The 72089-nt window shown below is 42.4% G+C and overlaps 3 protein-coding genes across 4 annotated transcripts in view; 1 reads left to right on the top strand and 2 right to left on the bottom strand.

Annotated features, from left to right (window-relative positions):
• Nucleotides 1-3903, bottom strand: part of ABHD4 (abhydrolase domain containing 4, N-acyl phospholipase B) — an 11704-nt gene extending 7801 nt beyond the window's left edge. Inside the window, exon 1 of one of the 2 annotated variants that reach the window (XM_072977017.2) lies at nt 3746-3903. In XM_072977017.2, the coding sequence (XP_072833118.2) occupies nt 3746-3846 (101 nt within the window). In that variant the 5' untranslated portion in view covers nt 3847-3903. Of the gene's footprint in view, nt 1-2673; nt 2815-3745 lie in introns of those variants that run through there. The other variant, XM_072977018.2, reaches the window with a different exon arrangement.
• Nucleotides 3904-4178: 275 nt separating this feature from the next.
• Nucleotides 4179-6338, top strand: DAD1 (defender against cell death 1). Its single transcript, XM_020777817.3, has 3 exons — nt 4179-4508; nt 5462-5608; nt 6158-6338. Exons 1-2 carry the CDS (start codon nt 4265-4267, stop codon nt 5590-5592), a joined length of 375 nt encoding a protein of 124 aa, XP_020633476.1. The 5' UTR covers nt 4179-4264; the 3' UTR covers nt 5593-5608; nt 6158-6338.
• Nucleotides 6339-14076: 7738 nt separating this feature from the next.
• Nucleotides 14077-70399, bottom strand: LOC110070173 (T cell receptor alpha chain MC.7.G5-like). Its single transcript, XM_078378309.1, has 5 exons — nt 70343-70399; nt 19441-19743; nt 17775-17822; nt 15919-16026; nt 14077-14523 (listed from the first exon to the last, which is right to left on the bottom strand). Exons 1-5 carry the CDS (start codon nt 70380-70382, stop codon nt 14513-14515), a joined length of 510 nt encoding a protein of 169 aa, XP_078234435.1. The 5' UTR covers nt 70383-70399; the 3' UTR covers nt 14077-14512.
• Between the last annotated feature and the right edge of the window lie 1690 nt (nt 70400-72089).

The following is a 72089-nucleotide window of genomic DNA, read 5'->3' as shown; positions in this document are numbered from 1 at the left end:
GTAATGTTTAGGTGGTCCTCAACCTTGGACCCCCAGGTGTTCATGGACTACAACTCCCTGAAGCCTTCACCACCACCTCTGCTGGCCATGATTTCTGGGAGTTGAAGTCTAAGAACATCTGGAGGCCCAAGGTAGGGGACCACTATAGACCATCAGTTCCCAATCTTGGGTCCCCAGGTGTTCCTGGACTACAACTCCCAGAAATCCTAGCCAGCATAGGTAGTGGTGAAGGCTCTTGGGAGTTGTAGTCCAAGAACATCTGGGGACCCAAATTTGGGAACTACTGGATTAGACTAAGAAATCTGAGTTCAAATTCCGCTTGGCCAAGAAACCTTTAGTGTGTCCTTGGGCCTGTCGTATTCTGAACACCTCACCTAACCCACAAGAATAAAACGGACACCCTCCATCTCCCAAAGGTATGCACTGATCCCAGGGGAGTTACACTTGGAATGAAACAAGGGAACCAGTAGATCATCTTATAGCACCTTAAAAACATATGGAAAAAGTTTTATTGTGGCATCAGCTTTCATGGTTGGTTTGAAAAATGCTGCTAGAATAGAGGTTTGCAGCTACTCTGGAGTGACAGAAAGGTGAGCAAGTGGGTTGTAGAACAAAATGTGTCTGAACTTTCCCTGGAGGCAAAAAATGATGAAACTGACACAGTCCTGCTTTGAGCACATCATAAGACAAGAGCCACTAGAAATGACAATAATGCTGGCCTTATTGTAGGGAGCGGGAAAAGAGGAGAGTCCAATATGAGATGGACTGATTCCATAAGGGAAACCACAGCTTTGAGTTTACAGAGGTTAAGCAGGCTCTGTTGAAGACAGGCCATTCAGGAAGCCATCCATTCATTAGGTCACCAGACGTCAGACTCAACAGCACAGAACAACAGGTACCGTGATAAAACTACCTTTAAAATGTCACAAGACTCTTCACTGCTTTTCTTATCGACGCGCATGGTGGTCCCCCTCCCAAGAGTGCTACAAAGTGAGAAGCAAGGCTGCCTTGTTTCCAAAATAAAACCGAGGAACTCGACAAGACTCATCATATTACTACTGCAGAGTTGGAAGGGACCCTATGGATCAAGTCCAGCCCCAGCCAAGGAGGCACAGTGGGGAATGAAACTCCCAACTAGACGTGGAATATTCGTATTCGTGTCCCCCGAGAATACAAATATCTCACATCTACTCTCAACCTCTGGCTCTAAACCACTGAACTAGCTATCCGGCAGCTCTTAGAATCCCTCCCAGCCCACACTGTCTGTGGTTGTGTAGCAAGTTGTCAACCATTTCCCTGGCCTGGACGCAAGACAAAAGTTACAATTCAAAGACTTTCGTGCTAGGACGCGAACTCCTTGTGACGAACGGCCCTCGGGAAGAACAAGGCTGCTCTGTTATCAGTTGGTGAGAAAGCCGGGAGTGCTGAGTCACTCTTGTCATCTTTGCTGAATCACTCCTGCTTCTTCTGCCCCACACCTGTTGCCTTGACCGTAGGGCCACCGAAGAGACCCTTTCTAGCCCTGAATGCAGGAAAGGAGGGACCGGATCCTGCACAGGTCGCTCTCTTCTTATAACACAGAACAACTGAGAGACATAGATGCAGACGGTACTTATTCAACAATGGGATTTCAGATGGTTTTGTTTTACTCCCACTCCTTTTAAAAAACCAGCTCCACAACCATCTGATCCGAAGCTTCAACTTAGGCCCCTGCACCATCGTAGCAAGGTTCCAGGACCTCTGAACATACACAGAGTATTTTTTTTCTTCCTCAACCCACCACGGCCATACCCAAAAGCTCCACCTGTCCGCCATCTTAGCAGAACCTCATACCATCAGAAATTAAGCACCAACCTCAGGTGGGCTGAACAGCAGCTTGTAATATTTTAATCGGAGTTCTTTAGAACTCAAACGAGACTTGTTAATTAGTCCCTCTGTCACCTTGCCTGGGTGGGGAACAAAAGCCACTCTGTACATGCTCAAAGGCCTTGTAGACTTCACACACACGCCAAGGAGAAACAAGACCATCAAACAACACCACAAAGCATGCCCCAGATTTCAGGGTAAAGTGATGAATCCCTGGGACTTAATCCTGCAAGTCATTTACTTTAAGTCACTAGTTTCTAGTTTAAATATCTACTTTTAACAACCTCCAATATTCCTCTTCCTTCCAGCCTATTCTGTTCCTCTTTCTGGCATTGCTTCAAAAAAAAACAAAAAAAACCCTTTACTTCAGTATTTCCCTTCCTTTCCCATTAGATCTGGTCCCCCCCCCCCCCCAAACACCACTTCACTTTCAGAAGCGGAGTTAGCCATGGTTTAAACAGGATCAGCTTTTTAAATTCTTATTTTTGCCCCAAACTAGTTTATTGGTGTAAGTTGTATAGGCCTATGTTAAAACTCTCAATACTTCAGTGATTGGAAAAATAACCATTCCCTGAATCCACATCCAAGCAGAGGCATGGGGGGGAGAGGAATCATCCTTCCCTCCTAACCCACTTCTGGGTCCAAATCTTAACTCTCTACAAACTCCACCTCCCCCGGTTTCCTCTTCCCCAAATTCCTTCCCCTCCCTGCTCTGGAAAAGATCCAGGTGGAGGGGGAGAAAATCGCTCTCAATCCGGATTTAATCCGGATTTAATCCACTAAAACCGAATTCAGCCCCGGACTCACGACGGCTCCAGGTCTTCCTCCATGACTTCCCCCAAGAAAGGTCTACATCACAACAGCTGGTTCGAAAGGCGGGTCTTAAGGAGCGGGCGTGGGCGGGGCTTGGAACGCGGGGGGCGGGGCTACGCGGCCGAGAACGGGGCGTGGTTCACATTTTATGAATGGCTGGAAGGGGCGGAGAAAAAGGCGGTTGTATAACCTTCCTGCTGGGTTATGTAAGGACGAGGGGAGGAGGGAGGGGGGACAGGAAGCGCCGAAAAAAACAGCGCCACAGCCCCCCTCCGCTTGGCTAGGGATGGATGATGATGGAATGGGAGGGGTGGAGAGAGAGAGGAGGGGGGGAAGGAGGAGAAAAGGGCTCCCTCCTTCCTTGATGTGGGCGGAGCATCATAAAGAGGGGAGGGGCCTGACCCGGATGATTGATGGCTGGAGGAGGAGCCGCTGGAAAAAACAAGGCAGGAATGGCTTTTTTTTAAAAAAAGGACAAAAATAAAAACAGCCAAAGAGGATCGGAAGCGCTTGGAAAAGTTCCTTTCCTCCTCTCCATGATTTTTTATTTGATTAGGTAGCCTTCAGTCTCGAGAGACTATGGTAACGTGCTCTGTATGGAGCATAATCATCATCATCATCTCTCATGATACCCCAGACACTTGAAGAAGCTGGGAGGCGTAGTTATAAAAGAGGACCCCCCCGCCCCCCGATTTTAACCATTGACTCTTACTATATCTTTCTGTCGCTTTCTTCTCCTGTTTGCATTCGTTTCTTGACATTATTTTTAAGCCGTGCATCAGCAAAGGGGTGTTTCTGAGCACACGCAGTGTTCCTTCCCCCCCCCCGCTTTACTATGAACTCCTTATTTCATAAAAAGCACATACTAGGGATTAAAAATAATAGATTGGATTGTATTAGGGTTCTGTTGTTCGCTGACTTAAAGCGAGGGGGAAATCAAGTTACGGGATGATCAGTAAATAGCTGAATCGAAATGTCATCGGATGCATTATGGGATGCAAGATTAGGACGTGCTGCACACACACACACTCGGTTTCAATTTTTTTAAGCGAAAGCTCTATTTTACCTGTAGGCTGAGAGAGAGATCTGAACGCGCATGCGCATTCCCCCCACTATGTTTATAATTTTAATCAGGCAGGCTTGTTCTACTCCAGATGGAATACGCATGCGTACTACGGACACGGCTAAACAACAACTTCATGCATGTTCTCGAAACTTTAAAGTCACTGCCACCCCGCTTCCACAACCTTCTACAAGGCGCATGCGTATGGATGAGTGTACTACACATGCGCAAAAGGCAGCCTATTTCGCCAATGGGACGGCCTTACGAGCAAACAGGATTCTGCGCATGCGCTTTCCCAGTCAGTGGAATACAACGCGCATGCGGAGATATCTGCCCGGACTAGACGTGCCTGCTGAGCAAACGAGTCGATCAGCGTGCATGCGTCTTGCAGGAAGACCTCTTCCCGCGCATGCGTTCTCTACAGACTGACCCCGGAAGTTCTTTCCTCGCTTCCGGCCACTCAGTCCGGCTAGCTAGGACGCAGAAAGCAGACGCCCCCTTCCCTTTTCGAAAGCCGTCGGTATGTCGGGCGCGGGTTCCGGGTCGTCGGGCTCCGGGGCCAGCTCGGTGGGCTCGGTGGTGCGGCGCTTCCTGGCCGAGTACAGCAGCGGGACGCCGAGCCGCCTGAAGGTGCTGGACGCCTACCTGCTCTACGTCATGCTGACGGGGGCGCTGCAGTTCGGGTACTGCCTGGGCGTCGGCACCTTCCCCTTCAACTCCTTCCTCTCGGGCTTCATCTCCGCCGTCGGGAGCTTCATCTTGGGCGGTGAGTGGCCGAGGCAGGGCTCGGAAACCGTCCGGGACTACAAACCCCACCCCACCCCTCAGAACCCGCCAGGAGGGAATCCTGGGAGTTGTAGTCCCCAAATCAAGTCACGCTAACTAGCTTGAGGAGAATGAGGGAGGAAGAGGTGGGATTCTGCGCGTGCGCGGCCGTCGCCACGGCAACCCGTCGGCGTCAGGCGAGGGCGGAGCCGCTTGAGGCCTGTCGTTGCTATGGCAACCGGGGTCCAGCAGCTCACCTGGCAACCTCTTAGTGGCCCAGCCCTGGAGGAGGGTGGAGCTGGTGCAGTCGCCATGGTGACGTGAAGGGGGGGTGAGGAGGGGAGGGACGTGGCAACCGTGCAAGTCTCCTTTTCCAAGGGATGTGGCTTCTAGGCATACATTTGGTTCTCCTCCGGATTGCATCCTCTGAAGGAGCCAGTTTATAACTGTGTCACTGGGGCTGAGATGAACTCAGTGGCTTGAAGAACCCCCTGGGCCAGTTTGAGTGTGACCTGGGTTGTAGTAGTTAACACACCGGCAGATTGGTACTTGGACTACTGCTAGGTGCTCTTTGTAGGGCTGCCCTTGGAGACTATGCATCTTGCGCAATAAGCGTCAACTAGACTGCTGCTGGGAAAGCCTGATAGAAACCATACGAAAGTGATTCTAAAAGAACAGCGGCTGCCACTCTCAGTCATTCAGATTGTGATCATGGAAGCCCTCAGTATCTGAAAGAGGACCTTTTCCTCTGGGTGCTTGTCCACCCATCGAGATCTTCCAGATAAGTCCTTGGGTTGTACCAGTGAAGACCGTGCATTACGTGAAGTCATGGGAAATGGTTTTCTCTGCAGATGCATCCTCCTTGTGGAATGGTGGCCCTCCCTCCGAAGCTCTCTTGGCACCAGTGTTTTCATAGTATTTTACAGTGTGTGTGTTTTCTCCCTTTCTCTGTAGTTTGCTTGCGGATTCAAATCAACCCCCAAAACAAGGGGGAGTTCCAGGGGATTTCGCCGGAACGGGCCTTTGCTGACTTCCTCTTTGCCAGCACCATCCTGCATTTGGTTGTCATCAACTTTGTAGGCTGATAAAGGAGACCTGGAGGTAATTGTGACTGGTTGGGATGTGGGCATGTGGTTTCAAGGAAGAGTTAAGTTTGTTACTGCAAAATATGCTGGCTGTTCTTCTCTTGAGGTGTGTCCCTTATTTGAGAATGGTAACTTGGTTAGGCTGTTTGGAATAATGCACTAACATTACAGAAAACAATACATACGGAAGAGTATGTACAGAAGAGGCAGTGGAGGGAACCGTGCAGTGTCCATGGAACTGCCGAATTTTACTTTGTGCCCATCTCTAATTAGGTTTGTATTTTTAATCATAAAGATCAGAACAATCTGAGCTATATCACTGGATGGCCACTGAGTAGATTGAAAATGAGTAGTTTAGGGTGACATTCCCCCCCACCCAGCAGATTAAAAAGTGATTGTGTTTGTCTTGCTATTTTGACACCCACTTAGTTCTAGTTAAATTGTTTGGGAGGGTTGTTTGGTTTGGAGTTACTGTGGATACAGCAAGTGAACTTTCCATTTCTTGCCCCCTTCCCCTTTGTAAACATAACACTTCCTTCAACGTCTCTCATTTTTCCTCTCATAGGTCCTGGGCTTGTCGTGTTTATTGAAGACCCTCTGCTCCACTGCATGAGCAGCCAATGATACTTGGTGGACTCTAATAAGATTCCCAGTGAGAAAAGGGAAGAGGATTTGAAAGCATTATGTTGAAATACCTAGTCACTGCCTTCCACTTCGTGGATTCCCAATAAACCTTTTTTGTTACATTTGTTGTATCTTATTTCTTAGGCTGGAGACACTGGGCAATCTGAACATTGTCCTGGATGGCGAAAGCTACTCTTCGGGAAATATTTAGCTTACTTGTTTCACTTCCTGTCACTTCTTTCTGCTAAGTACTACCAAATAGCTAAATCAGGTTCTAGATTTCTTGTCTTTTTGAGCTCCACTGAATTTAGGAGCCTATTGGCATAGTGGTTGAATTGCAGTACTGCAGCTAAAGCTCTGCTCACAGCCTAGGTTCAATCCCAGGTAGCCGGCTTGAGTACCCAGCTTGCTGGTGGCAGAGGCCGTGTGTAGCCTGCAAAATTAAATTATGAACTGCCCAAACAGTGCTTTAAGTGCTATGGGGCAGTATATAAGCAGCACGGTTTGCTTTTCTAATGACTTGGGCCCCACAGGATTATGCTGTTTATTCCTTTTCAGCCATGATTATCAAAACAATAAGGCCCACCATTTTCCTTGTATGCCCGGGAAGAAAAACCGATCTGTGGCCGAGTAGCTGCCTGGTGTAAGGCTTTGTTCTGTACAGCCAAATGTTTAAACTTCCTCAGAACCAAACCTGCTTTCGCTGACAAGACATTTTCGCTCTTCATTAGTCCCTGTTTGCCTTTCCATTCTTGACTTTAAAAAAAGAGAAAAAAAGCTGTGTGTGTTTTTATGTGCAATCTGAAAACAAGGATGGCTAGTACATTTATTGGACTTCTGAAATCTCACAAATGAATAAGGTTTTGAATTCTGTCAGGGCCCTCCCTCATCAGTCCGGTGATTACAGAGCAGACTTGGCTAGGGTCCCAAAAATTAATGTCCAAAATGGAGTATTCGGTCTTGTAAAAACCAGCTTGAGGTGGCAGATTTCAGACCTCCAGTACATAACTAGGAACAGCCAGCTCTGTATGAAGAATCATTCAGGCCTCAGAAGATTATCTGTAAGTGAGATTTTGATGGTTTAATGAAGGTATTGCTTGCCCTTGTTCTCCCCCCCCCGCATGTACACAAACACAAACCCTTTTATGTTGCTAACAGCTCAAAACTCTTGCCTTTCTCTTTATTTTACTGCCATCTTGTGTCTCCCCCTGTAAATGACACAATCAGACCTTTTTCTTTCTTAACCACATGAATTGTGAGAATAAAGCTTACTGGACTCCCCCTTAAAGTGTATATAGAGTCCCAAAAAAGAATGTTCGACATTCAATTTGAAGTTGTGTTACTGTCCATAGCTTTCATCTTACTTTTGGTATTCAAATTTGTATCAAGAACTCTTGCAAAAGCAGTTCCAGAGGCAATTGACTTGTGTTCAGGCTGCAATGAATTTTAAATCCAAAACAGACCAGTCCTGCAGTGTTCATGAGATAATCTACCCATAATATGAGCATGCAAGGATCCATATTTAGAATTAACCCACTAACTTTCACTATGTATGTCTTAAATTTCTGGTTCAGCTTTCCCGCTGACATGGTTGGTTTCTACAACCAGGAATCTGTTGTCATCCGAGACTTCCCTTCAAGTTCTCGGCCGTACTCTGAATATTTTAAGGCTGCTGCAGTCTAATCTCAGGTATATGATATGTTCCTCTGGTGTGCTGTTTTTTAGCCATTTGCTTTTTCCATTCTTGAGTTGCTCAATCATCTGCCTTTACCATGGAGGTATATTTGCCTATAACTCCCATCATCCTTCACCAATTATGCTGGTGGGATTTTCAGTCAAACAACATACGGGTATCCATGGACAGCAGGGTTTAGCTGCCCCATGCTTCCCACTTCTGTTCCTCCATAGGAACTGTGACTTTGTCTTGAAAAACAACACTTAAGACGCCCGCTCCTTTGAATATGTGCTTGATAGTGGGGAGATTATGGTCCCCTGCAATTTCTGCAGGGGTGCAGTGGAAGGAGGACTTTCACAGCTGAAGCCCCAGGACTTTCTAATCAACACAGACTAAGGCATCATCTGCCACCAATTCTCCAGATGTCCTAGTTTCCCCTGGAGTGCAACAGCAGCTAAGGGACAAATGGCTCCTCCAGGAGCATTATATTGTCCTTTACTCTTGACTGGGTAATTAGGAGCCATTAGCTTTACAAAAGACTTGATAGATTCAGATGATTCAACCCAAACCTCTGCATTTTGGTCTCTTGGGGAGGTGGAGGCTAGCTGGCTGTAGGGCTTGTCAGGATGAGACTCTGTACTTCCAAATTCACTACTAGCACCAGTAGCGATTGATTCTTGGGCCTGCATATCACTGTGAAGGCAAGCAGAGTTGGGGTTTTATTTATTTATTTATTGCATTTATACCCCATCCATCTAGTCCATTGACTACTCTGGGCGGCTTCCAACATACCGTATATAATAACAATATAAAATATAACAACATTTAAACATCAGTAGTAGAGTTAATCAATATGAAAAAAGATTTTAAAAAATCAAATAATAACTGAAGTTTATGCTCATAATCACACAAAAGGGATGAATAAATTGCACAGATGTGGTTGTTATTACCGGTCTAGATGGTTGTAAGAGGGGACTGAACAAACCAGCAGATGTTAAGTCTAGCAACAGCTCTTAGGATGCTGGGAGCTAAATGGAATCTTTACATACAGAGGCAGTATGATATGGGCCTTACTACTATGGAGAACTTCTTAACTATAAAAGTTATTTCATAGTAGAAAATATTGTCCAGGAAACTAGTGGGTTGTCCTCTGTTGAAGGATTTCAAGCGGCTGCTGAATGGTCACCTATTAAGAGTTTTTTTGCTGGTGGACGTCCTGCTTCTGAAAGGAGAAACCTGCGCATGACCCCTGGAATCCCTCCTAGCTCAACAGATGTTTGCTTCCTAAAGAAAGGGATGAAGTTACTCTACGTCCGCTGCTCCATGTATGTAAGCTGATGGGAATTCCCAATGGAACACAAGAGTAGAATAGCATCCGTCCCAATGCTTGTGGCATGTTAAAGGAAATAGAGCCAGTAACATGACCACTTTTTTGGGTCCTCCTAAGAAAAGAGAGCGACCTGGGGCTCAGGCGAAAGAGCTGAAGGACTCAACACTGCTATCCTTCAGCATCTGCTGCCTAAGACAGTTTTTCCCACTCTGCCTAAGAGTAGAGCTGGCTTTGCTTGGAATGCATACAGTGGTGCCTCGCTAGACGATGATAATCCATTCCACTGAAATCACAGTTTAGCGAAATCATTGTCTAGCGAAAAGCATTTCCCCATTGGAATGCATTGAAACCTGTTTAATGCATTCCAATGGGGAAGAATCGTCATTGTCTAGCAAAGATCGGCCATAGGAAAGCCGCTTTGCGAACCGCCAATCAGCTGTTTAAATAGCTGTCTTGCGAAGCTTAGGTCCCGAAAACACCCATTTTGCGAGCGCGGAGGGAGCTGTCAAAATCGTTGTCTGGCGAAAATTGGTTTGCGAAGCAGGGACCAAACATTGTCCAGGGAAATTCCCCCATAGGAATCACTGTTTTGCGAATCGCTATAGCGATCGCAAAAAGTCAATGTCTAGCGAAAAAACTGTCATGCGGGGTAACTGTCTAGCGAGGCACCACTGTATATCTTTGGATACCTGGCAAAGGAGTGCATGCAATTCATGCAATTCCGATACGGATTTTAAAAAATATTCTAATGGAATTGGGGTAGATCAGACTCATTCACGGCAAGTGCAGAAGACCTCGGTTTGCCCTTGTTTCCCTGTCCGCCATACCCACAACAGAGGCTGCCACAAAGTTATTCTTAGCTTTTGCAAACCTTTTCAGGGTGATATACATAGCTACTTTTCCACCCTTCCGGGTCTCACCTGCTTGCAGCTGTGCAGTCTCCACCCTTACTCCAAGTAGCACCCCCCAGCCCTGCCTTGTGGGCTAACGTTCTCTCTACCTCCCCTTGGTCCACGGAAGCCCTGGCACGTGCCACGGCTTTGAAACTCCCCGTCAACTTGAAAAACAACCCTGCTTTCGAGAGGAAGCGGTTTCTGCGGGATGAGCTTCAAACGCTGACCCAAATAGGTTTCTGCGCCTGTGACGTAATGGAAGGCAGAGGGGTAGGTTGGTTTTGACCCAGTTAGGGTTGACATATTTTCTACTTCCTGCCCAGCTTGTTTTTTCCTGCCTTGTCTAGTTCAAATTGTGGGGAGGGGGGTGAGATGAGATTTTTTTTTAAAAAAAAATTGATGTAAATAGCAGGATGGAAAACACCTGTTCTGCAGAAGGTTTAAAAATAATCCTTCTGTGTTAACTTTTTCGGAGAGTGTGTCAAGTCTTTGTCTTTAATCGGGTACGGTGCAACTTCAAAACCTTTGCTGTCTGCCTCTTTCTCCATCCGCCCCAGCAGATGCTATTTTTAATCCCGCACCACAGTCCTAACAAAAGTTGCTCAGCAGTTTGAGACTTTCTTCTGAATGGACGTGTATATACCATCAACTCTAAGAACCCTTGTGTCAGAAGGAAGAGTGAGGTGGCCGATCCATTAGCCACAGAAGGGGGAGAGCACAAGATGTTTTTAAAACATGTAGAAAAATTGCTTTTATTCATCAAAAAAGTCCAATGCATTTTAGTCAATTGAGTATTTTGTAGCCTTCTGCAAAAGTAACAAAGCCATAGTGGCTGCTGAGATCTCTGATTACAGTGGTGCCTCGCTTGACGACATTAATTCGTTCCAGTGAAATCGCTGTAGAGCGAAAACGTCGTCAAACGAAATTAAAAAAACACATTGAAATGCATTAAAAACCGGTTAATGCGTTCCAATAGGTGAAATACCTAATCGTCCAGCAAAGATCCTCCATACGGCAGCCATTTTCGGGTGCCCGTCTTGTGAAAAATGCCTCCTAAAACCAGCAGGGAGCCATTTTGAGCAGCCGGCAGCCATTTTGAAAACCCGACCATCGGCTGTTTTGATCGTCGTAATGCGAATAATTGGTTCCCGAAGCAGGGAACCAATCATCGCGGAGTGAAAAAACCCTATTAAAACATTGTCATGAAGTGGATTCGTCGTTATACGGGGTAATCATTAAGTGGGCCACAACTGTATTTGTTTTGAAGCCCCATTAGGTGGCAAATGGAATTATCCCGAGGTCTACAAAGCCATTGCTAATTTATTATACCTGTAGAAGGCCACAGAACCAATATGTGACATGTACAGGGCTTTTCCGTTAAACAAAACCCCTTTTTATTATTCAAAATGCATCTGACCCTTTAAGCAATCAGATCCCATCTCTCCGTATCTTAAGGCTTTCATCTCTGTGTGTTTTTCATGTTTGGCTGGTTTCTTTTGTTTCTCCTTCCTTATAGAACAATCCGGCTAGGATGTCTTCCGTCTTAAACACCAACATGTCTTAGATCAGCCCTAAATGCCAGCCAAGGTAGCCGCTGTTGACTGAGGATGATTTTTCCACCTTCATGTGTTTGGTAGGATGATATTCAGACAGGCTCATCTCTCTGCCTTCCTATCTCCTTCAATACTGCCATGCTACACTTCTGCCATTCCCTGTGTTGAAAATGAGGGAGTCCTGGCTTCTTTGCTCTATAAATAGATATGGTTTTCTCCCACTTACAGGAAACAAGTGGCTAAGTAGGATGTAAATCTATTGGTATGGATATTTTTGAGATGTTCAAGAGATGGCCGATTATCTCCCCAATGCTGTTTAACATCTATATGAAACCGCTGGGTGGGGTCATCAGGGGGTGTGGAGCCTCGTGTCATCCTGTTGTTGTTTTTTCTGGTAACTAGCAAAGCTTTGCACCATTTCCAGTTTGCATCGCATAGCTGTGATAGCTCACTTGGAAAATCAAAGTAAAGTTGGAGGGAATCATGGAGGATATCTACTCCATCAACACAACCTAGGGCTTGAAGATCTAGATGGCCGCACAGGTTCTGCCAGAAGTCCACTACTGAACTCCCACACCTCTGGAGAATTGGCCTCATTGGATAATGCACTATATTCTAACATCCCAGGAAAATCTGCTCTCTTGTGAATGTAAGCCTATCACCCCTAGTCCTGTGCATTGGGGCAACAGAGAGTAAGTCTTTAGCCTGGTCCTCATAACAAGCCTTCCAAGTCTTGGGAAGCTCTCCTGTTTACCTTCTGGATGTGTGAAGTGTGTATTCCAAATAAGCTTGAAAATATGTTTAAGTATCATGATACGTTGGCATCTAAGCTTTCTCTCTGGTTAAGGCTGAAATCCTGATTCACTACCCTATCGCTAGACTGAAGTAGATAGACAGCCCTTTGAAGCCATTGCTGAAAGGTTTCAGCACCTACATAAACCCTATGGAGTCCACGGGCCTGACAGCCAGTGTGGTGTAGTGGATAAAGTGATTGACTAGAAATCAGATGACCTGAGTTCAAATCCCTGCTCACCCATGAATGCTCATGAGAGATGGCAGTCAAGGTAAAGCCACTCCTTTAATATTTCACAGACTTTGAGAACCCTATTGGGATTGTGAGAAGTTGGATGTGACTTGAGGGCAGATCACACACGGACAAACAAAAAGGTCATTGAATTGTAGTAATTCTATGAATAAAATGTTGATTTTCTACATAGATATATTTTTCCCATGCAATCATATACACAATTGTTGTGGGCTAACTTCTGATGCATACAGAACTGAGCTGAAACACAGATACTGCTGACCTATAGGAAAAATACGCACCTCGTTCTGTTTCAACCTGTTGGCAGGGAAAGATGGGAACTGTAATGCAGCACATCTGGAGAACATTTGGTGGTGAGGGCTAATTTGACAGCAGTCAATGCTCCCTTGAATCTGTGGCAGAGATGGGGACCGTGTGGCCCTCCAAATGTGGTTTACTACATCTCCCGTCGTCCTACTGGGAAGAATTGATGGGGATTGTCACCTAACAATCTCTGGAGGGCTGTGTGTTCTCCGAATCTGTAGCCTAGGTCCTCCTTGAAGAGGGCAACAAGGAGGATCAGGGGACTGGAAACCAAGCCCTGTGAGGAAAGACTGAAAGAACTGGGCCTGTTTAGCTTTGAGGGAAGAAGACTTGAGGGGAGATAAGATTGCAGTTTTCAAGTACTTGAAAGGTCGTTATACAGAGGAGGGGCAGGATCTGTTCCCAATCACCCCAGAGTGTGGGACACATGACAATGGGCTGAAGTTACAGGAAGCCAGATTTAGGCTGAATTTCATGAAAAACTTCCTAACTGTTAGAGCAGTATGACAATCGAACCCATGACCTAGGGAGGTGGCGAGAACTCCATCGCTGGAAGCGTTCAAGAGAATAATGGACAACTATTTGTCAGATCTGCTTTAATTTGGGTTCCTGCACTGAGCAGCGGGTTGGACTTGATGGCGTTGTAGACCTAACTCCATTATTCTATGATATTAAGAGCAGGATAACGTGGTGGCGCTGTGGGCTAAACTGCAGAAACCTGTGCTGCAGGGTCAGAAGACCAAGCAGTCGTAAGATCGAATCCACGCGACGGAGTGAGCGCCCGTTGCTTTGTCCCAGCTCCCGCCAACCTAGCGGTTCGAAAGCATGTAAATGCAAGTAGATAAATAGGGACCACCTCGGTGGGAAGGTAACAGCGTTCTGTGTCTAAGTCGCACTGGCCATGTGACCACGGAAGATTGTCTTCGGACAAAGCGCTGGCTCTATGGCTTGGAAACGGGGATGAGCACCGCCCCCTAGAGTCGAACACGACTGGACAAAAATTGTCAAGGGGAATCTTTACCTTTACCTTAAGAAGAATAATGATGGAGCATGCAGACAGATTCAAATATAAACATCTTTTTTTAATATTTGGTAAAATATAAAGCACACTATTTTATACAGTAGATTATATTGAAAGTGTGGCAGAGTAGAATAAAACAAAGCAGGAAATTTATTGTTGTATTTATTTAAAATCTCGTGACCCCGCCTTTCTCCTTAGAAGGGCCCAAGGCGGCTTACCATCATCAAGTTAGCTTGCCAGCTTCCCCCACCCCTCTGAATATTCTTGTGCAAAGAAGCAGAAATGCAGACGTTGTCCCAATAAAAAACAGCCATATCTAACTGGAAAAAGAAAAAAGAGAAGGAATGCATATGGTTCTCTCCAGCGTGATGCCAATGTCTTTCTCTACGTTTGCACCCAAATTTCAAGAAGGTGGGGTAAATGCCTATTCGGAAATTTCTTCTACACCATCCCCACCATGTTCCTGCTTTTGTTTTTCATTTCCGACCTGGAAAGAACAGAATGAGAAATGATTGATTATCTGGCTGGGGAAATCAGTAACATTTTTGCACAAAGGCCTAGACCATTGTAGAAACATGCAATACCTAGAGATATGACAATGATTGTAGGCATCCTCCTTCAGTCTCGAGAGACTAGGGTAACGTGCTCTGTATGGAGGACGTGGAACAGCATCTAGTGTGGCTGAGAAGGCCAATTCGAGAGTGACCGTCCCTTCCACACTGAAGACAAATCCCATCTGTCCCCTGTCCAGTTCCCTGATTTTGCTTCGACGCTGTATGCGAAGCTGGAGTGTCCTCTCCAGGGCACAAAGCCTGGGTAAAATAATATGGAGGATAGGCTGTTACCCAAGCAGCAAATCCCCCCCCCCTTTCCACATCGCTGAAATAGTCCAATGGAAAGGGAAGAACCAATATGACAATATTGCAGTGCATTTGAAATTGGTTTTAATAACCTTCCCAGGATCCTTTACTTTATGTGTTGGGGTGTTATCTTTTTCTCTTGGGTGGCATCAATTTGGAAAGCTTTTGGATCAAAATGTGGAAATTCTGTGTTTTCATATCTCCATCATTTTTCATCAGGAAACTAACTGGTCATATTTTCCCCCAAAAAACATACTTAACATTTGGGTACATGGGGTAGGTGGTAAGAGCATTTTAAATGAGGTTAACCTTCCAAAATCACAGACACATAGGTCTTGAGTTTTATTTTATTTTTAATGCTAGCCATCATTAACATTATTTCATTTGTTTTGTTTTATTTCTCAGCTTTTTCCCCTCGGCTCTGGTTAGGATTAATAAAAATCAAGGAAAAATTAAGCATATAGCAAGCGGAAGCAGCAGGAACAAGGATCTCTGCTGAAGATTTTAAAAGCCAAGCTGCTTCATACAACCTGGATCCAAGCTTTATAGGTCATAGCCAGCACTTCCAACAAGGCTCAGAAACAGACCGGTAGTAACAAGGAAATGACATGTTGTTTATAACTGGATCTGATCAATGGGATGGCTCCAGCATCTTGAGTCAGCTGGAATTTCTGAACACTCTTCAAGGGGAGCCCCATGTAGAGGCCATTGAAGTAATCTATATGGGATATATAACTAAGGCAGGTATCATAGCAGTCAGATCAGAAAATCTCCCCAAATAGGCATAGCTAGTTCCCCAGCTTTAGCAGTTAGATTTGTTTTCTGGCCACTGCTCGAAGTTGGCTATCCAAGTCTAAAGCTTCAAAGTTTGTCAGAGTTTAAAATTGCCATATATTTTTCCCCTTTTCTTTTAGCCACAAAAGTGCATGAAATTTGAAAACATAACCATCCCTTTATAATAATAATAACTGCATGACATCAAACTAATAGTATGTCCCCAAGCCCAAGAATTCCATGCTTACCTCTTCGTGAATACACGCGGAAGGTGAACAGCACATTGAAGGCAATTGTCTTGAAGAAGATGATTCTCAGGCCCAAGACAGAGAGGGACAGGAGATTTAACCTCTCATCTAATTTAAAGGGGAAGAAAGAGGGAGAGAGAGATAAGTCTCACAGTAGAAGAAAACTCCTACACAATCAATAGTTTTTATTGTGGTTAGAGGCCACATGGACAATGGTGGACCTTACTTGTCTGGTGATACCTCAACTTCTCAAATTTGCATTTTTGGCAACAATTAGTCCTTCCATCCAGAGGTGCTCAGGCACCATAGAGTGATATTATTTTAAAGTAAGGCCTTATCCTGACCATCTATGCCTCCCTTACATTTTGCTGCTCGGTGCTCTATGAACACCAGTCTTCTGAGGTTTCTGTCTCAGCGCATTCCTAAAACTCAACTTCTTTTCTGTTTGTGAAATTGCTCTCTTTGAGTGGTTCAAAAATACTTCAAAAAGCTTGAAGTAGAAGCTTCACAAATAATGTTCTGTGCTTTTGTTAAAAGTAATTTTTTCATATCATTGAAAGCTTTGGATGTGAGCTTTATGGTGATTGCTCACCCCTCTACAAATCTACTCCAGAAATCATCTGTTCTTCATAACTCTTTCAAAAACCATGAATAAATAGTGGAAACTCTGTTTTTCGTTTTGTTTGTTTGTGGAAAGCCTCCAGCCCAAAAGTTTTTGCCACCCGAAGTCTCCCATGAATGATACACAATGAAACAATCACAAAAACCCACCCACAGGAGACCCATCCTATTTGCCCTTATGCAAATTTGATTTTTTAAAAAATTTGGAAACATTATTCAAATCTTGTGGTATGAATGTAACATGGTTCATAGTCTCCCCTTTAAATGTGATTTATGCCTGTTCCTGCTTTCATACATAGCTCTGATAACAAAGCTTAAGGTTCACTAAAGGTGGTGGAAAGGATAATTTCTTGGCTTTTACGCCCCTGTCTATCCACACAGGAGATGTTTCTTCTCCTGTGAGAAGGATCCGGACAGCATTTCAGATTGCTCCAATTTCTCCTCCCCTCCCCCACTTTTTGTGCCCCCTTCCATGGGCCACAACAACTTCCATTTTTTAATGTTGAATTTAGTAAAGGGTGTTTCCCATGGCTGGACTCAATGATCCATAGAATCCCTTCCCGCTCTAAAGTTCTATGGTGATCAGGGTGGATTTGAGTTAAATTAAATCAATTTAAATCACAATTTAAATTTAAACAATTGGATTTTTAAAAAATAAAAGTCAAATTTTAAATTGAAATTGTAGTTTAAATTGTTTTATAAAAACTATTGCTTTGTATCCACACTGAAGATGATTTTTTTTTAGTATTAAAGCAGTACAATAACCCAACATGGATACTCCCTTCTATCTGAAATAGCGCTGTGTCACTTAGGAGAATAGTTTTTTAAAAAAAATTGTGAGAAGAGGAAAATAGAAGAGAGGCTTTCTCTGGCATCCTTTTTACTTTCACAAACCATTACATATTGTCACTGAAGAGAACACCATTCACAACTCTTTTGAGGTGTAAACTACGCAACCACACAAATTGCAGAACAGGAGAATCAGGAGCGCTCCGAATCACACTTTAAAAATGCAGCCCTAATACTATGCCAGAAAGGAGCAGAATAGCTCACAAAGGGGGCACATAAACACATAAGGTCACTGAAAAATAGGGTGAACTAAACCACACCAAGAGCAAACCATAAAGTGAGCTACATGTTCATCTGATCACCCCCGAAAGCTGCTTGCTCAGAGGAATGGGGTTTTGGGATTTTATTCGCACACATAGTGTTTGGTTTATCCCCGTTGCACATACCTGCTTCAAAAACTGGCTTTTCATCCTCTGCTGAACAGGTGCCTGCATCTGTAACAATCGTAATAATTACAGTTAGAAAAAATATAGCAACACTGATTTCTGTCACAGCCATGATTATATTATATGTTTTTAAGAGCCAATTAAAAACTTGGCTCTTTCAGCTGGCCTTCCCTCCTGTCAATACTTGACTTTATTTTTACTATAATTTTCTGTTTTTCCATCTTGAGCACTACTAACCATTACGAATTACTATTGTTTTTAATTGTTTTTAACTGTTTTAGCTTATAATGTTTGATGGAACCCGCCCGGAGTAGACGTTGTCTAAAAAAGCGGGATAGAAATCTAATGAATGAATGAATGAATGAATGAATGAATGAATGAATGAATGAATGAATGAATATTTACTGTATTTCATTGGCCTTTTTTCTCTTTGTCACCCTCATAGCTATCTTCTCCAGAGAAAGAAGAAGGAAATGGATACCAGGACCATGAATAGATCTGCAATCTCACTCAAACATCACCCTGAAGGCATCTGGAGAGCTTCTATGACAGCCTGGCATGGAATCTAGATGTCCTCTAACCACCAGTTGGCACAAAACAGTGGCTGAGCCGTTTTTGGTGGAAAAGGCCAGAATGGATAGAATTCTCTCTGGAGCAGTGGTTCTGGGACTACAACTCCCAGAAATCCTGGCCAGTCCAGGTAGTGGTGAAGGCTTCTGGGAGATTTAATCCAAGAACATCTGGGGACCCAAGGTTGGGAAGCACAGCTCTAGAGTAAGGATGTAACAGATATTCTCAAATTTCCCCATCCTTGGTGACAAAGGGAATTTCAACACACTGACTGAAATATTAATACAGTAAGTCAGCTCCTCTATATGTTCTGTGGATTGAAATAGGCCTACTTGAGTGAAAATGACTATGCTAAGCAACAGGATTTCAGCCTTTGAGACACCCCGTTGAAACAACTGGCCTTTGTTATGAGATTTTCCACTGAGAGACGAGGATTCTTTTTTCAACAACTACATTAGCAACACAACTAATTTTTGCCCCAGAATCTTATTTCTTACCTTTTCCTAACATGCGTGATTGCACTTTTCAAATGGGGCCAGCGCGGGCAAAGCTTTCAAGCTTTCAAAGAAGCTTTCAGAGAAGCTTTCAAGCCTCTCAAAAGGTCCTGGGAGCTGGCGATTTTGCCCCCCCTGGACCCGTGGGGGGGTGGGGGAAGTGTGGCAAGGGTCCAAGGGAGCCTTCCAGACCCTTGCCACACTCCCCACACACACCCCCACGGGGCCAGCGCGGGCAAAATAGCGACCTATAGAATTCCTCTGGAGCAGTGGTTCTGGGACTACAACTCCCAGAAATCCTGGCCAGTGATGAAGGCTTCTGGGAGTTTTAGTCCAAGAACCTCTGGGGACGCAAGGTTGGGAATCACGGCTATACAACTATCTATCTTATAGGTGAAGATAAACTCTTGTATACTCTGTCGGTGGGTGGGGAGTGATCTTCAGCCCTACAAGAAAGGTTGAGACTGGATTTTCGCTAAAGTCAGGGACTTTAAGTAAGCTGGGAAAATTCCTTTCTCCAACATTTCAGGAGGCTGCCCATTCTTAGCCATGGTGATAAGCAAGCTATGGCTTGAGTGCAAAGAATGTCGTCGTATTTTTACCTTCTGGATTTGTTTCAAAGGTTTTTCCATTCATAACTGCATTGCAATGAAACTCATCGTCCAAGGTACCCCACAACACGATCCCATAGCTGGCCGTTCCTTTCTCGTCATATTCGTCTTCTTTCACCACAACCAAAGAGCCATTGGTCGGCTGTGTATTTTTATTGATTCCCACTTGGAGCGTGTGAGAGGAATAATCCGTGAAGAGGCACACGCCAATCTCTTTCTGAGCGCTTTGGTCTGTCTCCATTTCTTTATCTTTCGGCTTCAGTTGGTAGACAGAAGGGTCAGAATCTGTAATATCTAAATGAGGAAACAAAAGGATATGCAAAGTTATCTCTTGGAAGCTTCTGCATCTGCAATTTACACTGGTCAACAAATCAACCACATGGAGCATGTCAAGCGACCTTATACTGATTCAGATCTTGGCTAGATACAGTGGTGCCTCGCAAGACGATGTTAATTCGTTCCGTGAAAAACGCTGTCTTGCGAAAACATCATCTTGCGAAACGCAGTTTCCCATTGGAATGCATTGAAATCTATTTAATGCATTCCAATGGAAAAATCGCTGTCTTGCGAAAATCATCCACAGAAAACATCATCTTATGGAATGCGGTTCCCCATTGGAATGCATTGAAATCTATTTAATGTGTTCCAATGGGAAAAATTGTTGTCTTGCGAAAATTGCCCATAGGAAACCATCGTCTTGTGAAGCGCAACAGCGATTGCAAAAACTAATCGTCTTGCGGATTAATCGTCCCACGAGGCAATCATCTTGCGAGGCACCATTGTACTGTTAACCAGCAATCTGGGGTTTCCAGTGACAGTATTTCCAGTCCTTCCTGGAGATGCCAGAGATTCAACCTGGGACACTCTATGCTTTGGTACTAAGTTGAGATGGAAGATATTGGTGTCTAGCTTGCCAAAAGCACCAGATGTTTGGACGCCCGGTGAAACTTGGTGATTACCTTCACTGTATGGTTTTACATTGAGGTAAAGGGAGAAGGGCTCTCATCTAGAGATGATCTGCTTGTCTTGCTCAGATCTTAGGCATGTAGGTCTTGACCCAGAACAGGGCATTTAATCCTCCTTGTCCAGGAAAGGTCTGGACTTCTATTGCCTGAAAGGTAACCTTGCTGTGCTCCAGAACAGTGATTCCCAACCTTGGTCCCCAGATATTCTTGGACTAAAATCTCCAGAAGCCTTCATCACTAGTTGTGCTGGCCAGGATTTTTGGGAGGTCTAGTCCAACAACATCTGGGGAACCCAAGATTGGGAACCACCGTTCTATAGCAAATCGAAGGATATTTCATAGAACCTCTGCTGCTGAGAGGAAACGAATAAAGACACTGTGCACACCCAAAACATGTCATGAGACCCAAATATATTATTTTCCTGAACAAGTAATTCCTAGTTTAACATATTTCTGTTCACAACAAAAATTCCCACAAAATGATATTAAAATATACCAGTTAGCAATCAGATTCGAAGAGCAGCACCAGTGAGATAAATGTTTAATTCCAAGTAATGCCAGAACTGTGGAAATAACTAGTTACTTACAATGAAGTTTCTTACTATTAGTTCCTCCCAATAAAAACTAAGTCAAGACTTCATTACATTATTGTTGAAATGTAAAGAGGTGTAACATTCCCATTTATGGTGTAACTCTATGTGGTTTTAGTTACTTTCATAGTTTTTTGTTTGGGCCACAGACTAGCAAACTGTAGTGTTCTTACACGTTTTTGCAAGAAGTAACTTAAAAATATGTCAATTGCTTTTGAATTATGATAAAATGAAGATTTAATTTTACAAAACTGTAACTATAATTGCAACAAACTAATTTTGGGAGGAGAGTCTTGGAATTGCCACTGTAATGAATTTCTTTTTAAAACATAACTTTTAAGTGCCATGCAATTTACAATTTACACTAGTCAACAACTAGGCACATCTGGAGACATTTTGGAAACAAACACCCTGTTTGCTCCCTCATGCCCTTGCTTGGTGCAAGCAAGAGTTTCATTCTGAGAAACAATTTCCCAGAAGCAGCTTCAAAATTCACACCTCCTTGTGGGTCTCTCGTGTGCAGCTTTATTCTGACTACAAGCTCCCAGTTTCAACGCTGAGCTCTCTACCCACATTTCCTGCCTTTCAAAGTGTGAAACTCAACAAAACTGTACTGATCTGGGCCCCATCCCCCCCGAGAGGTTGTTAACACAGACATGGGAAAGAAAATGAACGACAGAAGAGTAGGAGATGATCACTAGCTGAGTAACACACATAGCTTGGTTCTCTTTCTGAAGATCTTCTTCCTAAACCCCATAGTTTTCCCCACACCATATGCTCCATTAAAAATGCTTGATTCTTCAGATTGGCTTTTTTTGGAGCATGGTAGGAAAAATAAATATGGGAAACTTCCTTAAAGCTGTATAAAATGTTGGCTTAAAATCAACCGGACCTTCCAATTTGAGTCTTAGGCATCCTTCAGTCTCGAGAGACTTTATTATTTTATTTATTTTTTATTTTATTTTATTTTATTTATATCCCGCCTATCTAGTCGCGGTGGACTACTCTAGGCGGCCATGGTAATGTGCTCTGTATCGAGGACTTGGAACAACGTCTGGTGTGGCTGAGAAGGCCAATTTGACAGTGACAATCCCTTCCACACTGCAGACAAATACAATCTGTCCCCTGTCCAGCTCTGTTCTGGACTTTGCCTCGGCCTGCTGGACAAGGGTCTCTTCAAATTGGGAGAGGCCGTGATGCAACGCCTGCCTCCAGGCTGAACACTCAGATGTCAAGGTTTCCATCTGTTGAGGTCCATTCCTAAGGCCTTCAGATCCTGCTGGCAGATATCCTTGTATCGCAGCTGTGGTCTCCCTCTGGGGCGATTTCTCTGCACTAATTCTCCATACAGGATATCTTTTGGAATCCAACCATCAGCCATTCTCACAACATGCCCAAGCCAACGCAGATGTCACTGTTTCAGTAATCTATACATGCTGAAAATTCCAGCTCAGTCTAGGACTACTCTATTTGGAATAATCTTGCAAATGGAGAGGTGGAAGGGACCTTATGGATCATCGGGTCCAGCCCATGTCAAGGAGGCACAGTTGGGAACTGAACTCCCAACCTCTGGCTCCACAGCCAAAGGCCTAAGCCACTGAAATACCCAGCGGTAGCTCATTCCTACCAACATTTACACAAACCCCATTGGTTGGGACTACTGGGTACCTTCAAGCTTAGGATTCAAAATGTCCCCACATGTGCACCCAAGCACTTGTGAATGCACTTCTTTTTACTTCCAGGCCCTTGAGTTGTGCTCCCAAAGGTGCAGAGGGAACACGGGAAGCTATCAGACCAACGAGATACCTACAGAGAAAGTATTTCAAAGTCCATGTAAACAGAAAATCAGTTTATAAAATTTCATTTAAAAGAGGGCATCATGATGGAATAGACTAGGGAAAAGTACAAAGAGATAATGAATTTATTCCTATGGTTCTCTAGCCACTGGCGTAAACAGAGATGCCAGCTTACCAGGGATAACGACAAGTTTTCTCCCCGTTCTAAATACATATTTAAATCCATTGGTGGTAACACTATGGCGTATTCCTCTACAAAATGGTAGCTCACCGGGTGTTGACATGCATTGATTCCTCCCACTTGGCTAGTGTGGGAGAACTGGTTTTTCAGTAGGATAGCTTCAATTGAGATAGAAATGGGCAGTGAAATTTTTTATTGGGGTCAGGACATGCAAGGCTGCTATCCCTTCATGTGTGTGTGTGTGTGTGTGTGTGTGAGAGAGAGAGAGAGAGAGAGAGAGAGAGAGAGAGAGAGAGAGAGAGAGGATAGAACTCCATGGAATCTCTTAGGGAAGTCCAACTGGGCCTTGTGAATGCACACAACTACAGTTTCATCAAATTGTGGCGGCAACTTCTTCGGTTGGAGCATTGTGTACATAAATGTTGAAAAGCACACTGTCTAATCCCATAGCCTTCTCTGTGGCTGCTCCAAGACGTTGGAACTCCCTCCCACAAGAGGCTAGGCTGGCCCCAACTTTGTTGTCTTCCTGCAAGCCAGCAAAGACCTTTCTCTTCAGGCAAGGCTTTCCCTGAGTGACTGCCTGCCTGAGTGGTTTTTTTTTTTTAATGGACAGTTGTGCCTTTACTGCTTTAAGTGCGGTTTTAGTATTCTTTTTGTTTACCGTGTTTTTTAGTGTGAGATTTGTTGGCCTCTTTTTAAAAATGGGTATACTTGTTTTTAGCTTTACTATGGTCTTTTAATCGACGTAAGCCGCCTTGGGTCCTTTTCTAAGGAGAAAGATGGGGTAAAAATATTTTAAATTAATAAACAGTGAATAATCCTGCCGTCTAAACTCTGAATCCTCACTGGGATTAAAAACAAAACAAAACCCACAGCTCATTCAGGGCAGCTCTGCTTTCCTGGTGCCTGAGCCTTAAACAGATGCATTATTTTAATAGGCTGAAGTGAAAAAAAAAAAACTACAAAAGAAGAAAAGGGGGTAAAATATGATGACATCTTCAAGACAAACAGATTGGTTAGTAAGGCAAGTGTTACCTTGTGAGCCTTTGTGGAACAAAATTCACTTCCTCAGATGTGTTTTACCCTGTTCATTTAATTTAAATTATTGCCAATATCCTGAGACAAACATGGTTAGTTCTTTGGCTGATTTTCAGATGACGCTGAGAGAAACTATTCTCCTCAGAGGCTCAAAAAGGACATCATGATATCACACAGGGGAGACCCGCTGCTGGTGAGGCAGGGGAAACAGAATTCCACAAGGGACTGTTCATCAGAGCTTGGCCAACAAGTAAATAGTATTTTTATAATGGAGTCTTCGGGTCCAAATCTTTGGTATGAAGCACCCCGTCCAAGTCTTTGGTACCAAGTTCTGAGTCCCACGTCCCTGTTCTGAGTCCCTATGAAAAATAAGTTTTTTTTCCTCAGGGAAAAAAAAGGGAAGGGTGGGTGGATTCCACACCACAAGTCGAATCTGTGTCATGGGGGGGGGGGAGAGCTGAGTTCGAATTGAGTCATCGGTGCAACTGAAGTCCAACTTGACAACAAGTCCCACAACCCAAGTATCCATCTCTGATTTTTATCATGTTCCACTGACTAAGACCTTCCTCTCTCAAACGGAATTATTTTGTTGCATCCTTCTATCTAATGGGGACATCAATGGCGCTGTTCCCAGTGTGTGGGGAGACTCAACCAAAAATAACTGCCTCATCATTGTTCTGTTGTATTAGAGAAACCTTCCATCTGGAGGAGCTTTTTGCCTTACGAGGCTAAATAAGCAATAAAACAAGGAAGGCTGGATCTGATACTATTATTTTTCGGAAGGAAAAAAATCATATAAAATTAATAAAGAAATATGGATGGTTGCAAACCAGTCTAAGAGCCTATTTGAGTAAGGAGCAGGGTAAACATGATTTTGATATAGTTCTATTGATAAACCATAACTTGAAACTAGACATTTCCTTTTGACTATGGTACTGGGATCTGTCAGACCAAAGGAAATATATTTCTGAGGTAAAGCAGTTTTAAATCTGACCAAGTGTTAGTACGGTACCTTACCTGGGAGAATTAAAAGTTTCGTCCCAGTTCCAAATATCAGTTTATTCCATCCGCCACCAAAGTTGACACTGTGGGACATGCTTTTACAAAATGGCAGCCGTCTCGGTGATCCAGTGCATAGTGAAACCTACTCTATTTGTGTTGAATAGGAAATGCATTTAACACAATCTATACATTTACTGTGATACCTAGTGTGGTGTAGTGGGTAGAGTGATGGGTTAGGTCTGAATTCCTACTCAACCATGGAAGCTCACTGGAGAAGTGGAACTGGTGAAACCACCCCTTAAATGTCTCCCTTACCTTGAAAGCCCAATTAGGGTCGCTTTAATTCAATGCCAATTTGATGGCACATAAACGTAACGTACGTTTACAACAGTAAATTGCAAAAACGGCACATTTGATGAAGACTTCCACTTACTTTGCTGGTCTAAATTCCCCCAAAATGGCCAGAGTCCTGCTGGAAATTTACAGTTTTCTAAGTAAAACAAGTCTTGGCTACAAAATTGCCACTCTTTTAAGACGTTGCTGGGTTCATGGCCAATTGCATGACTGGGCACATGTCCAGGAACGAAACCACTAACTTGCTAATAAGTGGCAATTTGCCATCAAGGTTTATGTGATTTCTCTTATGCTAGACTCAACTGGCAATAGGATTCTGGCCAAAAGAACTTTTTCAAAAATGTGAAAAAAAATTGATCTGGAGATTCCAGAGTTTTTTCCTCTAACCAATGTAGCAAGGCCTCCTTGGATCTGGAAAAAGAATGATTTGTCTACTAAGGTTTTTCGGTATTAGACTTACGTGGTTTAACGGTAACTTGAGTCCCATCTCCAAAGATGACTTTGCCATCATAATTCACACAATGACTCAGCACATAACAAAAACACGTGTCATCTTTTTAGAAGTTATGGGGAGGCAAGGCAGGAGAGAGGCCTCTATTAGACCACATTTTTAAAAATGGACAAACAAGTGCTAGCGTTCGGCTCCTATGACTCTTCATCAGAGGAGACAACACTTATCTGTGGATTAGGCACTAAAAATTCAAGAGTTCCAAAAGTCATGGCTACATGCTTATGCCTGTTTCAAATTAAGGACGGTTAACATCATCCAAGCAAGACTGCAGCCTGAGGATAACATCTTCCTTCAACCAACAGTTCAATCAATTAATCTGGTTATAAATAACGAACCTCGGGGGTAAACTAAATTTTAAACGGACTTCCTCTAACAGGGGTGTTGCCACGTTTCTGTATTGCCCCAGTCCCCAGCTGAATAAAATGAACTTTTTTCAATTGATAAAGGCAGGGATGCTGAGTGGCTGGCTATCTTTTGTTGAGTTTGAGACAATTCAGTCAACGTTGCTAGAGGTAGAATTTAAAACCAACATGCCTGGGAACTGGGCTTTGCTGACTTAATATTGAAACTGGCATAAACAGTTAGCAATGACTTTAGAGAACTCTTGAATTTTTACTACACCCTCCAAAGAGATGTGGTGCCTAGCCCGAAGAAGGCCCATGTGGGCTGACAGCTAGCTTCCATTTGTGATTTGCTAATCTAATAGAGGTGAAATGATTGAGGCAAAACACCCATAGAAACTGGACTCGAATCTACGAAAATTTCCTTCAGAAATGTTTATATATAAAGACATCAGCTTACTAGGGAGAATGATGAGTTTAGTCCCACTTCCAAATGTGACTTTTCCCCAGCTGTTACCAGTAACACTATGAGACACATCTTTACAAAATGGCGGCCATCTGCTGGTGGCACACATTATCTTGCTTGCCCTGTTCCCCAATGGAAGTTATTTCCGCTTTGCTCATATTTTCCCATTGAACATCCTGCACTTTGTCTGTTTTTAAATTATTTTGTCTAAATCTACAGAGCGCAGTGCCTGAATGCTGATGACTAGAATGGGGCTTAAGATGCTCCACTGTTGTTCTTCCACTGGCTTCTCTTAGAGCAGTGGTTCCCAACCTGGGCTCCCTAGATGTACTTGTACTACAACTCCCAGAAATCCTGGCCAGCATACTGATGAAGGCTCCTGGTAGTTTTTAGTCCAAGAACATCAGGAAGAATATCCCCCAAAGTGGGCAGGGAGGGAAGGAATAGAGGGGCACTAGGATTTCACAGGATACCACACTTCTGTTAATGCAAGCTGAAAAAGTATTTGCCTTTTTTGCAGCCACATCACACTATTGGCACCTATTCATCTTACAATCTACAACTATTCCAACACCCTTCTCAATTGCAGTATTACTGAGCCCAAAATCCCCCATCTTATACTTGTCTTTTTGACCAAAGGGTTGAACTCTGTGCTCATCCCTGTTCTGTTGTTTTCAGCCCGGTGCTCAAGCTTATCAGGAGATTTTTCTTACTTTGTTTCAGTTAACAAGGGACTAGTTCGTTTCGCTTACACACGAACCAAATGAAAACAAACTAATCAAACAAAAAACCCTGCACTTAAAACACACACACACACACACACACACACACACACACACACACACACACACACTCACACTCACACTCACACTCACACTCACACACCCTACTCTGGCTGATAATGAGAAGTCATGGCTCACCCAAAACTAATGAGAATGTTTTCTCTTATCATAACTTATTGATAAATTCCCCACTCCAAAATCAATAATTTTATTCCTCCTAATGAAGGCTTCCTATTATCTTTTCGGTTTCCATCAGTGAAATACTTACTGGGTTTCACTGAGAGCTTTGTCCCTTTTCCAAAGTAAGGTCTGCTTCCTGCACTATAGCACACTGTGCTATACATCCCTTCGAAAACAAGATGCAAATTACAAAACTACTCACTGAAATCAGTGAACTTCAGTGATTCTGATGGGTATAGTCTTAGAAGAAGTGAAGTTGGACCCAACTGTCTCTAATGGGCTGAAATTTCACCAAAAGTCAAATTTATTCTAAACACAAAGTCATAAAAATGCTGGCTTACCAGGGAGAACTGTAAGTTTGCTCCCACTGCCAAAGGTGATTTTGCCCCATCCACTGCCGGTATTAACACTGTGAAACACTCCTTTACAAAATGGCGGCTTTGTGGTGGGTTCCAAGTATTGTACCACCTACTCTGTTGATGTCCTGCAGAAGTCAGCCTAGCTCTTATTTTAACAGTGAATCTCTTGCTTTAAAATTTGAGTCATTTCCATAAAAATTCCACAGGGTTCCCCCCTCCGCCCCCCCCCCCCACACACATACACTTTAAAATAACAAATTGCCTGGAAAGGCTCCCAGAGCATTCCTTTGTTAATTCTGACATAACCCTCTTTTATGTATTATTAGGACTGTGGCGCTCCAGTAATTGCTAAATTCCAATTCTCATCAGCTGAAGACAGTCTAGCCAATGATGATGACAGGAGTGATAGTTCTTCAGTATCGGGAGGCCAAACTCCTGTCTCGCTTGTCTATACAGCAAAGCTTCTTAGAATAAGGTCGCTTCTATCGTCACACTCTGAATCTCACCATAACATTTTGTTCAACATTTCTATTAAATACTTCTATTAAGTAAGAGCTGGGCATTGTCATATAACTGTCAATGTTTGGTAAGTACCTTCAAGCCCAGTTAAGCAATTTAACATACTTGAGGAGGGGGAAGCCTTTATTTTAATTCAGTATAATGGGAAAGAGTAGCTCACAGAAATCAGAGGTCCAATCGGAACAGGAATAGAAAATGTACAATTAGAGAAAATTGTCCAGATGGCAAGTCACAAAACCTGTCTCACCTTACATGGGCTGATCTGCTTCTCTGTTCTTCAATGTACTTGTCAACCAACAATGACCTCAGAATTAATAATCCTTTTACCAAGGACTATTAAGATATCTGTCTGTCATTCCCAAAGACTATTGAGGACCCATATCAAGGACAAATTAATGACCTCTCTTGTGCTGGACCTTTCAGCCTTCCATTCCATTTTATATTCCCAGCCTGACCATAACTGTATAAAAGTCCATCTACTGATGTTATGCACTATATTTTGATTCCCTGCTTCATCAGAGCGTCGGATTCAGTGACTGTCGGAGTCGCTTCCAACACTACACCTCTATGATTCAATGCACCTGAGGAAGTGAGCTACAGTCTATGAAAGCTGAGGCCAAACAGAACTCAGTCTTGAACACACCATAGGTTTTGGTAGAACAAATTCCTCATAGGTTTTGATAGAACATACTAACAGGGCTGCACAAATACAAACCCAAGAAATAGGACCTGAGCTAGTCATGATGACCATTGATTCTGCTCTAAGCATGACTAGATCTGGATCCAGCCTAAGGTAAATAGGAATTTGAATAGTACCTAATGATGGAGTGTGGGTGGAAGTTTAACCCACAGGAGATAACTACCAGTTCAGTACCTCTTCCAAACACAATGCACCACATTTGCCCCATAACAAATGCCACAATTCCAGACATCCTTTGATGCAATCTGCACCACTTACTTGGCTTAATGTGCAGCTTGGTCCCGCTCCCAAATGTGATTTTGTAGCCACTTGTATGGGCACAGTGTTTGTCGCTGTGACAAAAACCACCAGCAAGGGTGTTCACTTTATCAAGTGATGCATTCTGCCTCCATGGGGACGGTGTCCACCAGATTTCTTCACCTGTATTCATGCCATGTCTTAGTCCTACATCAAGAAATACATCCATAATCTTGTATATTGATAAGCACTTGTTTTTATATCCTGCCCTCCATCCGGTGGATTCAAGAGGGTGTCCGTAGTTCTAATCCTGCCCACTTTTTCCTGCCAACAGCTCTAGGTCAGTTGGGGGGAAAAGGGTCACTGTATGAATTTCATGGTACAGTGGGAACTATAACCTAGATCTCCCAGGTCCTATTTCGACTTTCTAACCAGTGCTTACCAACTTTGGGTCCCCAGATATCCTGAAATCCTGGCCAGAACAACTAGTGAGGAAAGCTTCTGGGAGTTTTAGTCCGAGAACCTCTGGTGACCCAAGGTTGGGAACTGTACCATTAGACAATGCTGATCTTCAGACGACTTATTTTCTATTTCATTTTAACATTGTCATCCCAGGTCTTACAACCCATCCATTCCTCTGCATGCACCATTCCATCTGGCCTTTAAGACCTTATGAAGTGGTATTTTAGGGAGAGAATAATCAGAAAAATCCCATCACTCACCCCTACTGAACAGTAGACGATGCTAGAGTGGAATACCTAAAAAACAGCAGCCTCACAAACATCCATTAAATTGCATTCCTGATTCTTTAAATACTGGTATACGCAGAAATGTGAGCTTACCAGGGTTAACGACCACTTTTGTTCCCTTTCCAAAGATGAGCTTCCATCCACCTGTGTTACACCTTGAGACAGACCTTTACAAGATGGCACCTTTATGACCTTTTGAATGGCACCATTCTGCCTATGCTCACACTTAGAAGGAAAATATAATGATATGGCTCTATTTCAGGAGTTTGGGCTTTATCGGTGGGCTTCACAAAAATGTGTCACTCTATAACACAAAGATTTTTAAGGATGGAAATGGGTAGGAGATAATAGATGGGTAAAAAGATGGAAGGTGGTGGCAGGGGAGGGCTTGGAAAAGTTACTTTTTCCTTACACAAAACAAAGTCTGGGATGGCATTTAGAAAAAAAAGCTATCTGAGTATGGGGCAGTGGGAAGACAAATAGTCCTCCGGATGTGTTTGGATTCTTACTCCTATCCTCTCAAACTTTCATCATGCAGCCTAGAACTGATGGAAGTTCAAATCTGCCAGTGTACAGATGGCCGGAAATTCCCTATTCCTGGTTTATTGACTGAGCTAATATATTTTATTTGGTGAGCCACATGTTTTAAGAGTATAGCATTTGATATCTGTCTTATATTCCTTTAACGGAAGGCCACCCCTCCTGAATCCATCAAAAGGTACGTCCAGCTGTACTACAACCTGCTCTGTAAGACCCATCCACTTCTAACTAGTCATCTGTCATTAATGATTCCTGTTGACAAATACAAGCTCATCATCATACTGGAGGAGAGGAGGAATACTCTAAATCTGGTCAATCCATCCCTACAGGAATGTTCTCAAGAGTTCTCTATATCATTGGTCAAGTGTTTTGCCCACAGAAGGTTGCTGGATCAGAACGTCCATCAGCTTAGGAGGTCTTCATCCATCATGAAAAAGGATGGGATGTGCAGTTTCCAGCAGTGACTAAATCGGAATCTTAAAAGTCAAGGTTTAATAGGGAAACACGGGTGGGAACCCCGCCACTTTGGGGGCCATATAGAAAACAGTACATAACCTGTGGAGCTGCAGCTGGCATATCCCGGCAACAAAGCAGTCGTTATGTTCTTAAGATCAAGGTTATTATTAAGAAAAGCTGAGCATTTCCAAAGACTTTTCAAAACTTTCAGAAATATCTTTTAAAGAAAAGAGTGTATTTTTTAAAGGATGTTAAAAGCAGATTTTCCCCCAAAAATTTTTTCAAAAGATTTGCAAGATGTGAGCAGTGAACTTCTTGAACGTTTTGAAGTTCCGGCAAAAACAAAAGGAAAAATAAGAGAAATAAAGAGAAAAATGTTGTGATGCCTTGAAGACTGCTATATTTTAATGTGAGCTTTCATGGACGAGTCCACTTTCACATTAATTCACCGGACTGCTGGAAGTCAGCAATAATTGCTATAAGTTCATCAATTCATTGGATTCTTATAAATCAGAAGTGACTTGATGTTATACAGCAACAAGAGCATTTAAAAAATAACAACTTTGAAAAACAAAGGGGGGAAATACTTTTATAAGAACCCTTGTTTTGGGTTTTTTGCTTGGAAAGCACAGCCTTTACCTTTTTTAAAATCAAATAATAAAGTAATGAAACTCAGCAAAACAAATTCTTTTCCAGATGTTACTTTGGTTGCCAAAGGTTCCACAGTGAATATGGATGGGGTCACCCAAAGCTGCCCATAATTATTAGTAATATTTTTTCTCTTCCTCTTCTTCTATTCTAATTTTACATTATTAGACAAAGTAAACAATTCATGAGACTTACTGGGATTCACCTTCAGAAGGGTGCCTTTGCCAAAAATCAGCTTATCGATATTTGAATACCCACAGTGATGGAAAGTCTCTCAAAAACCTCTAGCACGTTGTCAGCCCTTCCTACCTGGTGAGGTAAAAAAAGGATGAGCTAAAACAAGTGCCACATATATTCAGGGAGAATTATCTGGACCATCCTAGCAAGCTGTCTGCTTATTTAAAAGTATGCAGGAATAAAAATAGTATCTAATAACTATATTGCTATAACATTAGCGAGGAGTACAAATTAAATGTATGTCTTTGAATTTGGTTTAAATGCAGTTTATTTAAATGCTGGATGATTGCAACTAGGTAGCAAATGATAAGAATGCTAATCTTAGCATTCTTATCAACAACCTCAGAGATGCAGATGATACCACTCTGATAGCAGAAAGTAAGGAGGAATTAAAGAACCTCTTGATGAAGGTGAAAGAGGAGAGAGCAAAAAATGGTCAGAAGCTCAACATCAAAAAAACCTAAGATCACAGCCACTGGTCCCATCACCTCCTGGCAAATAGAAGGGGAAGATATGGAGGCGATGACAGATTTTACTTTCTTGAGCTCCCTGATCACTGCAGATGGTGACAGAAGGCACGAAATTAAAAGATGCCTGCTTCTTGGGAGGAAACCGATGACAAACCTAGACAGCATCTTAAAAAGAAGAGACATCATCTTGCCGACAAAGGTCCGCATAGTCAAACCTATGGTTTTTCCAGTAGCGATGTATGGAGGTGAGAGCTGGACCATAAAGAAGGCTGACCACCGAAGAATTGATGCCTTTGAACTGTGGTGCTGGAGGAGACTCTTGAGAGTCCCCTGGATGGCAAGGAGAACAAACCTATCCTTTCTCAACGAAATCAACCCTGAGTTCTCCCTGGAAGGACAGATCCTGAAGCTGAGGCTCCAATCCTTTGGCCATCTCATGAGAAGAGAAGACTCCCTGGAAAAGACCCTGATGTTGGGAAAGTGTGAGGGCAAGAGGAGAAGGGGACGACAGAGGGCGAGATGGTTGGACAGTGTCATCCAAGCTACCAATGTAAATTTGACCCAACTCTGGGAGGCAGTGGAAGACAGGAGGGCTCTGGTCCATAAGGTCACGAAGAGTCGGACATGACTAAATGACTAAACAACAACAACAAGAGTTGGAACTCACTTGGCGTCACAATCAGTTGAGCTCCACCACCGAATGTCACCTTCCAGTTGCCACTGGAAGACCCACAGTGCTTTCTGCCTTGACAAATATTGTCCAGGCACAAGGAAAACACTGAGTAAAGAGTTGAAGTGAAGAATAGCATTGGGACCATTTGAAACTCAACACTGAAAAAGAATAGTTTCCTCACATCTTTTAGTACAAATCATGAACAATGTCACTCCTCGTAGGAGAAAGTTACTTAGAAGCCACTGTTTTGAGTCCTGCCTTTTGCTGTATTAACAGATATAAAAGAAGCTCCGTCTATCTGTTAAGCCATTATTTAAAATGGATGTGGATTAAAAAGTCCTTTGTCCCCTACCTGCTATGGTCTTGTTAAACCATTAGATCTTGGTGTAAAACCAAACTGAGTTTCTTTACACCTTTTGCTGTCCGCTGCTGGAATCAAGAGGCCTCTTTTGATTCAGATTCAATTAAGTGACATGTAGGATAATGTGGAGCTAAAGCCAATCATCTGTTCCAACTACAGTTGACCCCTCAAATCAGTGGGGACTTATAGAAGTGTTAATTTAATAAATCCCATTCATCAGTGGATCTGATTGTGTTGAGACTAATACTTAGACATATTACACAGCTGGTGTCTGCTGTTATCATTAAAAAGAATGTCAATTTTTTTCTCATTTCAGCCTTTAACATGGGATTTGTTGCTCTCTGGAGTGGAGGGTAATCTCCTTTAGATGTATTCCCCCCTCCCAAATTACATTTGACTGTTTGAAGCTGCACAGTAATTATCTGCAGTTGTGCTTGGGTCATCTCAATTGGACAGACCATTCAACGCATCATCCTTCACCACATCAAAGACAAGGCTAGCTTAGGGCAGGGACTCCCAACCTTGGGTAACCCCATGTTTTTGGACTGCAATTCCCAGAAGCCCTTACCACCAGTTGCGCTGACTGGGTTTCTGGGAGCTGCAGTCCAAGAATATATGGGGACCTAAGTTTGGAAACCACTGGCTTAGAGGATACAGGACAAGCTGCTTAGCTTGGCCCTCCTTGTTGCCAATTTTTGTTCTCTGTCACCTGAGGATACGATCTCACACTTAAAGGTAGGGATGATCCTAGCAGATTCTCTTATCTATTAATAATAATGTCCCCATCTTGATATAATGGACAAAGGAAATGAACCATTATAATACTTACAAGGATCCACCTTCAGAATGGTTCCTCTACCAAAGACCAGGCTATATGTATTTGTATACCCACAGTGATGTGGAGCTCCTCAAAAACCTTTAGCATTTCTTCATGTCTGATTATCTTTGGTCCTTTCAAAGATGGAAGAAAATCCTGCCTGTGTTCCAAATTCTAAGTCTACATTGCAATGTATTCTCGAAGGCATGAAATCCTATTTCAAAACACAGAAGTACTGGACAACACCAGCAATCATTATGTTAGATTACACAGGGAAGCCATTGAAATCCACAAGTGCTTCCAGATGGATATACCTTAAAAACCAATCAAACTACACTGGGATGCTCTGTAGTCTTTCCCTCTTCAATATTTCTTTTCATAGTAAGAGACATGTGGAGCGAGTAATCCAAATTAAAGAGGGGTGTCCAGTAAAAATATGTGAAGGAAGCACTGTGTTTACCAAATGAAATCCTCATCTAGTGAGGCTCCTTTCAGTCCTTCCTTACATTTTGCTCCAACAGTAGCCCAAGACATTTTGGTACCTAGATATAAAAATGCAACTGGATTTTATCCTATCCCAGTGGTGACAAACCATAAGCCGATTGATTAACAATCACAGAAAAGAGTGGGGAAAATCATCATAAGAGAGAAAAAGAAAAGAAATAGAAAGGGGATGCTCATAGATGTGAGCAATCAAGCCATCGGAGTGGACTCCACTAGGAACAACTTACTAGGATGAACAATCAATCTTGTCCCAGAGCCAAAGGTTATCACACTGGCATAGTTCACACAGTGTTTTTTACTTCAACATAAACTCATGTAATGCTTCCTTTTTTTCCTCAGTTCAGCAGAGTGACAGCTGAGGTGGCTGGTGAGTTCTGGGAATTTTAATTTTCTTTTTTAAAAAATAAGGATGTCTAAGCCCTATTAAAAACAAATTTTGGGAGCATTCTGCATAATCCATCCATTTAAGCGTATTTCATCAAGTCTGAAAACTGGACACTCTGTTTTCCGGTGCAATTGCACAGTTCCCAAGGAGCTACAACCCATTGTAAATACAAACTGATCAATAATCTGGATTTGATAATGGCAAGGTTTGGTGTAAGTTCCATTGATCCAAGAGATCTACTTTATCTGACACTAACCATTGGATCCAATCCAATGACAATTCAGATCAGTTGGAGAAGCGAAACCTCTATAGTCTTGCTCGGTGACAAGCCCCACTGATTTCTCAGCTGATCAAGCGAAAGATTCATCTTGTGATACCATTGATTTCGGTGAGAAAGATGGAGGGAAAGGGGAAGTGTATGGACTACGTCAGTTAATCCTAAGAGTTCAAAAATCTAAACCAATGGTTTCTAACCTTGAGTCCCCAGATGTTCTTAGACTTCATCTTCCAGGGGAGTTTTAGTCCAAGAACATCTGGGGACCCACCGTTGGAAACCACTGCTCTAGACAAAGATTTTGCTACTTCTGCATTGTGATGGAGCACCTAGTATTTCTTTAAAAATGCATCATTAGCACCTGATTCCTAAAGTACAGTGGTGCCTCTCTTAGCGAGTGCTTCGCTATGCGATGAATTCGCATAGCGAGGGGGTCCGGGCCATCACTGGAGCGTTCGCTCAGCGATGGCCCCTATGGCGATTTTTCGCTTTGCTATGATCGCTAAGCGATTCACTTAGCGATCTTCGCAAAACGAAGTGGGGGAGAACAGCTGAGCGGCGGTTCCAAAATGGCCGCCGGAAGGTCCGCGCCGCATTTTCGCGCCCTGCCCTCGCTTACTGAGGGCGCGAAAATGGCGGCGCTATGGAAGAAACGTGAGTTTTCAAGCCATAGGAACACACTGAACGAAGTTCAATGCGTTTCTATGGCTTTTTTAGTCCCGTTTAGCGATGTTTTCGCATAGCGAAGGTTAATCCGGAACGGATTAACCTCGCTATGCGAGGCACCACTGTATTGTTGTTAGCAAACGAAAGGTGTTGGATTTTTTTTAAAACTTCTCTTTCTCACACATAAAAGCAAAGCAAAGCGCGCTGCTTATATACCGCCCCATAGTGCTTCAGCACTCTCTGGGTGGTTTACAAGTTAATTATGCAGGCTACACATTGCCCCCCCCCCCAGCAAGCTGGGTACTCATTTTACTGACCTCGGAAGGATAGAAGACTTATTCCTGGAGATTTTTCCAGATCTCCTCATGTGTGAGACTGCATTAGCTTTCCATGAAATGAAACCTTCTCTGGTTCATTCAGCCTCCCCTCATTGTTTGCTACAAGAAATTACCAAATTCTGTAGAATTCAACACCCTTTTCAAGCAATATTGTGCAGGAAATGCACCTTTTTGTGTAGGAATTGTAATCATTCTGCACACATTAGTGTCTCCTTTGTGGTGGGAGGGAGACATTCATGTGTGCAGAATCCAAAAATGGCAGAAAATCCAAAAAATACCATCAAGATTTCCCACAAAATTTTCCCAAGGAAAGGACAGATAAATCTCTCCTGGAGGACAAAAAAAGGATTTTTCCTCCTCAGTTTTTCACCCTAATTTATCATTGGCTATTAACCCTTAAAACATTTAGGTGCTCACAGTTGGAAACAGGATACTAGGCTAAATAGATGTTGACTGTCCTCTAGCATGACTGTTATCTGTGTAATATTAGTCAGTGTTCAAAAGCATGTGCCAACAGAACACACCACAACATGGTTTTGCGCTTCTTCTATTTGAAATTCCTTACCTGGCCTCACTATCAAGCTTGTGCCTTTCCCAAAAACCACTTTGTAACTCCCAGTATTCACACAGCCAGACTGGCCATAACAAAAACCCAGTATGTGTGTCTTGCAATGCAACTCAATTCAGTGTGTCTTTCAAGAAGATGTGACACTGCATAATGTATACTAAAACAAACAAACATACACACACACAAACACACACACAAGCAGGTACAGGTAAGATGGGTTCAAAACAGATGGTGATACAAAACAGATCACAAATAACATATTGTTTACCTGGGGTCCTAGTTAGGAAACCCAGGCTATACATGGTTGGCAAAGAGAGGAATTAAAATCCATGTCGTCATTCTGGGGGCATGGACGAGGCAGTCATGAGAAGGAAGATCAAGAGGCTGTAAATCGCCTGCCAGGGATTTAACAAGTGCTTTCCCTAGTTTTGTTGTGTCAAGATTCCCCACTAAAATTCTCCCCTACACTCCGCTCGAAGCAAGATCGCCGGGCATCTCAAAAAAACGAGATCCCATCTCGTTTTCCTTCCCTTCCCTACAAACATGGTTCTGTGTAGAAACCTGCCAAATTTTGTGCAGGCTAAATCTCTTTCCAGTGAATCCTATGCAGGACAGACACCATCCTGTGTAGGATTTGTAACAGTCTTCCAAGACTTAACATTTCTTTCAGGAAAAAAAAAAAGAAATGATCAGGAAACATCTAAGATTCTCTTTAAGATTTCTCACAAAATTGCTCTTGTGGAGGGAAAATCTCATAGTAAAGAGATTTTTTTTATCCTCCGTTTCAGAGTGAGAGGCTAGGCAATTCACATTTGCACACCTGCCTCACACAGAACCACAGAGTTTTACTGGACAAATTCCTTCTTGCTAATTTCACACCTTCCCTCCTTACATAATTTGTGGTTCTCCCCCTTACACACACACAATCCAAGCCTGTGACACAGAACAGAAAGAGATAGTAAGATAATAATAATAAATCAAATTGAAAGTGCACATTATTGATGAGAGCCTGAGATCAGGGATAGGGAAATGAAAAAGAAAATCCAGCTGTGATAAAATTTGAAGAATTGGAGCAAAGCAGCAAACTTACTGGGTAGGACAGTCAGTCTTGTCCCTGAGCCGAAAGTAATCTCCCTATAGGTCCCACAGTGTTTCCCACTTGACCATAAATTCAAGCAGCACTACCCCCATGATATGTGGCTGCCATCAACTCAAAGGGCACATTACTACAAGACATGACTTGTTTGCTATGCCTGGTTGTCCAAACCAGTGGTTCTCGACCTTGAATTCCCAGATGTTCTTGGATCAAAATTCCCAGAAACCTTCACCACTAGCTGCGTTGGCCGGGATTTCTGGGAGTTGTAGTCCAAGACCATCTTGAGGACCCATGGCTGGGAACCACTGGTCTAAACTAAACCTATGTTAAGAGCAAAATCAGACAAAACATTTGGTGGACTCAGTTGGGAAAAGACGGTGAGGGAAGGGATTTTGACATGCTGTGCAGGAAGCATCAAGAGTTGATACTCACTTGGTGTCACAACCAGCCTAGTTCCGCCTCCAAAGGTGATCTTATTGTAACCCGTATTATACACAGTGATTTCTACCTTGGCAAGAACGCCCTGCCAGTTTTAGTGGCACTCACTTCAGTTTACTTGCTTGTTTTCCTTTGCCATTCACAGTCGATTTTTAAACCGGTTCCAAACTGAAGTCGCCTGGCTAGATTGGGTTCCAGGCTGAAGTAAAACTAGCTTATAAAATGACTCGTTTCTGGTAACTTTCAGCCTCTCTTCTTTTAAGACAAAAGTTAAAGGTGCCCAGTACACGAACCCCAGAAAGGCATGCATAACCCTCTTTTTACTATCTGTCTTGGATCCCACTTTCATCCACACCAGTGTGAAAACCAATCAACAAGTTCTAGCCATTTTGGCTTTCCAATGCAGGTCGACAGATGTTGATAAACCAAATTGGATCCAGGGCGGAAACCAAATCAAACGGGACACAAAGCCTTCTGGATTGAATTGCCCTCTGGAGTGGATCGGGGGGGACCTGTTTGCAGCCCTAGTTGTAAATGGACAGGTACAAACAGGGATATACGTATCACCAAAAAGGGGAGTGGGATGCTTTGGGACCCACCATTTTTACAGCAATATATGAAGAATTAGTGGCTGCCAGGACCTGCTGTTGAAACAAAACAGACTTACAGGGTAGGACAAGCAGACGTGTCCCAGATCCAAATGCTGTTGTGTCTCCGTAACTAACACAGTGATTTTCACCTTAGCAGAAACTTATATCATGCTATACCTGAAGAACGGCAATCAACAGCCTGGTCCTATCTTATTCCACTTGTCTCAAAATGGAAGGTGTCGGTTCCTTGATTTCCTTGCACCGGGTGAACGGCTGTTGCTTTGTACACCAGCACAAACTGTCTAGTTGCTCCATTACGCTCCGTTTGGACAAAACCAAAGGTGTATCAAGGCTACCCAGCTAGAGTAGTCCAACACCACATTAACTGCAATTATTCAATCTTAAGGAATTGTGAGACGTAGTTTGGTGAGTTACTTAGAATTCTCTCCTGTACTTCACAGGCTTTCTAACAGAGTATTCTAAGTTCCTCAACACAGACACCTTCTAAATATCTGGGAATTCCCTCCCATGGAAGGCTACCTGACTAATTATATCTAACGGAACAAAAGGAGTGAAGGAGTGTAGCTGAAACTTACTGGCTGTCACAACTAGCTGGGTCCCACTTCCAAAGGTCACCTTCTGAAAGCCACCAGTATATACACCGTGTTTCCTGTCTTGACAAAAATTCTCCAAGGTGCAATGATATAAGAATGGAACTGGGGGGGCAGGGGATGGAGTTACTGTCAGATTTGAGATGTCCATGGAAAATAATCCCTTGTATACACAGGGGAAGATATGGAGGCGGTGACAGATTTTACTTTCTTGGGCTCCATGATCACTGCAGATGGTGACAGAAGCCACGAAATTAAAAGACACCTGCTTCTTGGGAGGAAAGCGATGACAAATCTTAAAAAGAAGAGACAACACCTTGCTGACAAATGTCCGCATAGTCAAAACTATGGTTTTCCAGTAGCGATGTATGGAAGTGAGAGATGGACCATAAAGAAGGCTGACCGACGAAGAATGGATGCTTTTGAATTGTGGTGCTGGAGGAGGCTCTTGAGAGTCCCCTGGACTGCAAGGAGAACAAACCTATCCGTTCTGAAGGAAATCAACCCTGAGTGCTCACTGGAACAACAGATCCTGAAGCTGAGGCTCCAAGACTTTGGCCATCTCATGAGAAGAGAAGACTCCCTGGAAAACACCCTGATGTTGGGAAAGTGTGGAGGCAAGAGGAGAAGGGGACGACAGAGGATGAGATGGTTGGACAGTGTCATTGAAGCTACCAACATGAATTTGACCCAACTCCGGGAGGCAGTGCAAGACAGAAGGGCCTGGCGTGCTCTGGTCCATGGGGTCACGAAGAGTTGGACATGACTAAACAACTAAACAACAACAACAAGAGTTGGAACTCACTTGGCGTCACAATCAGTTGAGTTCCACCACCGAATGTCACCTTCCAGTTGCTGCTGGAAGACCCACAGTGCTCTCTGCCTTGACAAATATTGTCCAGGCGCAAGGAGAACACTAAGTAAAGAGCTGAAGTGAAGAATAGCATTGTGATCATCTGAAACTCAACACTGAAAAAGAGCAGTTTCCTCACATCTTTTAATACAAATCATGAACGATGGGAGTCCTCATAGGAGATAGTTACTTAGAAGCCACTGTTTTGAGTCCTGCCTTTTGCTGTATTAACAGATGAAAAAGAAGCTCCGTCTATATGTTGAGCCAGTATTTACAATGGATGCGGATTAAAAAGTCCTTTGTACCCCACCTGCTATGGTCTTGTTAAACCATTAGATCTTGGTGTAAAACCAAATTGAGTTTCTTTACACCTTTTCCTGTCCACTGCTGGAATCAAGAGTCCTCTTTTGATTCAGATTCAATTAAGTGACATGTAGGATCATGTGGAGTTAAAGCCAATCATCTGTTCCAACTACAGTTGACCCACCAAATCAGTGGGACTTATAGAAGTGTTAATTTAATAAATCCCATTCATCAGTGGATCTGATTGTGTTGAGACTAATACTTAGACATATTACACAGCTGGTGTCTGCTGTTATCATTAAAAAGAATGTCAATTTTTTTCTCATTTCAGCCTTTAACATGGGATTTGTTGCTCTCTGGAGTGGAGGGTAATCTCCTTTAGATGTATTCCCTCCTCCCAAATTACATTTGACTGTTTGAAGCTGCACAGTAATTATCTGCAGTTGTGCTTGAGTCATCTCAATTGGACAGACCATTCAATGCATCATCCTTCACCACATCAAAGACAAGGCTAGCTTAGGGCAGGGATTCCCAACTTTGGGTAACCCCATGTTTTTGGACTACAATTCCCAGAAGCCCTTACCACCAGTTGTGCTTACTGGGTTTCTGGGAGCTGCAGTCCAAGAATATATGGGGACCTAAGTTTGGGAACCACTGGCTTAGAGGATACAGGACATGCTACTTAAAATGGTCCTCCTTGTTGCCAATTCTTGTTCTCTGTCACCTGAGGATACCATCTCACACTGCTTAAAGGTAGGGATGATCCTAGCAGATTCTCTTATCTATTAATAATAATGTCCCCATCTTGATATAATGGACAAAGGAAATGAACCATTATAATACTTACAAGGATCCACCTTCAGAATGGTTCCTCTACCAAAGACCAGGCTATATGTATTTGTATACCCACAGTGATGTGGAGCTCCTCAAAAACCTTTAGCATTTCCTCATGTCTGATTATCTTTGGTCCTTTCAAAGATGGAAGAAAATCCTGCCTGTGTTCCAAATTCTAAGTCTACATTGCAATGTATTCTCGAAGGTATGAAATCCTATTTCAAAACAAAGAAGTACTGGACAACACCAGCAATCATTATGTTAGACTACACAGGAAGCCATTGAAATCCACAAGTGCTTCCAGATGGATATACCTTAAAAACCAATCAAACTACACTGGGATGCTCTGTAGTCTTTCCCCCTTCAATATTTCTTTTCATAGTAAGAGACATGTGGAGCGAGTAATCCAAATTAAAGAGGGGTGTCCAGTAAAAATATATGAAGGAAGCACTGTGCTTACCAAATGAAATCCTCATCTAGTGAGGCTCCTTTCAGTCCTTCCTTACATTTTGCTCCAACAGTAGCCCAAGACATTTTGGTACCTAGATATAAAAATGCAGCTGGATTTTATCCCATCCCAGTGGTGACAAACCATAAGCCGATTGACTAACAATCACAGAAAAGAGTGGGGGAAATCATCATAAGAGAGAAAAAGAAAAGAAATAGAAAGGGGATGCTCATAGATGTGAGCCATCAAGCCATCGGAGTGGACTCCACTAGGAACAACTTACTAGGATGAACAATCAATCTTGTCCCAGAGCCAAAGGTTATCACATTGGCATAGTTCACACAGTGTTTTTTACTTCAACATAAACTCATGTAATGCTTCCTTTTTTTCCTCAGTTCAGCAGAGTGACAGCTGAGGTGGCTGGTGAGTTCTGGGAATTTTAATTTCCTTTTTTAAAAAATAAGGATGTCTAAGCCCTATTAAAAACCAATTTTGGAAGCATTCTGCATAATCCATCCATTTAAGCGTATTTCATCAAGTCTGAAAACTGGACACTCTGTTTTCCGGTGCAATTGCACAGTTCCCAAGGAGCTACAACCCATTGTAAATACAAACTGATCAATAATCTGGATTTGATAATGGCAAGGTTTGGTGTAAGTTCCATTGATCCAAGAGATCTACTTTATCTGACACTAACCATTGGATCCAATCCAATGACAATTCAGATCAGTTGGAGAAGCGAAACCTCTATAGTCTTGCTCGGTGACAAGCCCCACTGATTTCTCAGCTGATCAAGCGAAAGATTCATCTTGTGATACCATTGATTTCGGTGAGAAAGATGGCGGGAAAGGGGAAGTGTATCGACTACGTCAGTTAATCCTAAGAGTTCAAAAATCTAAACCAATGGTTTCTAACCTTGAGTCCCCAGATGTTCTTAGACTACATCTCCCAGGGGAGTTTTAGTCCAAGAACATCTGGGGACCCACCGTTGGAAACCACTGCTCTAGACAAAGATTTTGCTACTTCTGCATTGCGATGGAGCACCTAGTATTTCTTTAAAAATGCATCATTAGCACCTGATTCCTAAAGTACAGTGGTGCCTCGCTTAGTGAGTGCTTCGCTATGCGATGAATTCACATAGCGAGGGGGTCCGGGCCATCGCTGGAGCGTTCGCTCAGCGATGGCCCCTATGGCGATTTTTTGCTTTGCGATGATCGCTAAGCGATTCGCTTAGCGATCTTCGCAAAACGAAGCGGGGGAGAACAGCTGATCGGCGGTTCCAAAATGGCCGCCGGAAGGTCCGCGCCGCATTTTCGCGCCCTGCCCTCGCTTACCGAGGGCGCGAAAATGCCGGCGCTATGGAAGAAACGTGAGTTTTCAAGCCATAGGAACACATTGAACGAAGTTCAATGCGTTTCTATGGCTTTTTTAGTCCCGTTTAGCGATGTTTTCGCATAGCGAAGGTTAATCCGGAACGGATTAACCTCGCTATGCGAGGCACCACTGTATTGTTGTTAGCAAACGAAAGGTGTTGGATTTTTTTTTAAACTTCTCTTTCTCGCAAAGCGTGCTGCTTATATACCGCCCCATAGTGCTTCAGCACTCTCTGGGTGGTTTACAAGTTAATCATGCAGGCTACACATTGCCCCCCCCCCAGCAAGCTGGGTACTCATTTTACTGACCTCGGAAGGATAGAAGACTTATTCCTGGAGATTTTTCCAGATCTCCTCATGTGTGAGACTGCATTAGCTTTCCATGAAATGAAACCTTCTCTGGCTCATTCAGCCTCCCCTCATTGTTTGCTACAAGAAATTACCAAATTCTGTAGAATTCAACACCCTTTTCAAGCAATATTGTGCAGGAAATGCACCTTTTTGTGTAGGAATTGTAATCATTCTGCACACATTAGTGTCTCCTTTGTGGTGGGAGGGAGACATTCATGTGTGCAGAATCCAAAAATGGCAGAAAATCCAAAAAATACCATCAAGATTTCCCACAAAATTTTCCCAAGGAAAGGACAGAGAAATCTCTCCTGGAGGACAAAAAAAGGATTTTTCCTCCTCAGTTTTTCACCCTAATTTATCATTGGCTATTAACCCTTAAAACATTTAGGTGCTCACAGTTGGAAACAGGATACTAGGCTAAATAGATGTTGACTGTCCTCTAGCATGACTGTTATCTGTGTAATATTAGTCAGTGTTCAAAAGCATGTGCCAACAGAACACACCACAACATGGTTTTGCGCTTCTTCTATTTGAAATTCCTTACCTGGCCTCACTATCAAGCTTGTGCCTTTCCCAAAAACCACTTTGTAACTCCCAGTATTCACACAGCCAGACTGGCCATAACAAAAACCCAGTATGTGTGTCTTGCAATGCAACTCAATTCAGTGTGTCTTTCAAGAAGATGTGACACTGCATAATGTATACTATGCTATCTTTGGCTGGATGATAGTAAAACAAACAAACATACACACACACAAACACACACACAAGCAGGTACAGTTACAGGTAAGATGGGGTCAAATCAGATGGTGATACAGAACAGATCACAAATAACACATTGTTTACCTGGGGTCCTAGTTAGGAAACCCAGGCTATACATGGTTGGCAAAGAGAGGAATTAAAATCCATGTCGTCATTCTGGGGGCATGGACGAGGCAGTCATGAGAAGGAAGCAAGAGGCTGTAAATCGCCTGCCAGGGATTTAACAAATGCTGACAATATTTTTCATTCTCAGTGCTTTCCCTAGTTTTGTTGTGTCAAGACTCCCCACTAAAATTCTCCCCTACACTCCGCTCGAAGCAAGATCGCCGGGCATCTCACAAAAATGAGATCCCATCTCATTTTCCTTCCCTTCCCTACAAACATGGTTCTGTGTAGAAACCTGCCAAATTTTGTGCAGGCTAAATCTCTTTCCAGTTAATCCTATGCAGGACAGACACCATCCTGTGTAGGATTTGTAACAGTCTTCTAAGACAACATTTCTTTCAGGAAAAAAAAAAAAAGAAATGATCAGGAAACATCTAAGATTCTCTTCAAGATTTCTCACAAAATTGCTCTTGTGGAGGGAAAATCTCATAGTAAAGAGATTTTTTTTTATCCTCCGTTTCAGAGTGAGAGGCTAGGCAATTCACATTTGCACACCTGCCTCACACAGAACCACAGAGTTTTACTGGACAAATTCCTTCTTGCTAATTTCACACCTTCCCTCATTTGCAAAACCCTTTGTCCACCACCATTTCCCCCTCAAGTCCTTACATAATTTGTGGTTCTCCCCCTCACACACACACAATCCAAGCCTGTGACACAGAACAGAAAGAGATAGTAAGATAATAATAATAAATCAAATTGAAAGTGCACATTATTGATGAGAGCCTGAGATCAGGGATAGGGAAATGAAAAAGAAAATCCAGCTGTGATAAAATTTGAAGAATTGGAGCAAAGCAGCAAACTTACTGGGTAGGACGGTCAGTCTTGTCCCTGAGCCGAAAGTAATCTCCCTATAACTCCCACAGTGTTTTCCACTTGAACATAAATTCAAGCAGCACTACCCCCATGATATGTGGCTAGCATCAACTCAAAGGGCACATTACTACATGACTTGTTTGCTATGCCTGGTTGTCCAAACCAGTGGTTCTCGACCTTGGATTCCCAGATGTTCTTGGATCAAAATTCCCAGAAACCTTCACCGCTAGCTGCATTGGCCGGGATTTCTGGGAGTTGTAGTCCAAGACCCATGGCTGGGAACCACTGGTCTAAACTAAACCTATGTTAAGAGCAAAATCAGACAAAACATTTGGTGGACTCAGCTGGGAAAAGAAGATGAGGGAAGGGATTTTGACATGCTGTGCAGGAAGCATCAAGGGTTGATACTTACTTGGTGTCACTACCAGCCTAGTCCCACTCCCAAAGGTGACCTTATTGTAACCCGTATTATACACAGTGATTTCTGCCTTGGCAAGAACGCCCTGCCAGTTTTAGTGGCACTCACTTCAGTTTACTTGTTTTCCTTTGCTCATTCACAGTCCAGTTTTAAACCGGTTCCAAACTGAAGTCGCCTGGCTAGATAGGGTTCCAGGCTGAAGTGAAACTAGCTTATAAAGTGACCTGTTTCTGGTAACTTTCAGCCTCTCTTCTTTTAAGACAAAAGTTAAAGGTGCCCAGTACACGACCCCCAAAAAGGCATGCATAACCCTCTTTTTACTATCTGTCTTGGATCCCACTTTCATCCACACCAGTGTGAAAACCAACCAACAAGTTCTAGCCATTTTGGCTTTCCAATGCAGGTCGACAGATGTTGATAAACCAAATTGGATCCAGGGCGGAAACCAAATCAAACGGGACACAAAGCCTTCTGGATTGAATTGCCCTCTGGAGTGGATCGGGGGGGACCTGTTTGCAGCCCTAGTTGTAAATGGACAGGTACAAACAGGGATATACGTATCACCAAAAAGGGGAGTGGGCTGCTTTGGGACCCACCATTTTTACAGCAATATATGAAGAATTAATGGCTGCCAGGACCTGCTGTTGAAACAAAACAGACTTACAGGGTAGGACAAGCAGACGTGTCCCAGATCCAAATGTTGTTGTGTCTCCGTAACTTACACAGTGATTTTCACCTTAGCAGAAACTTATATCATGCTATACAGGTCACACATCAGAGAAAATATTTTGCCTCGTGACAACTCATTTGAGTCCGAAGGATCTCTCTCTCTCTCTCTCTCTCTCTCTCTCTCTCTCTCTCTCTCTCTCACACACACACACACACACACACACACACACACACACACACACACAAAACACAACACACACACACACACACTAACTGCAATTATTCCATCTTAAGGAATTGTTAGACATAGTTTGGTGAGTTACTTAGAATTCTCTCCTGTAGTTCACAGGCTTTCTAACAGAGTATTCTAAGTTCCTCAACACAGACACCTTCTAAATATCTGGGAATTCCTTCCCATGGAAGGCTACCTGACTAATTATATCTAACGGAACAAAAGGAGTGAAGGAGTGTAGCTGAAACTTACTGGCTGTCACAACTAGCTGGGTCCCACTTCCAAAGGTCACCTTCTGAAAGCCACCAGTATATACACCGTGTTTCCTGTCTTGACAAAAATTCTCCAAGGTGCAATGATATAAGAATGGAACTGGGGGGGCAGGGGATGGTGTTACTGTCAGATTTGAGATGTCCATGGAAAGTAATCCCTCATATACACAGGGGAAGATATGGAGACGGTGACAGATTTTGCTTTCTTGGGCTCCATGATCACTGCAGATGGGGACAGCAGGCATGAAATTAAAAGATGCCTGCTTCTTGGGAGGAAAGTGATGATAAACCTAGACAGCATCTTAAAAAGCAGAGTCATCACCTTGCCGACAAAGGTCCGCATAGTCAAAGCTATGGTTTATCCAGTAGCGATGTATGGAAGTGACAGCTGGGCCATAAAGAAGGCTGACCACCGAAGAATTGATGCTTTTGAATTGTGGTGCTGGAGGAGACTCTTGAGAGTCTCCTGGACTGTAAGGAGATTAAACCTATCAATTCTGAAAGAAATCAACCCTGAGTGCTCACTGGAAGGACAGATCCTGAAGCTGAGGCTCCAATCCTTTGGCTATCTCATCATAAGAGAAGACTCCCTGGAAAAGACCTTGATGTTGGGAAAGTGTGAAGGCAGGAGGAGAAGGGGACAACAGAGGATGAGATGGCTGGACAGGGTCATCGAAGCGACCAACATGAATTTGACCCAATTCCGGGAGGCCATGGAAGACATGTCTTCAAAACACCACAGTGTCAGTAAGTAATAAGAAACTGGATATGAGAAAATTTTCTGCCTCCTGATGGTACACTTAAAATGTAAGAAAAGAAAGATGCAAAAATTTTAGTTTCAGTTAGATATGACTAATTAGGCAAATAGAAAAAACTTACTTGGTTGAACCATCAATCTTGTCCCTGAACCAAACATGGTTTTAAAAGCATCATTCACACAGTGGTTTCCCCTTCAGCATAAACTCATGCAACACTGCTGCCCTCAAGTCTAATTAATGAGAGAAATGGTTCGGGGACTCAGAACAACAACAACAAAACAATTTTAATCCTATAACCACTTTCTTGTGGAAAACATGAGGCTCAATGGAATTAGAGACAACCACCATCTTATTCGTTACTCTCTGTACACAATAAGATCAAAGCCTAAAGACAGATGGAATGTGGGCACGGATGTGATTGGCATGGGAAAGTATCCTGACTGAGCCATTACAATGAGAAAAGTGGAATAAATTAAGAGTAGTCACTTACTCGGTGTCACAACCAGTTTTGTCCCACTTCCAAAGATGATCTTATATGAGCTACTCGAAGATCCACAGTATTTCCTGCCTTGACAAAAAATGATCTAGGAAAGGAGGCGAAAGCTACCAGAACAAGAGGGACGTGAATGGCGATATTTGGACATTGCTTTCATTCACCAGGAACCCACACAACAGAACACCCTCTCTCTCCACTTTCTATTAGTCAAGATCAGTGGTTCACAACCATGAGTCCTTAGAGGTGCTCAGATTAAAACTCCCAGAAGCCTTCACCACAAGCTGTGCTGGCCAGGATTACAAGAAGTCGTAGTCCAAGAACATCTGGGGACTCAAGGTTTGGAACCACTGGTTTAAATCCAATCCTAAACATGGAGATAATCCAAATTGTGTTCCTATACAAACACAACCCTAAAATCCTATTGATTCCAATGGGCCTGTAACTTAATACAGATACTATCTAGTACATTTGGGGCTCCTTAAAAGCTAAGAAATACTGCTGTAAATCTGCTTGGATGGATGGATGGATGGATGGATGGATGGATGGATGGATGGATGGATGGATGGATGGATGGATGGATGGATGTTATCCACACATGAGCAACAGCCCTGAAAAATGTGAGTTCATGTGTAAAGTCAACATGCAAAGAGGAGCATCTTCGCTTCAGATGGAGTGCTAGAAATGTGAGCATGCAAAGACGGCTGGAGAAGAGACTTAGTGCTCCCCTCTATGTATGCTCAGAAAACCAGGTTTTAATAATGCCTGGATAGAGTTTAAGTATGGAAATGTAGAAAGAACTTATGAAACTTACTGGGATTCACCTTGAGGATAGTTCCTTTACCAAAAGTTATCCTTCTTGTGTTTGTAGAACCACAGTGGTTTGAAGCTCTTCAAAAACATTTTTGTAGCCATCTCTAGTAACTTGCTTCTGCAACCTTTATTACATCACTAAACTGCTATAATTAAGGCATTTTTTTAAGTTCTTAAGTACTCTTCCCTTTGCGAAGATGGTAAAAACTCCACCTTAAGGCAAATAATTTTAAAATTGGATCAGATGTGACGTCACATTGTCACAATGTTTCTGACATGGTGATTGTCACGTTGAATCAAGACAATGTTTTCTAATCACATTACAGGTCTTAATGAACTTATCTAACGTCTCTGTATGTTACCACTTCTAGGGAAGGATTTCTATAATATGTCATACTTTTTCTGCAGCCTATGTTTGAACTTACAAAGTGGTTTTGGATATCTTTATAAGTATAGGTTGCAGAGAAAGTGTGAAATGTCATAGAAATCCTTCCTCTCGCAGCAATGCCATTATTGTGAATTGCCAGTGCAAATTCAGTAGCTGTCACTCTTAGCTCTTTCTGAGTTTAATTTCCCTCCAACTTGTTTACTTACAGTACTTACTTATTTGATTGATAATATATTGTTTTTCTCTTCAAACTAGGAGTCACTCTCTACTTCATTGTCTACAACTCCTTCTCATTCTACACCTAACCATATGAACTGTATAGATGACATTTTGGGGTAAAATCCAAAGTGTATGATAAATTGGAATATAAACCATGAAACAAACACCATAATAAAGATGTTAGTCTTCAAAACACAGGGAAAACAGCATCCATTTGGAGAAATAACACCTTGTATCCCAATTACTGTTGACTGTACTGGGCCTGGAAATGTCCATTCAGACAAATAAACAGTAAGCAAAAGTGATGGGGAGGGTTGAGAAGGTCTGAGGGGGACACCTCCAAGGCTCTTATGGTGAAACCTAGCACTTCAGAAGAACTCCAGACCCTTCCAAAATGTTCTTCTCTGAACACAACTAACAAGCAAAATAGTTCATAACACTTACTAGGTGTGACAAGAAGTCTGGAGCCTCCACCAAAGACTAAACTGTAGCCACTTCCAGTATCACAATGATTCAGGTTAAAACAAAAACTTAAGGATGCTAAAACAGCAACTCTCTTGCAGACGCTCCTTGAGAATAAGGACAGTAGAACCCTCAGTGTGGACAAAAATCCAGTAAGTATCTACCCCTTTGCAAACATTACCTATTCATCCTAGAGGAAGAAAAGATCCATAAGGAAAATACATAAAAAAGCATGTTGTAAAGTTGAAAGTGAGGGGATATGTATGGACTTTGGGTTTAAAGAGAGAAACAACACTGATGGTTTACTGTGCCATGACTCAACTACCAGAACACTGATGGTTCACGGTGAAGGAGGTAGAAAGATATCTACAAGCAAACAGCAGAGCTAGAAATATTTAGGAGAAAGGAAGACTGGGTTGTCCTCAAGCAAACTTACAGGGTACAATACGCAACCTCGTCCCAGATCCAAATATCATCTTCTCAGTTCCATAAGACTACAGTGGTTTCCTCTTCAACATAAACTCATACACAGAGCAATCTGTTTGGCAATGTGGATCAGGGGAAGTAATTTCCATAAAAGGAATCGTTGTGTGACGGGGCAACACTTTTCTTCTTTCTAGAGTTGTGCCCTTCATTAGGACGAAAACCAAATAATTCTGGATCCTAATTTTATAGCTGAGATCCTAGACCTTTCCTGTTGGCATTTCCAATAATCTGCTTTTAATGAACCAGCCAAAGCATTGCATAATGATACATTTGCCATTCAACGTAGATGAACTTAAGTCAATCATGTACATCAGTGGAAGCTACCTCATTGCTAAATTGCCCATTATTTTCAACTAGAACTAAAGACTCCTAACAAACATGGCCGTGACACATATATTTCCTCAGAATTAAGCCCCATTGAGTTCAGTCAAGTGAACTAGACAGTGTGTAAGTACTGGACTACAACTTGGAAAGATATGGTTCTATTTTTTTCAATAGAAAAACATTTCCAGCTTTTTTTTTTTCAGCTGGAGGTGTTTCCACCAAGGAAATATCCTCAAATTTCATTTCAGAACAATCAAGGGTTTGAGCAGAGTAAGCAGGACAGAATTATGCCTGTCCTTAATTATCACATCATTAGCCCAAGACAAAAGCAAGGGATAAGAGAGTACTGTCTGTTTTCTATGTTGAATTTGACTGGTGGTCAAGGGATGGTATTTATAAATTTTCATTGACTGGAGAACATACAAAGAATGTATAACTTAGTCATCACACATTTCCGATTGTTTAAGTTACTTACTTGGTGTTACAATTAGTTTTGTTCCTTTTCCAAAAACCACTTTGTAGACTGCGCTTCCCGTATTCACACAGTACTTCGGGACATAACAAAAACTTCCTGTCTCGGTAAGAGTCACAAGGAAGCTGATTATGGCACAAAGGGACATGGATTTGTCTCGGGTGAGGTAGGAGCAGAATAACAAGGAGGAAGGCAATTAAAGGAGAGGCACTGATTAGTAAACATTGTGTGGAGATCTAAGCTAAGATCTTGACCACATTTTTCCAGTGTTATCTACAAACACATTGTGAAGGTTCTTACAGATCCCACACTTAGCATGTGTGGAAAACAGTGTTTTTGTTCATTCACAGAGTCAAAGAGAGGCCATAAATATGGCAGAAGAAATACTCAATTATGCCAGGAAGAACACAAAAAAGTAACTTTGGATTACTGAGACTTTCACATTGACCTTGAGGGTTGGAAAATTGAAATGCCCTTTTCTGAGATCCTTAAGACTCTCTATTTTGCTCAAATTCATCATCATCATCATGCAAACTCAGAAAAAAAATATGCAAACATCAGCAGTGGGATAAGCTTTAACTCAAATCATAGGAAATGTATATATACAAAAATTGGTATGATCCTGTCATTATCTTTCTTAGGCAGAAGCCCCATTTGGGCAATCCCGAACACTTTTTTTGCAACATTGATTTTTTTTTTTTACTAGAAGAAATTTAGACATAGGCTTTTTAATCAAGAAGACATAGAACTGCAGAACCTAAAAAGTTTATTTCAAAAGTCACTATAAGAGTAGCAGCAGGATCCTTCCTGCAAGCTTGGCTTGTAGTTCCTAGAACCTAATTCCTAGTTCTTGTCATATCTAAGAACTTAAAGGTCTGAAAGGAATAATTCAAGCATTTTAAATATCTGTTATTGTAGCACTTTCTATACAAGTGGTTTCAAAGCCCTTTCTGCTCATTTTCCATAAGATCAAGTGCGTGTCATGTCAGAGGATCTCCTGCAATGCTCTACTGAGTGGAATGAAAGGCAAAGAAGGGTGAAACTTACTTGGGATCACAACCAGTCTACTCCCACTTACAAAGATTGGTTTGTTGAAGCTGCTTTGAGACCCACAGTGTTGCCTGCTTTAACAAAAATCACCCAGAGTTCCAGGATAACTGCAGAACTAAGGGCCAGAGTGGGTCGCTTTTAAGTGAAGAATTCAAATTTTAAGGTAAAGGTAAAGGTTCCCCTTGACAATTTTTGTCCAGTCGTGTTCGACTCTAGGGGGTGGTGCTCATCCCCGTTTCCAAGCCACAGAGCCAGCGTTTTGTCTGAAGACAATCTTCCGTGGTCACATGGCCAGCGCGACTTACCGCAGTGCGACACGGAACGCTGTTACCTTCCCACCGAGGTGGTCCCTATTTATCTACTTGCATTTGCATGCTTTCAAACCGCTAGGTTGGCGGGAGCTGGGACAAAGCAACGGGCGCTCACTCCGTCGCATGGATTCGATCTTACGACTGCTTGGTCTTCTGACCCTGCAGCACAGAGGCTTCTGCGGTTTAGCCCGCAGCGCCACCACGCCCCCCTCAAATTTTAAAGAAAAGTCTTCCTCTAACTGTCCTCAAAAGCACTTCACTAGCCAGTGCAAATCCTTCTTCCCTTATTGTTCATCACAATACATCCTACGCCCAGCGTGGCATCTGTTCTTAGCTTCGTGTTATGTGTCATCAAGTTGGCTCTAACTGATGATGGCCCTTGTGGAAGTTTCAAGGTACCCAAGAGGTTCCAAGAGCAATTTACCACTGCAACCCAACCCCACTCCAGTGAGTTTCCATGCCCGAGTCAGGATTTGAAAACAGATCTCCATGTCTATACCTGAGCCAGGATTTGAACCACACAGAGCAATCTGCAAGGAACCCTGAATTTTGGAGAAGTACAAAAAATTGCAGACGTAGCAAACCTAGAATACCCCAAGGTGGACTGAGCATGGCCTCTAAGAAATGTACTGATAAGAGTAGACTGGTAAGAGGGAAAGTAAAGCAAAGTTTTCTTATTAAGGGAGAAATGTTGCAATCCTTGCATCATTTTAAAAAATAATGTTCCCACCTTGGTACCCTAAAAAGTAGTTATCACATACCAGGAACGACTACCAGGTTAGTGCCAGCCCCAAAGGTGACCTTCCAATTTGTTCCTGAAGCACAGTGATCAACCCAATGACAAAAACTATAGTGCCAACCCCTTCCTCTCAACATCCTATGCAGAAACCAAGGATGTATCTCTTTCTGCTCACCTGCACAAATTACATTGGGACAAAAGACAAAATTCGGGGAAGACGATGCACCATCTATGATGAGCCTCATCAGATGTACTTAAGGAGATGCTATTTCTGTAACATACTTGACAGTACCACTAGTCTGGTGTCAGACCCATAAACCATTTCTGACTCTATGATTGTGGTTTGCACTAAAACGGTCCCTTAAAACACACACACACACACATACATACATAAACACACACACACTTCATCTGAAGACTTTGACACTTCATTCATGACCTAGATGAATACCCATTCAAAACTCTGTTCATTCACTCCCACAAAACTGAAAAGAATGAATTGTGAGGTATTATACTTCCGCCATCTCCTGAATTCCCATTAAAATGTATGTATAGAATCAAAGAATAATTTGAGTTGGAAAGGGGCCTAATAAGGCCTGTTGAGTCCAACACCCTGCTCAGGGCAGGAATTCAAATCAAAGCAGGTCTGGCAGCTGTTTCTCCAATTTTTTTAATGCCTTCAGCACTGGAGTGCTCACCACCTACTGAAGTCATTGGTTCCATTGTCGTACTGCTCTAACACTTAAGACATTTTTCCTATATTCAGCATAAATCTGGCTTTCTGTAATTATTATGTGTCCTGCCCTCTGGGATCATCGAGAACAGATCCTGCCCCTCCTCTGTATGACTACCTTTCATGTATTCAAAAAGTGCTCTCCTATCTTCCCTCAGTCTTCTTTTCTCAAGGCTAAACATGCCCAGTTCTTTTAATGTTTCCTCATAGAGCTTAGTTTCCAGTCCCTTGATCATCCTTGTCGCCCTCCTCTATCTATCAGTTTTGTTTTGTTTTGCTTTAATTCCACTTTTGAGATTTTGCAGATTGAGGGGAGTGGAGTGACAACTGTACATTGTACAAATCTCAGAGAATCGAAACAGGTTGAAAGAGAAGGAAACGAAGTGCTTTAACAAGGACTAAGGCTGTAGTCCTGTTGAGGAACAGTGAGCAGAAAAATGAGATTTTGAGTGCATTTCTCTCATTTTCCTGGCCATTGGTCACACACCCAGGTGTGCAATGGAGTGCGTGGCCTGAATGTGCTCAAACAAGTGACAGCCAGCCAGAAAAAGCCCACCTACCAGTTACATGATTTTGGCTTTGCCCAACAGAAACTCAGTAGGATTCCAGCCAAAAAAGCATAAGAAGATTATATCACAGTCAATACAATGGTCTTTTGGTCTTTCTGTTAGAGTTTGTAAGTTATCCGGGGCAGAAGCGTCATCATTTCACTCAAGTCTGCAAAGAACAGCAAGGAAGAAGCCATCATTTATTCATTATTCAGTTTCATGATGTACCCGTTGAGTGACAAACTATGACTTTGGAGAACAGGATTAGAATTACTGCTCATCCACAGAAACTCACTGGGCATGCAGAACTTGTAAAACCCACTCCTTAATTATCTTGCCTATGAAGGCTTTCACAGCCGGGATCTGATGTCTGTTGCAGGTTTTTTGGGCTGTTTGGCTGTGTTCTGAAGGTTTTTCTTCCTAATGTTTTCCCACTCTCGGTGGCCGGCATCTTCACTGGACAGGAGTTAGAACTCTGTCTGTGTTCTGGTGTAGTGTCTGGGAGAGTTGAGTATTTGTAGCTGTGGGATCAGCTTTTTGTCCTTTTCAGGAGATAGGGTGATTCCGGTGATCAGGGTGTTTTTTTTTGTTATGGGTGTTTTGTTGTGATAAGGGGGAGGGAGATTATCTGTCACTGTGATTAATGGGGATTATTAGCTAGTCTTTTGTGTGCAAACTCGTGAAATGTTAGGAAGAAAAACCTCCAGAACACGGTCAAACAGCCTGACAAACCTACAACTATCTTGCTTATCTTAAAAGCCTATTGGGGTCACTATAAGTTGGTTCAGACTTAAGAGCACAGAACACACAGACAATGATGGAGCTTGGCTGACCCTGAAAATTGCCCTTGCCTGCCTTTTGCACAGCTCCTGGCACACAGAAATCAGTCCCAAGATAATTAGCGTTGACTACTAGATCACAAAACATAAATCTAGGTAGCCCACCTCCTCATTCCTTTTCATATAGAAAGTGATTGGAAAAAAGGAGAAGGTTGCACAAAGAGCTAAGGAAGGGGAAAAAGAAAATCCGCTCAAGTGCTGGCAGAAGAAAACGGTGCAGAGAGAGATGGGAAGATCAGCTTTTGTTTTCTTTTTTGGACAGAGAAAATGGCAGTCATCAGGGCCAGGGCGAGAGAAGAGTCTATAATAATTAATAAGCAATGGATGGCTTAAACTTATTTGGTTTAACTAGCAGTCTAGTGCCACTTCCAAAGACTGGCATACTGGAGCCAATGTCAGACCCACACTGTTTTCTGACCTTACAAAAAGGTTGCATGGTAGAAGATGGTGGTTACAGGCATCTGAGCTGAACCTCTACCATCCCAGTATCTGCTCTGCGGCTTCACTCATGTTTTTCAGCAGAAGCCTAAAGCAGATGACCATCAACTCAGGTCCAACTCCTGAGTAGAACAACTCCCTGCCATTGGCTTGGCATCCACTTGTAAGGAGCCAGCAGCGGAGGTTGTCCATATATGAGTATCTCCATTCCTAACTTCCACTTTCCCCCTTCTGCACTGAGAATGAATCCCACCTAACATATGTCTTTTTCACTGGGTCTGAATCAGGCTCTTCTGCATTCTGGACCGTTTTCCTTGGGCAGATACAAGCTAGATATTCCTTGTTAGCAGGTCCCATGATCCCAAATATCCATTGATGAATTTTTTTTTAGTCCATAGTCCCCACAACAGTAGTAGTCTGCAATGATCTACTCTAAATACGATGTATTCCACAAAAATGTGGGAAGTTTCCAGATCTAAATGCGATATCTTGAATAGCTAAAGTTCAACTTTGTAGGATATTTTGACAGTGAAAATAGAAGGGAAAAAATATAAATTTTTCTGAAGCTACCTTGGGTGCTTTTAGGGTCAAAGGTGAGGTATAAAGTAAGTAAGTAAGCAAGCAAGCAAGCAAGCAAGTAATAGTTTTATCTTTTCCAAAATATTTATTTTTTTAATAAAATAAGCTACATGTGCATTACTGTAGTTAACCTGACAGGACTTATTTTTCCTCAGATTTATATCAACTCTGCTTAGGATAGTACATAACTGAACTTTATGTTGGATCCAAATTTATAATCTGGGAACGGTTCGGGTTAGGGAGACCTAACCACTGAGCCATCCAGCACAGATTATAATCATTTATCCAAAGAATTGGGTGTTATAGCCTGCAACTTACTTGGAATAACTCGCAGCTTGGTCCCACTGCCAAATGTGACTTTGGTCCCACCTCCAGTGTATCACAGTGAAACAACCCTCAGCATAAACTGTTAATGCTAAAAATGTTGAGCTACCTGGTTGGATGGTTAAACGTGTCCCCTGGCCAAATATCACCTTGCCGAGACTACCAATATTCACACATTCAGTGAACACTTTACAAAAATGACAGGAAGAAAACTCTCTGCTGACGGCTTTACTTTGCAAATTACCCACGTATGTTTTTTAAAGACTGAATCAACACTTCCTCAGATATGAGGACATTATAACTGAGGAAGTGGACTGGTCCCCGAAAGCCCAAATGAAAATACTGTATCGCAGTTCATTTTTAAGAAGCCACAATGTTTTTGCCTCCTTTAATTTTTATTTTGATTTTGCTCGATACACTAGGACAGATTAAGACAGCTACATCTTCTAAAACTAAACCACTGAGCTATCCAGCAGCTATGTCAATGATCTAAACAGCTCTCCATGAGCAGATCCTCTCCAGATCAGACTACAACTCCCATCACCCCCAATATCTGGATGTAATGAATTTCCTCAAAAAAAACTAGCAACTGCGCAAATATTTTTCTCTTCCAAGTAAGAGCAAAAGGGCTAGCCCTTTTTTCACACTAGAAACAACTTTTGCAAAAATCTGTTGTGCAGAATATTATTATTATTATTATTATTATTATTATTATTATTATTATTATTATTATTATTATTATTATTATTATTATTATTATTATTATTATTATTATTATTATTATTATTATTATTATTATTATTATTGGAAAAACTGCACAATACAATGTTTTCTGCACCTAATGTAAAGATTTATGAGCAAAGCTCAAGGGGTTGTCTGTAAGAATACATTTTTTGTAGGGGGAAAACTCCCCTGGTGGTTATTTTTCACACACAAAAAATGTCAAAATGTCAAAAAATACACAGACAAACTTATAATATCATCCTGTTTGGGTGATGTTATATTTGATATGTTTTACTGTTGCCCATGAGCATGAAATAAAAGAAGACTTCCTTCTCTATCTGCAACCCACATGTTCAATGGCTAAGCTGATTGTGGAGGATGGAGACAAAAGTTCAAGATATCTTGAAGGAATCAGCTCAGGGACAGCTAGAAGATTGTTCCATGTTTCCAGACTACCAGGAATGTGTCTCAGAAATAACTACGAAGAGACTTACTCGGAAGAACTTTCAGATGTGTTCCAGTTCCAAATGTAACTTTGTTAAGACCACCCGTGTTATCACAATGAAACAGACCTTTGCATAAAGGCATCCATTCAGACACCCTTCACAGGAGCTGAGGTTCAGTTTGACTGAACATCTTCTCAAGCAATCTTTTGGCATCTGATGAGTTTGCTTACAAGCAAAGCCACGCTGTAGGTTCCTAGGTTGAGTTCTGCCCCATCACTGTCTCAAGCATGGACGCTGTGGATTGACAGAGGAAATGGGCAAAGGAAGTGAAGGACCCTTCAAAAGCTCTTGTCAAGAAGTCCACAACTACTCTGGCTGGCATTTAATAGCTTTACAAACTTCCATCACATTTGAACAGTGATATATCTTTGATGATGGGCTATAAGCCGCAGAAACTGAACATTCAGTAGCAAACTACACAACGTAAAGACTTTCTGCCCCGTGTCTTTTATGTGAGTTCTTCTATGCCTATGTCCCAAGCAGAACAAAAGTATAGAGGATTTAAAGACATGCAATCGCTGTTGAATCTGAGAGTCTGGCAAGTATAAATTATCAGGTCCAGCGCATGTCAAGGAGGCACAGTGAAAAATCAAAAGCCCAACCAGAATTATTGCCAATGAGCACAAAACTAAGGCAAAAGTATTTCTTTTCTTTTTTTAGTGGAAAGAAAAATTAATTACATTCTCAGTGGACCATTCAGAATTTGAGAAAGAAGACATTAGAAGAAGGATCGTCGCAAACGAGGTTCATGACTGGACCTCTGAAATTCTGGGGTGGGTGGCCCCACCAGTCCTGGCCCATGAGCCACCCCAAGAATACCGCATCCTTGAAGCCAGCACAAAGAACCTTTCAATTGGGTTCCGACTCCCATCATTCCTCGCCACCAGCCATGTTGGTGATGGGGCTGACAGGAGTTGGAGTCTAATGGGATCGGAGGGAATCAGGCCTTGCCAGCAACTGTCCTGGAGAGATTGCTAAAATTGTGACTTTCCCCTTAGACCAAAACCTTCTCAGTTGGGTTCTGGGCACGCAGGTAACTAGCTGTGGACCTCCTGGAGAACTGAAGGTTCCCCTTGGTAGGACTTGATCCTAACACTTTTTCAGCTGACTTAAGAGATTCATCCAATATTCTCCAACAGGGTTACTCAGATGCTAGAAACTGCACTTTTGAGATTTACTTCAGCCCTGCTGATCTAATTGTTAGAATCACATGTTCTAACAAAGCTCAAATATTTTTATAGAGAGAGAGAGAGAGAGAGAAAGAAAAGTACAGTAAATAAAACAGACCCATACCAGGAAACACCACCAGAGTTGTTCCATTCCCAAAATTAACTTTCCAGCCTGTTCCAGTATTAGCACAGTGATCTATCAAATGACAAAAACCCCTCCAAGGATCCTATCTCTTTCTACCACTACAATATTTCACCACCGTGGAATGCTCCTTTTTTCTTAAAGCATTACTCTGGAACAAAGAGAATTCATCATTATTCTTCACTGAGACACTGAATTTGATCCCTTGTGGCCTAAATGGAGATAAAGGGCTTTTATTCCACCAGGGTGTTACCGGTAATTAGCCTGGTTACTGCAACAAGTCTGTACTCATATAAGCCTTAATGCAATTGCCACAAGCCCCTCAACACAGCCAATGGTCCACTTGATTGGGGAATTCTGAGGGCTATAGTCAATGAAATGATCAGTTATCTGAGCTCTGAGATACACCAACTTAGGGCAGCACTTCACACATTGGAAAAACTGTACTCAGAGCCAGGAAACTGTATGCCACAATATCTGGTTTTGGAGACAGACGTTGAGAGTTCAGTCCTCCCCCCCCCCCACTGTGCCTCCTGGGAGGACAGCCAACCTGTACAGCCTTGGGCAAGCTGCACAGTCCCAGGGCACCCCAGGGAGAATGTAAAGGTAAACCACTTCTGAATATTCTGTACCTGGAAAACCCTGGAGTCACCATAAGTCAAAACTGACTTGATGGCACATTGATGATGATGATGATGATTAAGAAATCTCCATTGCATTATTTATTTATTTATTTATTTATTGGACTTATATACCGCCCCATAGTGCTACAAGCACTCTCGGGGCGGTTTACAATTTTTAATTATACAGGCTACACATTGCCCCCCCCCCCAGCAAGCTGGGTACTCATTTTACCGACCTCGGAAGGATGGAAGGATGAGTCAACCTTGAGCCGGCTACCTGGGATTTGAACCCCAGGTCGTGAGCACAGTTTTGGCTGCAGTACAGCGTTTTAACCACTGCGCCACGAGGCTCTGTTATCTGTTACTATCTGTTCCACACCACATTTTGTGGCTCAGCATGCAACACATAATGTCTCTGGAGGTTTCCCAAATGATGGCAATTCACTTCCAATACTATGTCGGATTGGGGGCCTTATTTCTATCCTATCCGGTGTGTCACTATATTACAATATGGGATGGCAGTTCATCTTTATTTATTTATTTATTTATTTATTTATTTATTTATTTATTTATTTATTTATTTATTTAATTTATACCCCACCTATCTGGCCCACCGGACCACTCTAGGCGGCTTCCAAATATAAAATCAAATAATAAAACATAGACAAATACATAATAATCAAACAAGAACAGCAGTAAAGATAAAAAGGAAAAGTAAGAAAAAAATCAAGAGTTGGCTGGAGGGAAGGCCTGAATAAACAGCCATGTTTTTAATTGGGTTTTAAATCTTACTTACTTGGCAGTACCATCAGCCTTGTTCCAGACCCAAAGAAGAATTTGTAGTTGTTATTGCTCACAGTAATATCAACCCTTACAAAAACCCATCTTCTCTAACTAAACACGGCTGTTTCCCAACAGCTGGTCTTTGGACAGATGGACAAACATCTGTCAAAAAGCACCAAATCCCACCATTCCGGCAACTCACAAAGTACGCTTTTTTATCCTTCCTATCCAGATGTTGGTCTGCTTATTACTAGCATTTAGATTTTTCTCTTTTTCTTTTTCTCTTTGAACATCTTATGGTGTAGGAGTTAGAGGCTGTGCTAGGACTTAGAACATCTGGGCTCAAATCCACACATAACAGCTCCCTGATTCAGCTTGGGCCACTCTTTCTCTGTCTGACCCACCTCATAGGCTTGTTGTTGTTGCTGCGGTTGACCACTTGACCACATTGGAGGCAAGATGGGAGATATACAGTGGTGCCTCGCTAGACAGTTACAGTGCATGGCAGTTTTTTCGCTAGACATTGACTTTTTGCGATTTGCAAAACAGTGATTCCTACGGGGGAATTTCGCTTAACAATGTTTGGTCCCTGCTTCGCAAACCGATTTCCGCTAGATGACAATTTGCTTTTCGCTAGACAATGATTTCGCTAGAGAGCGATTTCAGTGGAACGGATTATCATCATCTAGCGAGGCACCACTGTATATAAGAAACAAACATTCATTTGAGTTTTTGTGGGGGGGAGACTGCTGCTTCTTATGCCTAAAAGACCCTCTGATCCCTTCTCCTCTCTCTCCCTCTCTCTCCCTCTCCCTGCTTTAGCAAAATCTTTCTGGAATCACAGAGAGAGGGAGAGAGGGAGATTAAGATAGAGAGATCCTATTTCTATAAGGCCTGAGCTGCTCGCCAAATTGATTGTCACCAGTCACTAGATGCTTAAAAAAAAATTCCAAAATGTTCTTTAAAATCACACAGATTTATGAGCAGTCAGCCCATCCATCCAAGTCTGTCACCATGCCTGAAGAGAACCGAGAACTTACTCGGACCGACTCTCAGCCTTGTCCCATGGACAAATGCCATTTTGCCAGTTGCACCTCCATCATTCCACAGTGAAAGAGGACTTTACATAAACTGCTCCTTCTTGCAATTTTAATATAGCCGTGAACATGTATACGACTCAGTCTTGATCTGTCTTGTTTCCTACAAGTTGCAAAACCATATTGTCCATTGGACAAGGAGCACATTAAAAGCATGTCCTTTAATAAGATTCTTTTGTGAAACTTACTTGGCTGGACTCTCAGTCTGGTTCCAGTTCCAAACAAAACTTTGTAACCACTTCCCTGGTTACACAGTGAAACATGCCTTTACGTGAACTTACCAGTTGAGCTTCTGTTGAAGGACATCTGGTTCATTTCATCACCATTGTCGTCTTACAACTGCTGAGTTCGAAGGGACCCTATAGATCATCAAGTCCGGCCCCTGTCTAGAAGGCCCAGTGGGGAATCGAACTCCCAGCCTCTGGCTCTGCAGCCAAAAATTCAAACCATTCAGCTACCCAGCAATTCATTGCCCTTCCCAACCCCACATGGGCAGGAGAATAAGGCTTTTGAATTAACTCATCACATAGACTGTAGGTAGGAAAACCATGACCCTCAGATACTGTTGGAATAAAAAAGCTAAAATAACTAACAAAAGGGGGTAAAGTAAACACACAAAGCTTAACTTTCACACACAGCACAAGTCATGGAAGACCGGAACTTACTTGGTGCCACAAAGAGTTTTGTCCCACTTCCAAAGACTGGTGCAACGGCGTTGTTACTTAACCCACAGTGCTATATACCCTGACAAAAACTCTGGGAAGGCACAAGATGGTTGTTGAGAGAGCAGAGTGATCGAGGAAACTGGATTAAGCCTAGATAAAAAGAGACTGTGAAGAGGGAGATGGGGGCCACCTTCAAATATTTGATGGACCACCACATTCTTTTATTCTGTGGCATCAGCTGAATGGATAGATTCAGATTACAATGTGATTTTGCCTAAGCATTAGTAAGACCTTCCAGACTATAAGACCTAATCAACAATACAAGGGAATATCAGAGGCGGTAGTAGACTCTCGCTCATTGCAGGTTTATGAACAAAGGTTGAATGACCATCTCTCAACGATGCTTTAGACTTCAGCATGAGGTTGGACTGGATAACCCTTTGGGGCCCCTTTCAGCTTTACAGTTCTATGACCCTTTGAGAGGTTTCAGTTCAATTTTGAAAGGCTTTCTTCCATCTCAACAGAAGCACAAAGGGCCATGGTGTTATTCAGGATCAATAGAAAATATTCACTATATCATAAGTTATGTCCATGTTTTTTAAGGGTGGGAAGGAAGGAAATTTTACAAGAAAATCAATAGCTAAAATGATTTTTTAAAAACCAACCTATTTACAAGGTGGGAGAGTATAATGGAGTTGGGGCAGGAATCCTGCCACCCATGTCTTTTGTACAGCCTCTATAGATCCATTGATATGAACTAGCCACCATCTATGAGAGTCCCGCTTATCTCAATGTGTCTAACCTAATTGGGATTAATACTGGATTTTATGAAGGAACCAGTGTAAGGATGTGTCACAGGAAGCCAACTCGAAAACAATCTGTATTATGATATTTCTGATTAAAATGTACCAATGTGAAAGCTAGGTAGGAAAGAAAAAAAATGGCTACTGGATCAAGTCAAGCCTGAATGTACCGGAGCAGAAATCTATACAAATCAGCAGTTTAACCATGCCTTAACACTCAACTGGAAGCCTACAATCTCAAAAAATGAACTGGCCGCGTGCTCTTCTTACCCCTACCTGGCGTTGAAAACACAATTTCATCACATACCAGGAATCACTGTCAAAACTGTGCCTGACCCAAATGTCAATTTCCAGCTTGATGTAGAGCCCACAATGATGCACCCAATGACAAAAACTAATCTGGTAAAGACGCACACTTTCTGCATTTCAATGCAAGACTTTGAGAAAAATGTGGCCATACATCCCTCAAGGATTCTACTGGAATCGAAACTAAATAGGTGGCTCTAAAACTGTATCTTAGACCTCAGCTATCGTAGTTCAGGATCACCAGTGAATCAACTGCTCTCTTTACTTACTTGGTGACACAAACAGCCTCGTACCAGACCCAAATATTGTCTTGATGTTGTCATTACCCACAACCATACAAGCCTTTACAAAAATCCTTCCGCTCATAGCTCTCCTCTCCGGTAAGGCAGTTGTGCCCAAACTTGATGCCCCAGAGTTTCCAGGACTACAACTCCCAGAAGCTCTAAGGAGCATAGCTAGTGCTCCAGGCTTCTTGGAATAGCAGTCCAAGAAACTCTAGGGCCAACGCTTTGGGAACCACTGTTCTCATGAGATCTAAACTCATGGATCTCTCACACATGAACTTTATCTTATAAGAACAATTCTGTGAAGTAGGTCAGGCCGATTGTTAGTTTCATGGCTCAGTGAAACACCAGTATGATATCCGATTTCAGCCCTTGACCACCATGTCATATTGGGCCTCTATGGCCCTTTGGAGAACCAAACACCTACCCATTCATCAACTAGCCAATGCCACCAACTTCCATCAACCTGTCAAATTGTCCTGGCCACCTACTATCAAATCGTCTGCCAAGCTCATGGACTATAGCCGTGTAAAGCTGACAACAAAGATTTCCTATCGACTGGAGAATAGAAAAGGTAAAGACAGGTTAATGTGTTCCTTAGCTGGTGCACATGGCATTTCTTCACTATGGAATAAACTTCATTTTAGGCCTTAACCACGGTTTATAAATAAACCTGTCAACAGATGTGGCCCTAGTCATCCACTTTGGACTTCCTTCTTTAACCCAGGGACATGGAAGGCAGAATATGTGGCCCTCTAGATACTGTTGGACTACCCAGCATAACCAAAGGAAAAAGGCAATATGATTTAAGGCATAAATGCATACAATGAAACTAGTAAACTATCCATAGGGTTGGCTCCATCTTCTGCCTTTCAGCAGCCCCTGAAATCTACCCATCAACCCATTAGTATTTAGGAAATTACCCTCACAAGGAAGGAAAACCACCTTAAAGACATCCTAGCACCTCTATTGGTAGGAAATAACTCACGGGGTCTTATGGAGACTTCAGTATGGGCTAAACTACAATCACAACTATCCTCAACTACATTAGAAAAGAATAACTCTCTCTCACACATACACACACACACACACACACACACACACACAGAGAGAGAGAGAGAGAGCAAATAGTAATTACTGTATATTATAAGTTCCTACCAGCTTTTACCACAAGCTTTGTTCCCGATCCAAAGGTGACTTTGGAACTAGTGCTGCTCACATCAGTAAAACTCTTTACAAAAACCTCTACACCATTGTTCCAGATTTGATCCCTGATGTATTGGCTCTAAAACATGCTGGCTGAGGAAGATGGAAATCATACTTTAATATTTCTAGAACGAGCGGATTTGGGAATTTATTTGAACATAAGAGAATTTAGATCATCCCCCATCACTCCCATCATATGCTTTTTAGCTGTCTTGGCCAATAGCTCTCTATAACTATTTTCCAAGTGTGGCTGGGGACAATGGGATTTGAAGTGCAAAATATCGGCCCACCAGTGGATTAAGGAAAGCTAATTTTGATCTAAGTGTGCCATCTTGCCTTAACCACCCTACACCTCCCAAGACTTAACAGATCAAACTGAGGTTGGCTTTCCCTCAAATGAGCTCAAGATGCTACATAAGGGTTCTCCCCTCCCTACTTAAGCCCCAGAAAAACCCTGTAAGGTAGGACAGGCAGAGTGAATGGCTAGCCCAAAGTTATTCAGTGAGTCTCAGGGCTGAGTGGAGACTTCAACCTGCATCTCCCAAAGCCTGGCTCATGATCATCCTCCTATATCACACCAGCTCCTTTAAAGTTCCTATGCACTGATTCTGTTTACTAAATACAAGATCACTCTTATAATTTTCTGTGAAATGTATACAAATGCAACATCTTGACAGAATTCCAGCACTTGGCTGCATGAATTACAATTTTCCAGCTTGAGCTGAAGTGTTGAAAAGCACCTTTCTCTACATGTACCCGAGAGAAAAATGCTTTTTTCCTCTTTTAACAGAACTTCTCAACGAGCCTTTTTAAACTTACTAAGATGAACGGTCAGCCGTGTTCCACTTCCAAAGACAACTTTATCAGTTCTTCCATAACTACACATTGAAACAGAACCTTACATAAACCCAGATCTTACACTTCTCTCGTAAGGGCTTGCATGAACTGTAGAGCTACAAGAATTCTGGGCAAAAATTTGCACTTTTAATAGCACAATGATCACCTTTCCCCAGTGTGCCCTGTAAAGGATGCTGTGGATTTAAGTTGTAGACTTTTCGCATGAATTGCTTTTCCAATCCCTTTGTCTTCTGGTTCATATTATCTGGTAAAGTCGCCATCAGGTCTTATACTTAGGATCCCTCGAACGGAAATATAACTGCCCTTTTCTGAGGAGAAGCTTGGCTGAGCTCAGTGGAAGACGCTCCAGACTGGACTTTGGGTCATTCAAAGATCTCCTGCCCTGTCTCCCTATATTGAAGCCCACGGAGGCTTCTCACCTGCAGCATGAGAAGAACACAACAGTCCGGGCCGGGGGGGGGGTTCTCCTCAAAGTTTCTGCAACTTGTGCAAAATGGCTCTGTGCAAAATGGGTGTTTTCTTGGGGGAATCACAAATAAACAAATAAATAAATAAACAAATATTTTTTGGAAAAAAAATCTTCTCACAAATGCATAAATGTTCATTGACCAACAACACTATCGAGCTATGGAGAAAACATACCCTTCTTTCAAAAACAAGACTACCGACAACATAAAGTCAGGACTATAACTTACTTGGTTTTACAAGCAGTTTAGTACCGCTTCCAATGGCCACCTTATCATATCCACTGGTATACCCACAGTGTTTCCTGCCTTGACAAAAATATACAGGGGCACAGAGATGGTGGCGCTTTGAAATTTTCAAACCATCTCTGCAACATCTCGGAGCCTTTTACAAATAATAATAACTAGCCTTCACTTACTTACTTACTTACTTACTTACTTACTTACTTACTTACTTACTTACTTACTTACTTACTTACTTACTTACTTACTTACTTACTTACTTACTTACTTACTTACTTACTTACTTACCTACCTACCTACCTACCTACCTACCTACCTACCTACCTACCTACCTACTTACTTACTTACTTACTTACTTACTTACTTACTTACTTACTTACTTACTTACTTACTTACTTACTTACTTACTTACTTATACATTTATAACATATTTACCCCGCTCTTCTCTTGAAGAGGGACGCGAGACAACTTACATCACCAAAAGACAGTATTAGAAGGTTTAAAAAGTAAGCATACCAATACTGAAAAAGATCAGGCATATATCACATGAAAAAACAGTAAATAAAAGCAACCCCAAAAATGAATTTAAAGCAGTAAGATGCATCCATCCATTAAAAAATACATCACTCAGGCAGCCCATCACTGAGGGAAAAATAACCTGTAGAGAATGGTCGTTTGAGGATTCTCCCCACTGAAATGCCAGAAACTTTGGCCAGTATATTATCAAGTTTAAAAACTAAGAGGATTGTTGGGGAATGTACTTGAATTGAACAAACAAACCGGACTTACAGGGTAGGACACGGATTTTTGTCCCTGATCCAAATGTGAGCTTAACTCCAGCATCCACACACTGGTGTTTGCTTAAGCAGAAACCTATGCCTGTCAGACCGTATACATCTGAGGAGGGGAGAGACAGACAGACAGAGCAGAACTTGGACAAATTCTGGTTGGTTGGCTAGTTGGTGGGTGGCTGGCTGGCTGGTTTTCTTTTTTGGACTACAGCTTTCGGTTAGCATGGCCTACTAGGCAACATGCCAACAAAATATAACATCCCACCCAACATGGTCAGTGCCTTGTTGACTGGGAGATTCTTGGACTTGTATTTTGAACAGTAACTTTTCTCAACTTTGAGAAGAGCAGGAAGGAAGGAGTACTGAGAGTACAGAACAGATACCTAGCCCAATGTCCATCCAAGTTGAGGTGCACCCATGTCCCTTCATTTCTTTTCCCTCTTTCCTTTCCAAGCAGTCCTTTACAGTATGCTTAGTCCCCAAAATGTCCCTTGGTTATGCGCCATCCAGTCAAAACCAACCTAGAGCAACCCTCACAGGGCTTTTAAGGTGAGATATTTAAAGAGTAGTTTTACCGGTTCCACTCCCCCAGTGAGTTTTCATGGCCAAGCGGGGATTTGAACCCCAGTCTTCAGAGTCCTGCTCCATCACTCTATCCACTGCACCACACCAGATACAGCTTAGCAAAAGCTATAAGGAATACCCAAATATTCTCAGTTCCATGTACTTACTTCGCAAGATGACCAATTTCGTACCAGACCCAAATGAGATCTGGACATTGTTAGTATTCACAGTGTTAGAACACTTTACAAAAACCCTAAGTATTTCCTCTCCTCCGTTCATCTGACAAGTATGGTTCGATTCTTCAGAGGCATGGACACTCTCTGCACCTATCACTCCATCCTGACTTCAAAAGAGGATCATCTAAAACCTCTTACAATGAAAAAAATGGGCTCAAACAGATTTTACTCAGTGGGGGAAATGTGCAAAAATGCATGATTTGGAGAGAGCATGTAAACGAATATCTACATTAATGAACACGTAAACAAATTTTAAAAGCAGGGATTTTTTACCAAGCCAAAAGTGTTGAAATCTGATATGCGTGAAGGACAGTAGAGGTGTGAGGAAGATAAATACTGTATAACTAAATCAAGAGGGAGGGTTTTTTAATCCTTATCCTTAGACATTACGGCCAAGCTAATCTGATTCCCCACTTCCGCGATTACCTCCTTACAAGAATATCATGAATGATTTCAGGAAAGTAGGACATGATGAGTTCAGCCAAATTCATCCTCATCAATACACGTTAATTAAAAAAAAAACACTCACTGGGTTTTATGATGAGTTTGGTACCATTTCCCACAATGAATTTCCACCTGTCTCTATGGCCCACAGTGACACACACCTTTACAATTAGGTGTGTATCGAACGAGACCTAGACTCCTATTCCTTGCTGTCGAATTCCATCTATACAATAAAGAAGAATAAAAACTAGCCACCTTTATGGAAAGCAACGAGGACATTATCTTTTAGATGATTACTGTCATGAATAACCACTGAAAGATGATGGCATCCAGAAGATTCCACAACCACTCGCCGGATGAGAGAGATTTAGTATGTCTTTTAGCATGGAACCAGGGATGAACAGAAGATCCTCTTGCTATCCCGTTTATGACCAGGTAGGCAGGGTATAAATTGAATAAATAATTAAATATTATGATAAGACTTCTTGATAATAAGAACCAGGAAATTACCTTCACGGGCCCATGTCAGGCATCTTTGTTAACAGAGTGAATCGTAGACATACTGTTATGGGTTTATTGGTCCATCCAGACATATGGAAACTCTCACCATGATTTTACACATACACACACACGCTAATAAAATTCCATTACTTCCCAGATTCCTACCTGGCTTCACAATAAGCTCTGTCCCAATCCAATTATGATTTTTTTTGATTGATGTCAGAATCCACAGTCGTATCTTGTATTACAAAAGCCAGCTACAGAACAAACTGTTTTCTTTCTCCTTGCTTTTGAGTAATACCACGATTTCCTGTTAATTTTCTGAGGAAACCTGTACCATTTTCTGAAATAACACTATCCTAGTTGAAAGAAATAAAAGACAGCAATACCATCTCTTACAAAAACTCATCAGTTCAAGAAAGGAGCACTAACCAAGTTTAAGGCAACGATTCATCTATCTACCCGTTCAGCCCGTAGTCAAGCTCAACACCAATTATATCCATCTCAGCCTTAGCCGCCTTCCACCTCCAAGATCCTGAGTTTGAACCATCGGTTTTCCTCTTCCCCCTTACCAGGCTTCACTTCCAGTTTCGTTCCATCACCGAACACCATCTCATGGCTTCCATAACTCACACTGCAGTAGAGGTCTCTACAAAATCATATGACTGCAACTGCAGAGAACAGGTGCCCCTGCTATAGGACTTCAGACCCCATCAACCTCCCCCAGCACAACTAATCTTTAAGGAATGGTAGAAGGTTTAATCCCAACTACATCTAGAGAATCAGAGTTCCCATCAGTGACCTTTTGTGAGTTCTTCTGAACTCTTGAATCCCAACAGAAAGCTCTTACGATGTGACTCTGATATGTAATCCATATCTGCATCATGCATGTCTTCTCTGCTTTATCCTGACCAATCCTGCACACTCCCTTGGAAATAACTCACGGAACTATCTCATTACATGTTTCATTCTTAATTGTTTATTAAGGAATGCTTCAGCTTCTTTCCCAGGGACTTACTGTTCTGTCGAGAGCTCACCTGGAGAAACTGTCAGCTTTGTTCCCGACCCAAAGGTAACTTTCTCAGTGTTCCTACCCAGTGGCAGAGTCCTTTACATAAACCAATATTTAAGATGCTGATGGGGGGAAAGAGGAACATGGGAGACAAGTGAGTCTAGAAGAAAACTACATCACAGACCTCAACATCATTTGCTAGAGAGGACGTCCCCTTGAACTCAGGGGAACTTAGTCCCAGGTAAACATTCTTAGGATGGAACTGCTAATCTGCAAGAACTTTGACCCATATCTTCTGCTGATTCCATATTGGATGCTCTTGCATTCAGAGGTGATCTGAATATGGAATTGGCCCATGATGCCTGTCTCCGTAAAAGCTAGATAACTCATTAGTTGAGGTATCTGGCAGCTGAGCCAAAGGTGGGGAGTTCGATTCCCCCATTGTGTTTCCTCAACAGGGGCTGGACTCAATGATCTATAGGATCTCTTCTAGCTCTGCAGTTCGAAGGTCATTATGTACAATATAACCTAAATTATACTACTAATACCATCGAAGCTACCAGAATGAATTTGACCCAACTCCGGGAGGCAGTGGAAGACAGGAGGGCCAGGTGTGCTCTGGTCCATGGGATCACGAAGAGTTGGACACGACTAAACAACTAAACGACGACAACAATACTACTAAAAGAAAGGACGTTTGGGGTGATCAGACATGAACTTTTATGTGTGGAAAATCAGTGAGCTGGGTTTTGTTCCTGAATGCAAGATTCTCTCAGCAAATTATTTTGGATTGAAAACTAAAGTAGAACTCAAAAGCTCTGAAATCTGCTTACTCAACCGTGACTTACAAATGTCCCTACATACGAACTTGGTGATTTACGAACAGCTCCGTTCGCAAAAATCGGCATCAACTTGCAAATGGAGCCTCAACCTACGAATGAGGTCAAGGCTCCATTCGCAAGTCAATGCCATTTTTTTGCAAATGGAGTCGTTCGTCACCTTCGGAGGTCTCAAGGGCTCCCCCCTCCAACATCAGAGGAAGCCCTTTGAGAATTCCGAAGGCAGAAAGGCAGGGAGAAAGTGTGGGAAATTTGAATTTCCAGCCCTTTCCCCCCACCTTTTTGCCTTCAGAATTCTCAAAGGGCTTCCTCCGATGTCGGGGTGGGGAAAGCCCTTTGAGACCTCTGAAGGTAATTTTTTGAAATGCTAGAATGGATTAATTCCGTTCCCATGCATTTCAGTAGAAAATGGTACTTCAACTTAAAAACTTTTCGACGTACGAATGCCATTCCAAAATGGATTAAGTT

The sequence above is a fragment of the Pogona vitticeps genome, chromosome 6, assembly GCF_051106095.1.
Source record: "Pogona vitticeps strain Pit_001003342236 chromosome 6, PviZW2.1, whole genome shotgun sequence".
Taxonomy (NCBI): domain Eukaryota; kingdom Metazoa; phylum Chordata; class Lepidosauria; order Squamata; family Agamidae; genus Pogona; species Pogona vitticeps.
The sequence above is the reverse complement of the archived record's forward strand: the minus strand, read 5'-3'. Positions and strand labels throughout refer to the sequence as shown.

Coding starts and splice junctions, on each gene's coding strand:
- DAD1 (XM_020777817.3), top strand. CDS start 4,265: ATGTCGGGCGCGGGTTCCGGGTCGTCGGGCTCCGGGGCCAGCTCGGTG. Junction 4,509..5,461: donor CGGGAGCTTCATCTTGGGCG/GTGAGTGGCCGA, acceptor CTTTCTCTGTAG/TTTGCTTGCGGATTCAAATC.
- LOC110070173 (XM_078378309.1), bottom strand. CDS start 70,382: ATGGTGTTCGGTGATGGAACGAAACTGGAAGTGAAGCCTG. Junction 17,823..19,440: donor CTTTGAAACAAATCCAGAAG/GTAAAAATACGA, acceptor CGATTGTTACAG/ATGCAGGCACCTGTTCAGCA. Junction 16,027..17,774: donor AAAGCCAGTTTTTGAAGCAG/GTATGTGCAACG, acceptor CCTTTAAATTAG/ATGAGAGGTTAAATCTCCTG.